This window comes from Mobula hypostoma, chromosome 30 (assembly GCF_963921235.1).
Source record: "Mobula hypostoma chromosome 30, sMobHyp1.1, whole genome shotgun sequence".
Lineage (NCBI taxonomy): Eukaryota > Metazoa > Chordata > Chondrichthyes > Myliobatiformes > Myliobatidae > Mobula > Mobula hypostoma.
In genome coordinates this window covers 14,173,694-14,244,743 of record NC_086126.1, presented here as the reverse complement: position 1 = coordinate 14,244,743, position 71,050 = coordinate 14,173,694, and the positions used below count along the sequence as shown (strand labels likewise).

At 54.2% G+C, this 71,050-nt stretch overlaps 1 protein-coding gene across 1 annotated transcript; it reads left to right on the top strand.

Moving 5' to 3' along the window:
• Positions 1-35,176: 35,176 nt before the first annotated feature.
• On the top strand, positions 35,177-47,939 carry LOC134339522 (transforming growth factor beta-2 proprotein-like). Its single transcript, XM_063036117.1, has 7 exons — positions 35,177-35,542; positions 36,967-37,130; positions 37,760-37,892; positions 38,477-38,587; positions 39,547-39,712; positions 42,873-43,026; positions 47,351-47,939. Exons 1-7 carry the CDS (start codon positions 35,203-35,205, stop codon positions 47,507-47,509), a joined length of 1,227 nt encoding a protein of 408 aa, XP_062892187.1. The 5' UTR covers positions 35,177-35,202; the 3' UTR covers positions 47,510-47,939.
• Positions 47,940-71,050: the final 23,111 nt, after the last annotated feature.

The following is a 71,050-nucleotide window of genomic DNA, read 5'->3' as shown; positions in this document are numbered from 1 at the left end:
AATTTGTCACTTCTTTGCCCATTCTCCTAATCTTCCCCTGTAACTTCTTTACTTCCTCAACACTGCCTGCCCCTCCACCTGTTTTTGTATCATCTGCAAACTTGGCCGCAAAGCTATAAATTCTCTCATCCAGATCATTGACATACAACATAAAAAAAGAAGAGGTCTCAACACAGAGCCCTGTGGAACAGCACTAGTCACCAGCGGCCAGCCAGAAAAGTCTCCCTTTATTCCCACTCTTTGCCTCCTGCTACTCAGCCAATGCTCTATGCATGCTAGAATCTTTCCTGTAGCATCTTGTTAAACAGCCTCACTTATGGCACCTTGTCAAAGGCCTTCTGAAAATCCAAGTACACAACATCCACCGATTCTCCTTCGTCTTTCCTGCTTGTAATTTCTTCAAGAATTCCAACAGATTTGTCAGGCAAGATTTTTCCCTTGGGGAAACCATGCTGACTATGGCCTATTTTATCATGTGCCTCCAAGAACCCCAAAACCACTTCCTTAACAATGGACTCCAACATCTTCCCACCACTGAGGTCAAGCCAGCAGGGCCTATAATTTCCTTTCTTCTGCCTCACCACCCAGGAGAATAGACAATAGGTGCAGGAGTAGGCCATTCAGCCCTTCGAGCCAGCACCGCCATTCACTGTGATCATGGCTGATCATCCACAATCAGTACCCCGTTCCTGCCTTCTCCCCATATCCCTTGACTCCGCTATCTTTAAGAGCTCTATCTAACTCTTTCTTGAAAGAATCCAGAGAATTGGCCTCCACAGCCTTCTGAGGCAGAGCATTCCACAGATCCACAACCCTCTGTGTGAAAAAGTTTTTCCTCAACTCCGTTCTAAATGGTCTACCCCTTATTCTTAAACTGTGGCCTCTGGTTCTGGACTCCCCCAACATCGGGAACATGTTTCCTGCCTCTAGCGTGTCCAATCCCTTAATAATCTTATATGTTCCAATCAGATCCCCTCTCATCCTCCTAAATTCTAGGACGTGCGCCTCTCCTCATTACTACCAGCAGAGGGGAGGTTAAGGGGTCTGAAGACACACACCCAGTTTTAGGAACAGCTTCTTCCCCTCTCCCATCAGATTTCTGAATGGTCCATGAACACAAACTGGTGGTTTTGCCCTCTTTTGCATTTTATTTATTTATTTGGTTTTCTTACCTGTAGGAGCGATGTATCCGTTCCCTATCTGTACTGTATTCTGAGTTGTGTTTGTGCTCTGCCTATTATGGTAACTAGTCACGGGTGGGGGCGTGGCCAAAGCGAAGGGGAATAAGTTCCGTATTCTTGCTTACTTCATTGCCGTTTGTAGCACGGGGCAGGTGGAGGTCGTATCTCTCGCTGACCGCCGGGAGGTCACTGAGATAATGCCCAGCAGCCCAGACATCCTGCAAAGACAGGATGAGGGGATCTGGGACGAGAGCTGACTCCGCTCGCTCTCCGCGAAGTTCACTCCTTTCTCCGTGGCGCTGAGGCTGTGAAGTCTGCCCTGGCTTCTGCGCTCCATGCCCGCTAATATGATGAACTGACAACTGAGGCTTTGGTCCTACCCTGGGGCTCGGAGCTGAGGACTCGGTTTTGGCTTGGAATGCTCTCTATATGCACATGACTGTGTAGCTAGGCATAGCTCAAATACCATCTATAAATTTGCTGACAAACAACGATTGTTGGTAGAATCTCAGATGGTGACAAGGGGGCGAACAGGAGTGAGATATGCCAACTAGTGGAGTGGTGCCACAGTAACAACCTGGCACTCAACGTCAGTAAGACGTCAGAGCTGATTGTGGACTTCAGGAAGGGTAAGACAAAGGAACACATACCAATCCTCATAGAGGGATCAGAACTGGAGAGAGTGAGCAGTTTCAAGTTCCTGGGTGTCAAGATCTCAGAGGATCTAACCTGGTCCCAACATATCGATGCAGTTATAAAGAAGGTAAGACAGCAACTAGACTTCATTAGAAATTTGAAGAGATTTGGCATGTCAACAAATACACTCAAAAACTTCTATAGATGTACCATGGAGAGCATTCTGACAAGCTGCATCACTGTCTGGTACCGAAGGGCTACTGCACAGGACCGAAAGAAGCTGCAGAAGGTTGTAAATCTAGTCAGCTCCATCTTGGGCACTAGCCTACAAAGTACCCAGGACACCTTCAGGGAGCAGTGTCTCAGAAAGGCAGCGTCCATTATTAAAGACCTCAAGTACCCAGGACATGCTCTTTTCTCACTGTTACCATCAGGTAGGAGGTACAGAAGCCTGAAGGCACACACTCAGCGATTCAGGAACAGCTTCTTCCCCTCTGCCATCCGATTCCTAAATGGATATTGAAGCTTTGGACACTACCTCATTTTTTTAAATATACAGTATTTCTGTTTTTGCACATTTTAAAAATCTATTCAATATACGTAGTTGATTTTCTTGTTTGTTTATTGTTATGTTTTATTTTATTTATTATTGTTATTTATTTTTCTCTGCTAGATTATGTATTGCTTTGAACTGCTGGGGCTAAGTCAACACATTTCACGTTACATGCTGGTGATAGTAAACCTGATTCTGATTTTGATTTTGTTGTTGGCTTCAATTGTTTGCATGATTTGTGTTTTTTTTTCTTTCTCTTGCGCACCGGGTGTTGGTCTTTTATTTTCCTGGCCAAGAACCTATTAAAGGTTGTTAATATACTTGCCTCAACCACTTCCTCTGTGCAGCTCGTTCCGTATACGGACCGCCCTCAGGGTGAAAAGGTTTCCCCTCAGGTTCCTGTTAAATCTGTCCCCTCCCACCTTCGACCTGTGCCCTCTAGGTCTCGATACCCCAACCCTAGGGAGAAAAGAAGACTGTGTACGTTGACCCTCTTAAAACTTTGGGCCTACTCCGGGGTTCCGATCTGGGGACTCAATTTGTTTCAGGACGTTGTCTGCAAGATTTGTTTTGTTTTTCTTTCTCTCGCGCGCCGGGTGTTGGTCTTTTATTGTCTTCTCTTTAATTGGGTTATTTCAGGTTTCTGGCTCTGTGGCTGCCTGTAAGCAGGCAAATCTCAAGGTTGTATAATTTATACGTATTTTGATAATAAATGCACTTTGGAACTTGAATCTCAATTGTATGTTTGCTAATTGTTAATAAAAGGTACGACTATTGGAGCCATAATTGGCGCCGTGGGTGCGCCATGCAGGTAAAACCGTCCATACAGTCACAGACAAGCGGCAATTGTTTTGCTTTTGGATTCGTTTGGCCGCTACATTCTTGTAACCAGTGGGATCTTGTAACCAGTGTAACCGTACAACGACAAATTTCACGGCGTTTGCCGGTGACGGTAAACCTGATTCTAGATTCCTGTCTAGAATGCAGAACGCGCTGGAAGCCCAGCCCGTGCCTGGTCGAATGCAACGGAGAGTTCGCCTGAAACAAGAGGAAACCTGCAGATGCTGGAAATCCGAGCAACGCACACAAAACACTGGAGGAGCTCAGCAGGCCGGGCAGCGCCCGTGGAGAAGGAGTTCTGGGCCGAAACTCTTCGGTGGGACAGTTTATCTCAGGTCGGGTACTGAATGAAACAGTATCGGTCCACGGCCGGCCACTGGGAACCAGAGAGCAGCCAGACCACTAATAATCTCATTATGGGAAGTTTAAATAATAACCAGGCACCTCCCACCTTTTATCCAACCACTGCTGATGGAAACAAGGGAGAGGAGAGTGTGAACGTGGAGAGACAGAGAGAGAGGGAGAGAGAATGTCAGGTCCATAAGACCACAAGACATAGGAGCAGAATCAGGCCATTCAGCCCATCGAGTCTGCTCCACCATCCCATCATGGCTGATCCCGGATCCCACTCAACTCCATACACCTGTGTCCTCTCCCTATCCTTTGATTCCCCGACCGATCAGGAAACAATCAACTTCCGCCTTAAATATACGCACGGACTTGGCCTCCACCGCAGTCTGTGGCAGAGCGTTCCACAGATTCACCACTCTCTGGCCAAAAAAAAATTCCTCCTGACCTCCGTTCTAAAGGGTCGCCCCAAAGTTTTGGGGCCGTGCCCTCTAGTTCTGGACACCCCCACCATAGGAAACATCCTCTCCGCACTCACCCAATCTCGTCCTTTCAACATTCGGTAGGTTTCAATGAGATCCCCCCTGCATTCCTCTAAAGTCCAGTGAGTACAGGCCCAAAGCTGCCAAACGCTCCTCACATGTTAACCCCTTCATTCCCAGAATCATCCTCGTGAACCTCCTCTGGACTCTCCCCTGTGACAAGGCATCCTTTCTGAGATACGGGGCCTAAAACTGCTCACAATACTCCAAGTGAGGCCTCACCAGTGCTGTATAAAGCCTCAGGATTACATCCTTGCTTTTATTTTCTAGTCCCCTCAAAATGAATGCTATTTTGAATGTTTTGCGTCTTGGCCCCAGAGGACCACTGCCTCTTTCAGCTTTGGTCTGGATGATCATTCGACTTGATTCGATTTGCTGAGTTTTCTCAGCTCTTTGTGATTCCAAACTTCCCCTAGTTTCCACTAAAGTCCATTGGCCCAAATCTCTGTTCCTCTCCCCACGATGGGCCAAATGGTTTAATTCTGCTCCTATATCTTATGGTCCTATAGTTAGAGACAGTAATTGAGGATAGAAGGGTTGGGGGCTTGGGAAGAAAATATAACACAAATGCCCAGCAGTCTAGCAACATCTTATGTTGAGAGAGGGTTTAGATTTAGATTATGAAGACACACAGTCCTCTTTTATTGTCATTTAGTAATGCATGCATTAAGAAATGATACAATATTTCCTCCGGTGTGATATCACGAAACACAGGACAGACCAAGACTGAAAAACTGACAAAAACTACATAACTATAACATATAGTTACAACAGTGCAACAATACCATAACTTGATGAAGAAGCCCATGAGCACAGTAAAAAGTTCAAAGTCTCTCAAATGTCCCACATCTCACGCAGACGGGAGAAGGAAGGAAAACTCTCCCTGCCATGCCGACCGCAGTCCGACTCTGAGTCGTCCGAAAACTTCGAGCCTCCGATCAGCTCTCCGACACCGCGTACCGAACACCATCTCTATCCGAACGCTTCGACCTCAGCCTTGTTCGCCAACAGCAGGCAAAACCGGGGATTTTGAGGCCTTCCCTCCGGAGATTCTCGATCGCCCGGTAACAGCGGCAGCAAACGGGCATTTCAGAAATTTCTCCAGATGCTCCTCTGTGCTTTCACGTCCACCTCCATCAAATCAGAATTGTCCACGGCCCCTATTTAATGGATATGGTATCATTTTTCACCAGAGGGCTGTGCGCGCTGCTATCGCCTCCTCCTGCCTTTTTCTGTGGATCCCAGGATCGGTGTCGGGTTTGCAGCCTCTGCGGCCTTTTGCTCTGTCGGCTCGGTGCCATCCCCTCCTCCGGCAGCAGGTGGCGCCCTGGTTGCATGCAGCAGCTCCCATCCATCCCAATAATGCAGAGACACCCTCACCCCCCCCCACATCCCCGGGCTTGGAGGAACTGGAGAGGTGGGGAACAGGGGGAGGCCGTTCAACCCTTCTTCCTACCCCGCAAGGCTGCGATCCAGGATTCCCGAAGCATCTCCTTGAACGGAGTTCCCATCGGACAGGGACAAAGCGATGCCGCCCGAGGTTGAATAGCCCGAGGTAGGATGGGTAGCGACGGGCGTCTGCTGTGTGCGGTTCCTGTCCCCCTCTGGCAGAATCCCTGAGGGGTGCTGAGAGGGCAGGGGGTGCCACTTGGTGGGCTATCCACTCACGGTGCTGCCCCTCGCGGTCGAATAGCCTGGGGAGGGGTGCTGGGCGGGAGAGTGGCGTTGGGTCAGTGTGCTGGGGTTACCCTCCGACCTGGCAGTGTCCGAGCTTCCCCTCTGCCAGCTCCCTGCCCTGGTGGTTTCCTGCTGCATCCCTGCCTCCTCAGGGCCAGAGCGAGGAAAATCCCAGGCACAGTTTATCCATTCCCTCTCTCCTCGCTCGCTCTCCCCCCCATCCTTCCCTCTACCCTCCTCACTCTCTCCCCCTCCCACCCCTCCCCATCTCTCCTTCTCCCCTTCCTCTGATTGCTCCCTCTCCTCCTTTCCCCTCTCTCACACCCTCCCTCTCGCCCCTTCCTCATCCCCTCTCCCCCTCCCACCCCCTCCTTCCCTCTCCCCTCCCTGTCATCCCTTCCTTACCTCCAATCCCCTCCCTCTCATCCCTCCCTCTCGCCCCTTCCTCATTCCCTCTCCCCCTCCCACCCCCTCCTTCCCTCTCCCCTCCCTGTCATCCCTTCCTTACCTCCAATCCCCTCCCTCTCATCCCTCCCTCTCACCCCTTCCTCATCCTCTCTCCCCCTCCCACCCCCTCCTTCCCTCTCCCCTCCCTGTCATCCCTTCCTTACCTCCAATCCCCTCCCTCTCATCCCTCCCTCCCCTTTCCCTCCTCCCTCTCCTTCTTCATCAACCCTCCTTCCCCATTTTCCTCCCCTCCTCGACCCTCCGTCTATGCCCTCACTCCCTTTCCTTTTCCTCCTCCTCCCTGAAGCCACTCTCTCTCCCCCCATTCCATCTAACTCCCCTCCTCCTATCCTACTCCCCCTCCCATTCGCCTCCTTCCTTCTCCCCTTCCCTCCCTCAGGCCCTCGCCCTCTCTCTTGGCCAGGGGCACATGAGAGAGAGAGAGAGAGAGCGAGAAAGATATAGGAGGTGGGGGTCGTCCCAGGGCAGTGAAAGATCGATCTGTTGGAGATATCTACCAGGCCCCTGGGAGTGTCCTGTCGCCTGTCCGCCAGACGGGAGGATTTGGAGGGGCCGGTGGGGGGGGGGTGTAAACGCGCAGAGAAGTAGCGGCGATGTGTGGAAGTCACGGAGCAGGGGCGAGAGGAAACTTCAGCCACTCAGATACTGGGGCGGTGGGGACAGGGGCATCGGGCGCAGAGAGGAGGCAGCAGTTTCGAGACGCGCCCAGGGCCTCCGCGCCCAGTCGAGTTGACCGACCCGTGCCGCCGGCACTGCGAGACGCACGCCCGCGGGCGCGCGGGCACAGACAGCGCACAGGATATAGACGACATCGAAGGGAGAGTGGGTGCAAGACAAGACCTCAGAGTGAAACAAAGCAGAGACAGTGCAAGGTGAGGTTTGAACTGTCCTGTTGCCGAGGCTGGGTCAGGAATTGCAGGTCGGCTCAAGAAGAGGAGATTTTATTAGATACTACAGAGATATTGAATGTGGATACTATAGAGAGAGTGCAGAGGAGATTTACGAGGATGTTGCCTGGATTGGGGAGCATGCCTTATGAGAATAGGTTGAGTGAACTCGGCCTTTTTCCCTTGGAGCGACGGAGGATGAGAGGTGACCTGATAGAGGTGTATAAGATGATGAGAGACATTGATCGTGTGGATAGTCAGAGGCTTTTTTCTCAGGGCTGAAATGGCTAACGTAACGGGGCATAGTTTTAAGGTGCTCAGAAGTAGGTACAGAGGTAAACTTTTCACACAGAGAGTGGTGGGTGTGTGGAATGCCCTGCCAGTGACGGTGGTGGAAGTGGATACAACAGGGTCTTTTAAGAGACTCCTGGATAGGTGCATGGAGCTTAGAAAAATAGAGGGCTCTGCGGTAGGGAAATTCTAGGCAGTTTCTTGAGTAGGTTACATGGTTAGCACAACATTGTGGGCCGAAGGGCCTGCAATGTGCTGTAGGTTTCTACGTTCTATATTCTATACAACACTGCCTTCAAGGAGGAGGTACAGGAGCCTGAAGACCCACACTCAATGATTCAGGGACAGCTTCTTCCCCTCTGACGTCAGCTTTCTGAATGGTAAATTATTCATTATTTTTGTCACTCACGTTAAGTATTTATGTATTTCACTGTACTGCTGCAGCAAAGCAACAAGTTCCGCGACGTTTGTCAGTGATAATAAGCCTGACTCTCGTCCTGATTCGAAACACGAGGGACTCTGCGGACGCTGGAAATCCAGTGCAACACAGACAAAGTGCAGGAAGAACTCGGCAGGTCAGGCAGCACCTGCGGAAATGAACAAGTGCTTGACCTTTCATCAGGACTGTGAAGGGTGGGGGAGGACGCCAGAATAAAATAGTTGTGGGGGTGAGAGGGGGAAGGGGGATGGCTGGAAGGTGAGAGGTGAAGCCAGGCGGGTGGGAAAGGTCAAGGGCTGGAGAAGCAGGAATCTGATAGGAGAGGAGAGTGGATCATAGGGGAAAGGGAAGGAGGAGGGTAATAGGCAGATGAGAAGAGGTAAAAGGCCAGAGTGGGGAATAGGATTAGTGGGGAGGGAGAGAGATTTTTTTTTTAACTGGAAAGAGAAATCGATATTCATGCCATCAGGCTGAAATTTGCCCAGATGGAAGATAAGGTGTTGCTCCTCCACCCTGAGGGTGGCCTCATCTTGATTTCGAGGCCCCCTTCTCGAGGTAAACCCTCCTGAAGACATTGCCGGTATGGGGAGGTCTGTGCCCGTGACAGGACTGGACAGTGCCAGCTCTTTCCTGGAGCCTCTAGTGGTCCTGTTCATTGGAAGACAGGAAGGGGAATTCAAGAGAACGAGGCAACCAATCCGTGTACTTTTAACGTTACATCTGTAGAAGTTTGGTAACATGCCAAATATACTTAAACTTCTAAGAAAGTAAGAAGCTCTGGGGCGGACTTGGGCTATGGTTTGTACTTAGTTCTAGGACGCGGGCCTACCAATTGGTGCAAGTGTCATCGGGGAGCAGCTAGGAAAGAGCAATCACAATATAAACTGCGGCGCGGCTACGGAGAAGGGCAAAGCTGAAATGAGTCAGGCTTAATGGAGCGAGAAATGGTACGACCCAGGGAAAGTGGGGTCCAGGCTTGGAGCAGGACGACGGGAGTTCCTGTCGGAGTGTAAGACGGAGGTGTCCCAGCTCTCTCTGAGGCACATCCCAATCCAAAGTCAACAACAGTGAGGGCAAAACAAAGAGGACAGACGTAACAGTATATGATAGACAACTGGCATATTTCGGAAAGGTTCGAGTGAAGGTTATTAAATGAACGTAGACCCTCCAGCCCTTTTAACCTTCTCTAAGATCAATCTAACCCCTCCCTCATAGCCTGCATTTTCCTATCAGCCATGTGTTTCTCGTATTTTTAAGGCATCCGTCAGTCTTGCGAGACCAGGGACCTGCACCTGGAAAGTCCTCACTCTCCAGGGCGCAGACCTGGGCAAGGTTGTATGGAAGACCGGCAGTTGCCCATGCTGCAAGTCTCCCCTCTCCATGACACCGATGTTGTCCAAGGGAAGGGCATTAGGACCCATACAGCTTGGCACCGGTGTCGTCACAGAGCAATGTGTGGTTAAGTGCCTTGCTCAAGGACACAACACGCTGCCTCGGCTGGGGCTCGAACTCACGACCTTCAGATCACTGGACCGATGCCTTAACCACTTGGCCAACAAGACTCTTCTCATATAAGAGTCTCTTAAATGTCCCTAATGTATCTGCCTCTACCCCCACCCCTGGCACCGTGTTCCACCCACCCGCCACACTTTGTGTAAAAAAAAACCAACCTCTGACATCTTCCCCCAATCTCCCATAGCCTCCTCCAATCACCTTAAAGTTATAAAACCATAAGTTAAGGGAGCAGAATTAGGCCATTTGGCCCATCGAGTCTGTCCCCCCTCATTTCATTATGGTCGGTCCATTTCCTCTCTCAGCCCTCAATCTCCTGGTTTCTCCCCGCATCCCTTCACGCCTTGGCTAACGAAGACCTATCAGCCTCTGGGCATAAATATACCCAAAGACCCGGCCTCCACAGCTGCCCGTGGCAACGACTTCCACAGACTCACCAACCTCCGGCTGAAGAAATTCCTCCTCGTCTCCGTTCTGAAAGGCGTCCTCTGGTTCTGGACTCCCCCATTATAGGAAACATCCTCTATCGAGGCCTTTCAGCGTTTGATGGGTTTCAATGCGGTCACCCCCCTCATTCACCTGAATTCCGGCGAGCAGAGCCATGAAGCGCACCTCATATGACAGACCTTTCAGTCCTGGAATCATTTTCGTGAACCTCTCCAGTTTCAGCACATCCTTTCCCAGATTGGGGGCCCAAGACTGCTCACAATACTCCAAGTGAGGCCTCACCAGAGCCTTATAAAGCCCTGACATTGCATCCTTGTTCATGACATCATATGAGCCATTTCTGCCCTTGGGGAAAAAGGTCTCTGCCTCTTTATCATCGTGTCCACCTCTATCAAGTCACCTCTCATCCCCCTTTGCTCTGAAGAGAAAAGCCCGACCTCACTCAACCTATCCTCAAAAGGCACGCTCTCTAATCCAGGCAGCATCCTGGTGAATCTCCTCTGCAACCTCTCTAATCCAGGCAGCATCCTGGCGAATCTCCTCAAAAGGCACGCTCTCTAATCCAGGCAGCATCCTGGTGAATCTCCTCTGCAACCTCTCTAATCCAGGCAGCATCCTGGCGAATCTCCTCTGCACCCTCTCTAATCCAGGCAGCATCCTGGCGAATCTCCTAAAAAGGCCCGCTCTCTAATCCAGGCAGCATCCTGGTGAATCTCCTCTGCAACCTCTCTAATCCAGGCAGCATCCTGGCGAATCTCCTCTGCACCCTCTCTAATCCAGGCAGCATCCTGGCGAATCTCCTCAAAAGGCCCGCTCTCTAATCCAGGCAGCATCCTGGCGAATCTCCTCTGCACCCTCTCTAATCCAGGCAGCATCCTGGTGAATCTCCTCTTCACGCTCTCTAATCCAGGCAGCATCCTGGTGAATCTCCTCTGCATGCTCTCTAATCCAGGCAGCATCCTGGTGAATCTCCTCTGCACCCTCTCTAATCCAGGCAGCATCCTGGTGAATCTCCTCCGCACCCTCTCTAATCCAGGCAGCATCCTGGTGAATCTTCTCTGCACCCTCTCTAATCCAGGCAGCATCCTGGCGAATCTCCTCTGCACCCTCTCTAATCCAGGCAGCATCCTGGCGAATCTCCCTTGCACGCTCTCTAATCCAGGCAGCATCCTGGCGAATCTCCTCTGCACCCTCTCTAATCCAGGCAGCATCCTGGCGAATCTCCTCTGCACCCTCTCTAATCCAGGCAGCATCCCGGCGAATCGCCCCTGCACCCTCTCTAATCCAGGCAGCATCCCGGCGAATCTCCTCTGCACCCTCTCTAATCCAGGCAGCATCCCGGCGAATCTCCTCTGCACCCTCTCTAATCCAGGCAGCATCCCGGCGAATCTCCTCTGCACCCTCTCTAATCCAGGCAGCATCCCGGCGAATCTCCTCTGCACCCTCTCTAATCCAGGCAGCATCCCGGCGAATCTCATCTGCACCCTGTCTAATCCAGGCAGCATCCCGGCGAATCTCCTCTGCACCCTCTCTAATCCAGGCAGCATCCCGGCGAATCTCCTCTGCACCCTCTCTAATCCAGGCAGCATCCCGGCGAATCTCCTCTGCGCCCTCTCTAATCCAGGCAGCATCCCGGCGAATCTCCTCTGCACCCTCTCTAATCCAGGCAGCATCCCGGCGAATCTCCTCTGCACCCTCTCTAATCCAGGCAGCATCCCGGAGAATCTCCTCTGCGCCCTCTCTAATCCAGGCAGCATACCGGCGAATCTCCGCTGCGCGCTCTCTAATCCAGGCAGCATCCCGGAGAATCTCCTCTGCGCCCTCTCTAATCCAGGCAGCATCCTGGCGAATCTCCTCTGCGCGCTCTCTAATCCAGGCAGCATCCTGGTGAATCTCTTCTGCACCCTCTCTAATCCAGGCAGCATCCTGGCGAATCTCCTCTGCACCCTCTCTAATCCAGGCAGCATCCTGGCGAATCTCCTCTGCACCCTCTCTAATCCAGGCAGCATCCTGGCGAATCTCCTCTGCACCCTCTCTAATCCAGGCAGCATCCTGGCGAATCTCCTCTGCACCCTCTCTAATCCAGGCAGCATCCTGGCGAATCTCCTAAAAAGGCCCGCTCTCTAATCCAGGCAGCATCCTGGTGAATCTCCTCTGCAACCTCTCTAATCCAGGCAGCATCCTGGCGAATCTCCTCTGCACCCTCTCTAATCCAGGCAGCATCCTGGCGAATCTCCTCAAAAGGCCCGCTCTCTAATCCAGGCAGCATCCTGGCGAATCTCCTCTGCACCCTCTCTAATCCAGGCAGCATCCTGGTGAATCTCCTCTTCACGCTCTCTAATCCAGGCAGCATCCTGGTGAATCTCCTCTGCATGCTCTCTAATCCAGGCAGCATCCTGGTGAATCTCCTCTGCACCCTCTCTAATCCAGGCAGCATCCTGGTGAATCTCCTCCGCACCCTCTCTAATCCAGGCAGCATCCTGGTGAATCTTCTCTGCACCCTCTCTAATCCAGGCAGCATCCTGGCGAATCTCCTCTGCACCCTCTCTAATCCAGGCAGCATCCTGGCGAATCTCCCTTGCACGCTCTCTAATCCAGGCAGCATCCTGGCGAATCTCCTCTGCACCCTCTCTAATCCAGGCAGCATCCTGGCGAATCTCCTCTGCACCCTCTCTAATCCAGGCAGCATCCCGGCGAATCTCCCCTGCACCCTCTCTAATCCAGGCAGCATCCCGGCGAATCTCCTCTGCACCCTCTCTAATCCAGGCAGCATCCCGGCGAATCTCCTCTGCACCCTCTCTAATCCAGGCAGCATCCCGGCGAATCTCCTCTGCACCCTCTCTAATCCAGGCAGCATCCCGGCGAATCTCCTCTGCACCCTCTCTAATCCAGGCAGCATCCCGGCGAATCTCCTCTGCACCCTCTCTAATCCAGGCAGCATCCCGGTGAATCTCCTCTGCACCCTCTCTAATCCAGGCAGCATCCCGGCGAATCTCCTCTGCACCCTCTCTAATCCAGGCAGCATCCCGGCGAATCTCCTCTGCACACTCTCTAATCCAGGCAGCATCCTGGCGAATCTCCTCTGCACCCTGTCTAATCCAGGCAGCATCCCGGCGAATCTCATCTGCACCCTGTCTAATCCAGGCAGCATCCCGGCGAATCTCCTCTGCACCCTCTCTAATCCAGGCAGCATCCCGGCGAATCTCCTCTGCACCCTCTCTAATCCAGGCAGCATCCCGGCGAATCTCCTCTGCGCCCTCTCTAATCCAGGCAGCATCCCGGCGAATCTCCTCTGCACCCTCTCTAATCCAGGCAGCATCCCGGCAAATCTCCTCTGCGCCCTCTCTAATCCAGGCAGCATCCCGGAGAATCTCCTCTGCGCCCTCTCTAATCCAGGCAGCATACCGGCGAATCTCCGCTGCGCGCTCTCTAATCCAGGCAGCATCCCGGAGAATCTCCTCTGCGCCCTCTCTAATCCAGGCAGCATCCTGGCGAATCTCCTCTGCGCGCTCTCTAATCCAGGCAGCATCCTGGTGAATCTCCTCTGCACCCTCTCTAATCCAGGCAGCATCCTGGCGAATCTCCTCTGCACCCTCTCTAATCCAGGCAGCATCCTGGCGAATCTCCTCTGCACCCTCTCTAATCCAGGCAGCATCCTGGCGAATCTCCTCTGCACCCTCTCTAATCCAGGCAGCATCCTGGCGAATCTCCTCTGCACCCTCTCTAATCCAGGCAGCATCCTGGCGAATCTCCTCTTCACGCTCTCTAATCCAGGCAGCATCCTGGCGAATCTCCTCTGCACCCTCTCTAATCCAGGCAGCATCCTGGCGAATCTCCTCTGCACTCTCTCTAACCCAGGCAGCATCCTGGCAAATCTCCTCTGCACACTCTCTAATCCAGGCAGCATCCTGGCGAATCTCCTCTGCACCCTCTCTAATCCAGGCAGCATCCTGGCGAATCTCCTCTGCACCCTGTCTAATCCAGGCAGCATCCTGCCGAATCTCCTCTGCACCCTCTCTAATCCAGGCAGCATCCTGGTGAATCTCCTCTGCACCCTCTCTAATCCAGGCAGCATCCTGGCGAATCTCCTCTGCACCCTCTCTAATCCAGGCAGCATCCTGGCGAATCTCCTCTGCACCCTCTCTAATCCAGGCAGCATCCTGGCGAATCTCCCTTGCACGCTCTCTAATCCAGGCAGCATCCTGGCGAATCTCCCCTGCACCCTCTCTAATCCAGGCAGCATCCTGGCGAATCTCCTCTGCACCCTCTCTAATCCAGGCAGCATCCCGGCGAATCTCCTCTGCGCGCTCTCTAATCCAGGCAGCATCCTGGCGAATCTCCTCTGCACCCTCTCTAATCCAGGCAGCATCCCGGTGAATCTCCTCTGCACCCTCTCTAATCCAGGCAGCATCCTGGCGAATCTCCTCTGCACCCTCTCTAATCCAGGCAGCATCCCGGCGAATCTCCTCTGCACCCTCTCTAATACAGGCAGCATCCTGGCGAATCTCCTCTGCACCCTCTCTAATCCAGGCAGCATCCTGGCGAATCTCCTCTTCACGCTCTCTAATCCAGGCAGCATCCTGGCGAAAATCCTCTGCACCCTCTCTAATCCAGGCAGCATCCTGGCGAATCTCCTCTGCACTCTCTCTAACCCAGGCAGCATCCTGGCGAATCTCCTCTGCACTCTCTCTAATCCAGGCAGCATCCTGGCGAATCTCCTCTGCACCCTCTCTAATCCAGGCAGCATCCAGGCGAATCTCCTCTGCACCCTCTCTAACCCAGGCAGCATCCTGGTGAATCTCCTCTGCACCCTCTCTAATCCAGGCAGCATCCTGGCGAATCTCCTCTGCACCCTCTCTAATCCAGGCAGCATCCTGGCGAATCTCCTCTGCACCCTCTCTAATCCAGGCAGCATCCTGGCGAATCTCCTCTGCACCCTCTCTAATCCAGGCAGCATCCTGGCGAATCTCCTCTGCACCCTCTCTAATCCAGGCAGCATCCTGGCGAATCTCCCTTGCACGCTCTCTAATCCAGGCAGCATCCTGGCGAATCTCCCCTGCACCCTCTCTAATCCAGGCAGCATCCTGGCGAATCTCCTCTGCACCCTCTCTAATCCAGGCAGCATCCCGGCGAATCTCCCCTGCACCCTCTCTAATCCAGGCAGCATCCCGGCGAATCTCCTCTGCACCCTCTCTAATCCAGGCAGCATCCCGGCGAATCTCCTCTGCACCCTCTCTAATCCAGGCAGCATCCCGGCGAATCTCCTCTGCACCCTCTCTAATCCAGGCAGCATCCCGGCGAATCTCCCCTGCACCCTCTCTAATCCAGGCAGCATCCCGGCGAATCTCCTCTGCACCCTCTCTAATCCAGGCAGCATCCCGGCGAATCTCCTCTGCACCCTCTCTAATCCAGGCAGCATCCTGGCGAATCTCCTCTTCACGCTCTCTAATCCAGGCAGCATCCTGGCGAATCTCCTCTGCACCCTCTCTAATCCAGGCAGCATCCTGGCGAATCTCCTCTGCACTCTCTCTAACCCAGGCAGCATCCTGGCGAATCTCCTCTGCACCCTCTCTAATCCAGGCAGCATCCTGGCGAATCTCCTCTGCACCCTCTCTAATCCAGGCAGCATCCTGGCGAATCTCCTCTGCACCCTCTCTAATCCAGGCAGCATCCTGGCGAATCTCCTCTTCACGCTCTCTAATCCAGGCAGCATCCTGGCGAATCTCCTCTGCACCCTCTCTAATCCAGGCAGCATCCTGGCGAATCTCCTCTGCACTCTCTCTAACCCAGGCAGCATCCTGGCGAATCTCCTCTGCACCCTCTCTAATCCAGGCAGCATCCTGGCGAATCTCCTCTGCACCCTCTCTAATCCAGGCAGCATCCTGGTGAATCTCCTCTGCACCCTGTCTAATCCAGGCAGCATCCTGGCGAATCTCCTCTGCACCCTGTCTAATCCAGGCAGCATCCTGGCGAATCTCCTCTGCACCCTCTCTAATCCAGGCAGCATCCTGGCGAATCTCCTCTGCACCCTCTCTAATCCAGGCAGCATCCTGGCGAATCTCCTCTGCACCCTCTCTAATCCAGGCAGCATCCTGGCGAATCTCCTCTGCACCCTCTCTAATCCAGGCAGCATCCTGGCGAATCTCCTCTGCACCCTCTCTAATCCAGGCAGCATCCCGGCGAATCTCCCCTGCACCCTCTCTAATCCAGGCAGCATCCCGGCGAATCTCCTCTGCACCCTCTCTAATCCAGGCAGCATCCCGGCGAATCTCCTCTGCACCCTCTCTAATCCAGGCAGCATCCTGGCGAATCTCCTCTGCACCCTGTCTAATCCTGGCAGCATCCTGGCGAATCTCCTCTGCACCCTCTCTAATCCAGGCAGCATCCCGGCGAATCTCCTCTGCACCCTCTCTAATCCAGGCAGCATCCCGGCGAATCTCCTCTGCACCCTCTCTAATCCAGGCAGCATCCTGGCGAATCTCCTCTGCACCCTCTCTAATCCAGGCAGCATTCTGGTGAATCTCCTCTGCACCCTCTCTAATCCAGGCAGCATCCTGGCGAATCTCCTCTGCACCCTCTCTAATCCAGGCAGCATCCTGGCGAATCTCCTCTGCACCCTCTCTAATCCAGGCAGCATCCTGGCGAATCTCCTCTTCATGCTCTCTAATCCAGGCAGCATCCTGGCGAATCTCCTCTGCACCCTCTCTAATCCAGGCAGCATCCTGGCGAATCTCCTCTGCACTCTCTCTAACCCAGGCAGCATCCTGGCGAATCTCCTCTGCACCCTCTCTAATCCAGGCAGCATCCTGGCGAATCTCCTCTGCACCCTCTCTAATCCAGGCAGCATCCTGGTGAATCTCCTCTGCACCCTGTCTAATCCAGGCAGCATCCTGGCGAATCTCCTCTGCACCCTCTCTAATCCAGGCAGCATCCTGGCGAATCTCCTCTGCACCCTCTCTAATCCAGGCAGCATCCTGGCGAATCTCCTCTGCACTCTCTCTAATCCAGGCAGCATCCTGGCGAATCTCCTCTGCACCCTCTCTAATCCAGGCAGCATCATGGCGAATCTCCTCTGCACCCTGTCTAATCCAGGCAGCATCCTGGCGAATCTCCTCTGCACCCTGTCTAATCCAGGCAGCATCCTGGCGAATCTCCTCTGCACCCTCTCTAATCCAGGCAGCATCCTGGCGAATCTCCTTAGCACCCTCTCTAATCCAGGCAGCATCCTGGCGAATCTCCTCTGCACCCTCTCTAATCCAGGCAGCATCCTGGCGAATCTCCTCTGCACCCTCTCTAATCCAGGCAGCATCCTGGCGAATCTCCTCTGCACCCTCTCTAATCCAGGCAGCATCCTGGCGAATCTCCTCTGCACTCTCTCTAATCCAGGCAGCATCCTGGCGAATCTCCTCTGCACCCTCTCTAATCCAGGCAGCATCCTGGTGAACTCCTCTGCGCGCTCTCTAATCCAGGCAGCATCCTGGCGAATCTCCTCTGCACCCTCTCTAATCCAGGCAGCATCCTGGCGAATCTCTTCTGCACCCTGTCTAATCCAGGCAGCATCCTGGCGAATCTCCTCTCCACCCTCTCTAATCCAGGCAGCATCCTGGCGAATCTCCCCTGCACCCTCTCTAATCCAGGCAGCATCCTGGCGAATCTCCTCTGCACCCTCTCTAATCCAGGCAGCATCTAATCCAGGCAGCATCCTGGCGAATCTCCTCTGCACCCTCTCTAATCCAGGCAGCATCCCGGTGAATCTCCTCTGCACCCTCTCTAATCCAGGCAGCATCCTGGCGAATCTCCTCTGCACCCTCTCTAATCCAGCAGCATCCCTCTGGGCAGCAATCTCCTCTGCACCCTCTCTAATCCAGGCAGCATCCTGGCGAATCTCCTCTGCACCCTCTCTAATCCAGGCAGCATCCTGGCGAATCTCCTCTGCACCTCTCTAATCCAGGCAGCATCCTGGCGAATCTCCTCTGCACCCTCTCTAATCCAGGCAGCATCCTGGCGAATCTCCTCTGCACCCTCTCTAATCCAGGCAGCATCCTGGCGAATCTCCTCTGCACCCTCTCTAATCCAGGCAGCATCCTGGGAATCTCCTCTGCACCCTCTCTAATCCAGGCAGCATCCTGGCGAATCTCCTCTGCACCCTCTCTAATCCAGGCAGCATCCTGGCGAATCTCCTCTGCACCCTCTCTAATCCAGGCAGCATCCTGGCGAATCTCCTCTGCACCCTCTCTAATCCAGGCAGCATCCTGGCGAATCTCCTCTGCACCCTCTCTAATCCAGGCAGCATCCTGGCGAATCTCCTCTGCACCCTCTCTAATCCAGGCAGCATCCTGGCGAATCTCCTCTGCACCCTCTCTAATCCAGGCAGCATCCTGGCGAATCTCCTCTGCACCCTCTCTAATCCAGGCAGCATCCTGGCGAATCTCCTCTGCACCCTCTCTAATCCAGGCAGCATCCTGGCGAATCTCCTCTGCACCCTCTCTAATCCAGGCAGCATCCTGGCGAATCTCCTCTGCACCCTCTCTAATCCAGGCAGCATCCTGGTGAATCTCCTCTGCACCCTCTCTAATCCAGGCAGCATCCTGGCGAATCTCCTCTGCACCCTCTCTAATCCAGGCAGCATCCTGGCGAATCTCCTCTGCACCCTCTCTAATCCAGGCAGCATCCTGGCGAATCTCCTCTGCACCCTCTCTAATCCAGGCAGCATCCTGGCGAATCTCCTCTGCACCCTCTCTAATCCAGGCAGCATCCTGGCGAATCTCCTCTGCACGCTCTCTAATCCAGGCAGCATCCTGGCGAATCTCCTCTGCACCCTCTCTAATCCAGGCAGCATCCTGGCGAATCTCCTCTGCACCCTGTCTAATCCAGGCAGCATCCTGGCGAATCTCCTCTGCACCCTCTCTAATCCAGGCAGCATCCTGGCGAATCTCCTCTGCACCCTCTCTAATCCAGGCAGCATCCTGGCGAATCTCCTCTGCACCCTGTCTAATCCAGGCAGCATCCTGGCGAATCTCCTCTGCACCCTCTCTAATCCAGGCAGCATCCTGGCGAATCTCCTCTGCACCCTCTCTAATCCAGGCAGCATCCTGGCGAATCTCCTCTGCACCCTCTCTAATCCAGGCAGCATCCTGGCGAATCTCCTCTGCACCCTCTCTAATCCAGGCAGCATCCTGGCGAATCTCCTCTGCACCCTCTCTAATCCAGGCAGCATCCTGGCGAATCTCCTCTGCACCCTCTCTAATCCAGGCAGCATCCTGGCGAATCTCCTCTGCACCCTGTCTAATCCAGGCAGCATCCTGGCGAATCTCCTCTGCACCCTCTCTAATCCAGGCAGCATCCCGGCGAATCTCCTCTGCACCCTCTCTAATCCAGGCAGCATCCTGGCGAATCTCCTCTGCACCCTCTCTAATCCAGGCAGCATCCTGGCGAATCTCCTCTGCACCCTCTCTAATCCAGGCAGCATCCTGGTGAATCTCCTCTGCACCCTCTCTAATCCAGGCAGCATCCTGGCGAATCTCCTCTGCACCCTCTCTAATCCAGGCAGCATCCTGGCGAATCTCCTCTGCACCCTCTCTAATCCAGGCAGCATCCTGGCGAATCTCCTCTTCATGCTCTCTAATCCAGGCAGCATCCTGGCGAATCTCCTCTGCACCCTCTCTAATCCAGGCAGCATCCTGGCGAATCTCCTCTGCACTCTCTCTAACCCAGGCAGCATCCTGGCGAATCTCCTCTGCACCCTCTCTAATCCAGGCAGCATCCTGGCGAATCTCCTCTGCACCCTCTCTAATCCAGGCAGCATCCTGGTGAATCTCCTCTGCACCCTGTCTAATCCAGGCAGCATCCTGGCGAATCTCCTCTGCACCCTCTCTAATCCAGGCAGCATCCTGGCGAATCTCCTCTGCACCCTCTCTAATCCAGGCAGCATCCTGGCGAATCTCCTCTGCACTCTCTCTAATCCAGGCAGCATCCTGGCGAATCTCCTCTGCACCCTCTCTAATCCAGGCAGCATCATGGCGAATCTCCTCTGCACCCTGTCTAATCCAGGCAGCATCCTGGCGAATCTCCTCTGCACCCTCTCTAATCCAGGCAGCATCCTGGCGAATCTCCTCTGCACCCTCTCTAATGCAGGCAGCATCCTGGCGAATCTCCTCTGCACCCTCTCTAATCCAGGCAGCATCCTGGCGAATCTCCTCTGCACCCTCTCTAATCCAGGCAGCATCCTGGCGAATCTCCTCTGCACCCTCTCTAATCCAGGCAGCATCCTGGCGAATCTCCTCTGCACCCTCTCTAATCCAGGCAGCATCCTGGCGAATCTCCTCTGCACCCTCTCTAATCCAGGCAGCATCCTGGCGAATCTCCTCTGCACCCTCTCTAATCCAGGCAGCATCCTGGCGAATCTCCTCTGCACCCTCTCTAATCCAGGCAGCATCCTGGCGAATCTCTTCTGCACCCTGTCTAATCCAGGCAGCATCCTGGCGAATCTCCTCTCCACCCTCTCTAATCCAGGCAGCATCCTGGCGAATCTCCTCTGCACCCTCTCTAATGCAGGCAGCATCCTGGCGAATCTCCTCTGCACCCTGTCTAATCCAGGCAGCATCCTGGCGAATCTCCTCTGCACCCTCTCTAATCCAGGCAGCATCCTGGAGAATCTCCTCTGCACCCTCTCTAATCCAGGCAGCATCCTGGCGAATCTCCTCTGCACTCTCTCTAATCCAGGCAGCATCCTGGCGAATCTCCTCTGCACCCTCTCTAATCCAGGCAGCATCCTGGCGAATCTCCTCTGCACCCTGTCTAATCCAGGCAGCATCCTGGCGAATCTCCTCTGCACCCTCTCTAATCCAGGCAGCATCCTGGCGAATCTCCTCTGTACCCTCTCTAATGCAGGCAGCATCCTGGCGAATCTCCTCTGCACCCTCTCTAATCCAGGCAGCATCCTGGAGAATCTCCTCTGCACCCTCTCTAATCCAGGCAGCATCCTGGCGAATCTCCTCTGCACCCTCTCTAATCCAGGCAGCATCCTGGCGAATCTCCTCTGCACCCTCTCTAATCCAGGCAGCATCCTGGCGAATCTCCTCTGCACCCTCTCTAATCCAGGCAGCATCCCGGCGAATCTCCCCTGCACCCTCTCTAATCCAGGCAGCATCCCGGCGAATCTCCTCTGCACCCTCTCTAATCCAGGCAGCATCCCGGCGAATCTCCTCTGCACCCTCTCTAATCCAGGCAGCATCCTGGCGAATCTCCTCTGCACCCTGTCTAATCCTGGCAGCATCCTGGCGAATCTCCTCTGCACCCTCTCTAATCCAGGCAGCATCCCGGCGAATCTCCTCTGCACCCTCTCTAATCCAGGCAGCATCCCGGCGAATCTCCTCTGCACCCTCTCTAATCCAGGCAGCATCCTGGCGAATCTCCTCTGCACCCTCTCTAATCCAGGCAGCATTCTGGTGAATCTCCTCTGCACCCTCTCTAATCCAGGCAGCATCCTGGCGAATCTCCTCTGCACCCTCTCTAATCCAGGCAGCATCCTGGCGAATCTCCTCTGCACCCTCTCTAATCCAGGCAGCATCCTGGCGAATCTCCTCTTCATGCTCTCTAATCCAGGCAGCATCCTGGCGAATCTCCTCTGCACCCTCTCTAATCCAGGCAGCATCCTGGCGAATCTCCTCTGCACTCTCTCTAACCCAGGCAGCATCCTGGCGAATCTCCTCTGCACCCTCTCTAATCCAGGCAGCATCCTGGCGAATCTCCTCTGCACCCTCTCTAATCCAGGCAGCATCCTGGTGAATCTCCTCTGCACCCTGTCTAATCCAGGCAGCATCCTGGCGAATCTCCTCTGCACCCTCTCTAATCCAGGCAGCATCCTGGCGAATCTCCTCTGCACCCTCTCTAATCCAGGCAGCATCCTGGCGAATCTCCTCTGCACTCTCTCTAATCCAGGCAGCATCCTGGCGAATCTCCTCTGCACCCTCTCTAATCCAGGCAGCATCATGGCGAATCTCCTCTGCACCCTGTCTAATCCAGGCAGCATCCTGGCGAATCTCCTCTGCACCCTGTCTAATCCAGGCAGCATCCTGGCGAATCTCCTCTGCACCCTCTCTAATCCAGGCAGCATCCTGGCGAATCTCCTTAGCACCCTCTCTAATCCAGGCAGCATCCTGGCGAATCTCCTCTGCACCCTCTCTAATCCAGGCAGCATCCTGGCGAATCTCCTCTGCACCCTCTCTAATCCAGGCAGCATCCTGGCGAATCTCCTCTGCACCCTCTCTAATCCAGGCAGCATCCTGGCGAATCTCCTCTGCACTCTCTCTAATCCAGGCAGCATCCTGGCGAATCTCCTCTGCACCCTCTCTAATCCAGGCAGCATCCTGGTGAACTCCTCTGCGCGCTCTCTAATCCAGGCAGCATCCTGGCGAATCTCCTCTGCACCCTCTCTAATCCAGGCAGCATCCTGGCGAATCTCTTCTGCACCCTGTCTAATCCAGGCAGCATCCTGGCGAATCTCCTCTCCACCCTCTCTAATCCAGGCAGCATCCTGGCGAATCTCCTCTGCACCCTCTCTAATGCAGGCAGCATCCTGGCGAATCTCCTCTGCACCCTGTCTAATCCAGGCAGCATCCTGGCGAATCTCCTCTGCACCCTCTCTAATCCAGGCAGCATCCTGGAGAATCTCCTCTGCACCCTCTCTAATCCAGGCAGCATCCTGGCGAATCTCCTCTGCACTCTCTCTAATCCAGGCAGCATCCTGGCGAATCTCCTCTGCACCCTCTCTAATCCAGGCAGCATCCTGGCGAATCTCCTCTGCACCCTGTCTAATCCAGGCAGCATCCTGGCGAATCTCCTCTGCACCCTCTCTAATCCAGGCAGCATCCTGGCGAATCTCCTCTGTACCCTCTCTAATGCAGGCAGCATCCTGGCGAATCTCCTCTGCACCCTCTCTAATCCAGGCAGCATCCTGGAGAATCTCCTCTGCACCCTCTCTAATCCAGGCAGCATCCTGGCGAATCTCCTCTGCACCCTCTCTAATCCAGGCAGCATCCTGGCGAATCTCCTCTGCACCCTCTCTAATCCAGGCAGCATCCTGGCGAATCTCCTCTGCACCCTGTCTAATCCAGGCAGCATCCTGGCGAATCTCCTCTGCACCCTCTCTAATCCAGGCAGCATCCTGGCGAATCTCCTCTGCACCCTCTCTAATGCAGGCAGCATCCTGGCGAATCTCCTCTGCACCCTGTCTAATCCAGGCAGCATCCTGGCGAATCTCCTCTGCACCCTCTCTAATCCAGGCAGCATCCTGGAGAATCTCCTCTGCACCCTCTCTAATCCAGGCAGCATCCTGGCGAATCTCCTCTGCACCCTCTCTAATCCAGGCAGCATCCTGGCGAATCTCCTCTGCACCCTCTTTAATCCAGGCAGCATCCTGGTGAATCTCCTCTGCACCCTCTCTAATCCAGGCAGCATCCTGGCGAATCTCCTCTGCACCCTGTCTAATCCAGGCAGCATCCTGGCGAATCTCCTCTGCACCCTCTCTAATCCAGGCAGCATCCTGGCGAATCTCCTCTGTACCCTCTCTAATGCAGGCAGCATCCTGGCGAATCTCCTCTGCACCCTCTCTAATCCAGGCAGCATCCTGGCGAATCTCCTCTGCGCGCTCTCTAATCCAGGCAGCATCCTGGTGAATCTCCTCTGCACCCTCTCTAATCCAGCCAGCATCCTGGCGAATCTCCTCTGCACCCTGTCTAATCCAGGCAGCATCCAGGGGAATCTCCTCTGCACCCTCTCTAATCCAGGCAGCATCCTGGCGAATCTCCTCTGCACCCTCTCTAATGCAGGCAGCATCCTGGCGAATCTCCTCTGCACCCTGTCTAATCCAGGCAGCATCCTGGCGAATCTCCTCTGCACCCTCTCTAATCCAGGCAGCATCCTGGCGAATCTCCTCTGTACCCTCTCTAATGCAGGCAGCATCCTGGCGAATCTCCTCTGCACCCTCTCTAATCCAGGCAGCATCCTGGAGAATCTCCTCTGCACCCTCTCTAATCCAGGCAGCATCCTGGCGAATCTCCTCTGCACCCTCTCTAATCCAGGCAGCATCCTGGCGAATCTCCTCTGCACCCTCTCTAATCCAGGCAGCATCCTGGCGAATCTCCTCTGCACCCTGTCTAATCCAGGCAGCATCCTGGCGAATCTCCTCTGCACCCTCTCTAATCCAGGCAGCATCCTGGCGAATCTCCTCTGCACCCTCTCTAATGCAGGCAGCATCCTGGCGAATCTCCTCTGCACCCTGTCTAATCCAGGCAGCATCCTGGCGAATCTCCTCTGCACCCTCTCTAATCCAGGCAGCATCCTGGCGAATCTCCTCTGCACTCTCTCTAATCCAGGCAGCATCCTGGCGAATCTCCTCTGCACCCTCTCTAATCCAGGCAGCATCCTGGCGAATCTCCTCTGCACCCTCTCTAATCCAGGCAGCATCCTGGAGAATCTCCTCTGCACCCTCTCTAATCCAGGCAGCATCCTGGCGAATCTCCTCTGCACTCTCTCTAATCCAGGCAGCATCCTGGCGAATCTCCTCTGCACCCTCTCTAATCCAGGCAGCATCCTGGCGAATCTCCTCTGCACCCTCTTTAATCCAGGCAGCATCCTGGTGAATCTCCTCTGCACCCTCTCTAATCCAGGCAGCATCCTGGCGAATCTCCTCTGCACCCTGTCTAATCCAGGCAGCATCCTGGCGAATCTCCTCTGCACCCTCTCTAATCCAGGCAGCATCCTGGCGAATCTCCTCTGTACCCTCTCTAATGCAGGCAGCATCCTGGCGAATCTCCTCTGCACCCTCTCTAATCCAGGCAGCATCCTGGCGAATCTCCTCTGCGCGCTCTCTAATCCAGGCAGCATCCTGGTGAATCTCCTCTGCACCCTCTCTAATCCAGCCAGCATCCTGGCGAATCTCCTCTGCACCCTGTCTAATCCAGGCAGCATCCAGGGGAATCTCCTCTGCACCCTCTCTAATCCAGGCAGCATCCTGGCGAATCTCCTCTGCACCCTCTCTAATGCAGGCAGCATCCTGGCGAATCTCCTCTGCACCCTGTCTAATCCAGGCAGCATCCTGGCGAATCTCCTCTGCACCCTCTCTAATCCAGGCAGCATCCTGGCGAATCTCCTCTGCACCCTCTCTAATCCAGGCAGCATCCTGGCAAATCTCCTGTGCACCCTCTCTAATCCAGGCAGCATCCTGGCGAATCTCCTCTGCACTCTCTCTAATCCAGGCAGCATCCTGGCGAATCTCCTCTGCACCCTCTCTAAAGCTTCCACATAATGAGGTGACCGGAACTGAACACAACTCTCCCAGTGTGGTCCAATCAGGGTTTTATAGAGCTGCAACGTTACCTCACGGCTCTTGAATTCAATCCCCACCCCCCTCGACTAGTAAAGGCCAACACGCCAACACACCACCCTATCAACCTGCGTGGCATCTTTGTGAGGGGTCTGTGGATGTGGACCCCAAGATCCCTCTGTTCCCCCACACTGCCAAGAATCCTGCCGTGAACCCTGTATTCCGCCCTCCAACTCGACCTTCCGGAGTGGATCACCTGACGCCTTTCCAAACTGAACCCCGTCTGCCCCTTCTCAGCCCGGAGCTGCGTCCCGCCACTGGCCCGCTGCAAACGATGGCGACCGCCTACACAAGCCAGCAGCGGTACAGGCAGGTGGGGGGCGGGGGGGGGGGGTGCCAGAAGACCGACAGCACTGTGAGGAGGAGGAAGGGTGGGACAGTCAGAGATTGGAAAGGAGATCCCCGCCCACCACAAGTAGAGGACACGGCTGAGAGACTCTGGGGCCAAGCGAGCAACGTACCCTGGTCTGGAATGTACGGTGGAGAGTATCCCAGTGGCTGCACCATACCCTGATATGGAAACAGCAATGCGCATGAACAGAAAACCCTACAAAAAGTCATGCACACAGCCCAGTCCATCACTGAAAAACCCCAGCCACCATTCAGCAGATCTAGAAGGAGCCCTGCCGCAAGAAAGCAGCATCCATCATCAAGAACCCCACCATCCGGGCCGTACTCTCTTCTCACTGCTGCCATCGGAAAGGAGGTACAGGAGCCTTAGGTCCCACACCACCAGAAACAGTTATCACCCCTTAACCATCAGGGCTCCTGAACCAGTGTGGATAACTTCACTCACCTCAGCACTGAACTGATTCCACAACCTACGGACCCACTTTCAAGGCCTCTACAACTCAAATTCTCAATATTATTTATCTATCTATCTATTTATCCACCTATCTATCTATCCATCAATCAATCAATCTGTCTAACTATCCATCTATCTTGTCTATTTACCTATCTGTCTATCCATCTATCTGTCTATCTATCTATCTACCTATTTATTTTGTATTGTATTATTTGTATCTTGCACAGTGGTTCTTTGTCGGTCTTTGTGTGTAGGTTTTCCACTGATTCCATTGTGTTTCTTTGTTCGACTGTGAATGCCTGCAAGAAAAGGAATCTCAGGGGTTTTTTTTGGTGACAGATACAGTATGTACTTTGATAATATTGAACTTTTCAAACTTTGGGGAGGGGACTGAGGGGAATGAGGCATTGGAGGGGAATGAGGCATGGCGTTGGGGGTGACGGGGTATTTTTACACCCTGAGGTGAGATGCTGGGGATTCCGTCAATCCTGTTTGTTAATAAATTTACTTTGAACTTTGAACAAAGCTACGACTCTCTGGGGCTAGAAGGATGGGCCGAACTTAACACAGGCGAGTCACCTGGTTCAGAAGTGATGCATCATGGGCATTCAAGGAAAGCGCTGACCACAATCTCCCCCTATAGCTGGGGTTGTATCCGCCTGTTGTTCGAGAAAGTGGGGCAGGTAAGCTCCATCAGTACAGATCAACCTTGGCAGTGGGGGAATTTCTTGGAACAATGGAAGACATGGGATCCAAGGGGACATTGCTTTGTGGATCCAGAACTGGCTTGCCCACAGAAGGCAAGGAGTGGTTGTAGACGGGTCATATTCTGCATGGAGGCTGGTGACCAGTGGTGTGCCTCAGGGATCTGTTCTGGGACCCTTACTCTTCATGATTTTTATAAATGACCTGGATGAGGAAGTGGAGAGATGGGATAGTAAGTTTGCTGATGACACAAAGGTTGGGGGTGTTGTGGATAGTGTGGAGGGCTGTCAGAGGTTACAGCGGGACATTGATATGATGCAAAACTGGGCTGAGAAGTGGCAGATGGAGTTCAACCCAGATAAGTGTGAAGTGGTTCATTTTGGTAGGTCAAATATGATGGCAGAATATAGTATTAATGGTAAGACTCTTGGCAGTGTGGAGGATCAGAAGGATCTTGGGGTCTGAGTCCATCGGACACTCAAAGCAGCTGCAAAGGTTGACTCTGTGGTTAAGAAAGCATGTGGTGCATTGGCCTTCATCAATCATGAATTATTAGTTTCTAATAATTTTGCAGCTATATAGGACCCTGGTCAGAACCCACTTGGAGTACTGTGCTCAGTTCTGGGTCACCTCACTACAGGAAGGATCTGGAAACCATAGAAAGGGTGCAGAGGAGATTTACAAGAATGTTGCCTGGATTAGAGAGAATGCCTTATGAGAATAAGTTGCGTGAACTTGGCCTTTTCTCCTTGGAGTGATGGAGGATCAGAGGTGACCTGATAGAGGTGTATAAGATGATGAGAGGCATTGATCATGTGGATAGTCAGAGGCTTTTTCCCAGGGCTGAAATGGCTAACATGAGAGGGCACATTTTTAAGGTGCTGGGGAGTAGGTACAGAGGAGATGTCAGGGGTAAGTTTTTTACTCAGAGAGTGGTGAGTGCGTGGAATGGGCTGCCGGCGATGGTGGTGGAGGCGGATACGATAGGGTCTTTTAAGAGACTCCTGGACAGGTACATAGAGCTCAGAAAAATAGAGGGCTATGGTAATTTCTAAGGTTAGGTTCGACACAGCTTTGTGGGCTGAAGGGCCTGTATTGTGCTGTAGATTTTCTATGTTTCTAATAATTTGGTAAAATGGTTTATTTCTGCCACAGAAATAAGGTGGCAAAACAGGCCATCCATACAGATTGTTCCATCCCATCAGTGCATGGAGGTTCTCCCATAACAGAGTGCGGAACGCGACGGGGCAGCAGCTGGTTGGATTGGCTGCAGAAAAGTTAGCGAAGCTCGTTGTAAAGATTTCAGATTGGATCGAGACCCAGAGAAGAAGGTGACATTTGCGTCAACGGCCAGCACAGTCCGAGGATGTGCTGGGGGCAGCCCGCAGGCGTCACCGGCGTCACCGGCAAACTGACTGACCTGAGTGAGTCTTTAGACAAAGTAACAGAGGAGGTGAACATCGAACAGCGTTGTACCGGACAGCAACGCTCCCTCTCAGGTGTGTGCGTGCGGCAACACATCTTTTGCGGGGAGCGCACAAAGGAATTTAAACTGTGCACAAGACGTTGTCACCCTCTACCCCGTCAGCACGTTCCGTATATTTCACGGCCGTACACGATCACATTTCCTTTCCCGGTTTCTGATGCGGACGGCAGAGTTCGCGATGATTTGCCTGCAGATTTTTAGAACTGGCTTATTTATACTGTTTTTTAGCGAAGAATTTATTGATCGTATTTATTCATGTCAAATTCCAAAGAACATTTAAAGCAGAGTGGCTCAGCGAAGTGGTAGAAACAGCTCCACCGAGAGCTCATGAGGTCAGGAACGTGCAGCCACAAGAAAATGGCTTCGGGTTTTCTTCCGCTTAAAAATTCTGCGCGCACATGTTGTCGTCACTGGGTGAAAACCTGTGTGGCACAAGATTTTTGCGCACGCTCATCGTGACACACTTGAGGGATTGTTGCTGGACAGGTCACTTGGCCCGGCGATGTTGTGCTGATCTTGATAGCCCTTTGCACTAAATGTGTCCCCACTACTCCTGAGTATCATCACATCCCTCCAGCCCTTTAACATTCACAGTGTCTTTCTGAAAGCCTCTTAAAGTTGGCTGAACTGACTGCCCGTTTCCATTACTACCTCTGGTTAACACATTTCGGGGACCTACCAATCTCTCTGTGTAAAAAAAAAACACATCCTCTTTCCCCTCACCGTCAAACTTAGAGGCATGTCCTCTGGTGTTTGACGTTTCTCCAATGGGGAAAAGATTTTGACTGTAAGTGCGCAAGGGAAATGATACGTGGAACATTATAGTACAGAACAGGCCCTTCAGCCCACAATCTTGTCCTGACATTTTAACCCTAAGATCAATCTAACCCTTCCCACCTACATCATGATCAGCATCATTATCCGCCTTGTTGTATGACATCATCATTATTCGCCATGTCATATGACATCATTATCCGCTGTGTCATATGACATCATCATTATCCGCCGTGTTGTATGACATGGGCGAAGATGGTCCTCTATCTATGACCATGATTGTTCTTGGCAGATTTTTCTACAGAAGCAGTTTGCCATCGTGTACTTCTGGGCAGTGTCTTTACAAAGACTGATGCCACACCCCCTCCCCTTCCCCAGCCCCAGCCACTATCAATACTCTTCAGAGATTGTCTGCCTGGCGTCAGTGGTCGCACAACCAGGACTTGTGCTCTTACGACCTGCTTCCGTGGCTTCACGTGACCCTGATCAAGGGAGGGGGGCTAAACAGGTGCTACACCTCGCCCAAGGTCGACCTGCAGGCTAGTGGAGGGAAGGAGCACCTCACACCTCCTCTGGTAACTCCACCTCACCGCCCCCTCCATTTTTCTATCACCTTTGTGCTCTTTAAGACCAATCTAACCCTTCCCCCGACACAGCCCTCCACTTCTCTATCATCCGCGGGCCTGCCTAAGAGTCTCTCAATTGCCCCTAAAGAATCTGTCTCTTCCACCAGCCCTGGCAGGGTGTCCCACACACCCAGCCCTCTCTGTGGGAAGTTTCATCCCCCAGGCAGTTCATCTGATCAACCATTCCAGTTCCCCCCCCCACCGTCCCCTCTACCGATTATTCCACTGTGAACACTTTAAACCATAATGATTTCTGACGTTATTTTTATATAATTCTTCATTCTTTATCATTTTTGTTTTTGTTTCATGCTGTGCCAACACAGCACAACAAATTCCTAATGTGTGTAAATGTGTACGGTGAATAAAGTTGATTCTTGATCTTTTATCCTTTTTCACACCCTTCACCTCCCTCTCTTTTGCCCTCTCTCCCTTTCACCTCTCTCCCCTTTCACCTCTCTCCCTTTCACCTCTCCTCCCCTTTCACTTCTCTCCCTTTTCACCTCTCTCCCCTTTCACCTCTCTCCCCTTTCACTTCTCTCCCTTTCACCATTCTCCCCTTTCACCTCTCCTTCCCTTTCACCTCTCTCCCCTTTCACCTCTCTCCCCTTTCACTTCTCTCCCTTTCACCTCTCTCCCCTTTCACCTCTCTCCCTTTCACCTCTCTCCCCTTTCACCTCTCTCTCTCCCCTTTCACCTCTCTCCCCTTTCACCTCTCTCCCCTTTCACCTCTCTCTCTCCCCTTTCACCTCTCTCCCTTTCACCTCTCTCCCCTTTCACCTCTCTCCCCTTTCACCTCTCTCCCTTTCACCTCTCTCTCTCCCTTTCACCTCTCTCCCCTTTCACCTCTCTCTCTCCCCTTTCACCTCTCTCCCCTTTCACCTCTCTCCCTTTCACCTCTCTCTCTCCCTTTCACCTCTCTCCCTTTCACCTCTCCTCCCCTTTCACCTCTCTCCCTTTCACCATTCTCCCCTTTCACCTCTCTCCCCTTTCACCTCTCTCCCCTTTCACCTCTCCTCCCCTTTCACCTCTCTCCCCTTTCACCTCTCTCCCCTTTCACCTCTCTCTCTCCCTTTCACCTCTCTCCCCTTTCACCTCTCTCCCTTTCACCTCTCCTCCCCTTTCACCTCTCTCTCCCCTTTCACCTCTCTCCCCTTTCACCTCTCTCCCCTTTCACCTCTCTCCCTTTCACCTCTCTCTCCCCTTTCACCTCTCTCCCCTTTCACCCCTCTCTCTCCCATTTCACCTCTCTCTCCCCTTTCACCTCTCTCCCCTTTCACCCCTCTCTCTCCCTTTTCACCTCTCTCCCTTTCACCTCTCTCCCCTTTCACTTCTCTCCCTTTCACCTCTCTCCCCTTTCACCTCTCTCCCTTTCACCCCTCTCTCTCCCATTTCACCTCTCTCTCCCCTTTCACCTCTCTCCCCTTTCACCTCTGTCTCTCCCTTTCACCTCTCTCTCTCCCCTTTCACCTCTCTCTCTCCCCTTTCACCTCTCTCCCCCTTTCACCTCTCTCCCTTTCACCTCTCTCCCCTTTCACCTCTCTCTCTCCCTTTCACCTCTCTCCCCTTTCATCTCTGTCTCTCCCTTTCACCTCTCTCTCTCCCCTTTCACCTCTCTCTCTCCCCTTTCACCTCTCTCCCCCTTTCACCTCTCTCCCTTTCACCTCTCTCCCCTTTCACCTCTCTCTCCCTTTCACCTCTCTCCCCCTTTCACCTCTCTCCCTTTCACCTCTCTCCCCTTTCACCTCTCTCCCCTTTCACCTCTCTCCCTTTCACCTCTCTCCCCTTTCACCTCTCTCCCCTTTCACTTCTCTCCCTTTCACCTCTCTCCCCTTTCACCTCTCTCTCTCCCATTTCACCTCTCTCTCCCCTTTCACCTCTCTCTCCCTTTCACCTCTCTCCCTTTCACCCCTCTCTCTCCCATTTCACCTCTCTCTCCCCATTCACCTCTCTCCCCTTTCACCTCTCTCTCTCCCTTTCACCTCTCTCTCTCCCCTTTCACCTCTCTCTCTCCCCTTTCACCTCTCTCTCCCTTTCACCTCTCTCCCTTTCACCTCTCTCTCCCCTTTCACCTCTCTCCCTTTCACCTCTCTCTCCCCTTTCACCTCTCTCCCCTTTCACCCCTCTCTCTCCCATTTCACCTCTCTCTCCCCTTTCACCTCTCTCCCCTTTCACCCCTCTCTCTCCCTTTTCACCTCTCTCCCTTTCACCTCTCCTCCCCTTTCACCTCTCTCCCTTTCACCATTCTCCCCTTTCACCTCTCTCCCCTTTCACCTCTCTCCCCTTTCACCTCTCTCTCTCCCTTTCACCTCTCTCCCCTTTCACCTCTCTCCCTTTCACCTCTCCTCCCCTTTCACCTCTCTCTCCCCTTTCACCTCTCTCCCCTTTCACCTCTCTCCCCTTTCACCTCTCTCCCTTTCACCTCTCTCTCCCCTTTCACCTCTCTCCCCTTTCACCCCTCTCTCTCCCATTTCACCTCTCTCTCCCCTTTCACCTCTCTCCCCTTTCACCCCTCTCTCTCCCTTTTCACCTCTCTCCCTTTCACCTCTCTCCCCTTTCACTTCTCTCCCTTTCACCTCTCTCCCCTTTCACCTCTCTCCCTTTCACCCCTCTCTCTCCCATTTCACCTCTCTCTCCCCTTTCACCTCTCTCCCCTTTCACCTCTGTCTCTCCCTTTCACCTCTCTCTCTCCCCTTTCACCTCTCTCTCTCCCCTTTCACCTCTCTCCCCCTTTCACCTCTCTCCCTTTCACCTCTCTCCCCTTTCACCTCTCTCTCTCCCTTTCACCTCTCTCCCCTTTCATCTCTGTCTCTCCCTTTCACCTCTCTCTCTCCCCTTTCACCTCTCTCTCTCCCCTTTCACCTCTCTCCCCCTTTCACCTCTCTCCCTTTCACCTCTCTCCCCTTTCACCTCTCTCTCCCTTTCACCTCTCTCCCCCTTTCACCTCTCTCCCTTTCACCTCTCTCCCCTTTCACCTCTCTCCCCTTTCACCTCTCTCCCTTTCACCTCTCTCCCCTTTCACCTCTCTCCCCTTTCACTTCTCTCCCTTTCACCTCTCTCCCCTTTCACCTCTCTCTCTCCCATTTCACCTCTCTCTCCCCTTTCACCTCTCTCTCCCTTTCACCTCTCTCCCTTTCACCCCTCTCTCTCCCATTTCACCTCTCTCTCCCCTTTCACCTCTCTCCCCTTTCACCTCTCTCTCTCCCTTTCACCTCTCTCTCTCCCCTTTCACCTCTCTCTCTCCCCTTTCACCTCTCTCTCCCTTTCACCTCTCTCCCTTTCACCTCTCTCTCCCCTTTCACCTCTCTCCCTTTCACCTCTCTCTCCCCTTTCACCTCTCTCCCCTTTCACCCCTCTCTCTCCCATTTCACCTCTCTCTCCCCTTTCACCTCTCTCCCCTTTCACCCCTCTCTCTCCCTTTTCACCTCTCTCCCATTCACCTCTCTCCCCTTTCACTTCTCTCCCTTTCACCTCTCTCCCCTCACCTCTCTCCCTCTCTCCCCTTTCACCTCTCTCCCCATTTCACCTCTCTCTCTCACCTCCTCCCTTTCACCTTTCACCTCTCTCTCACCTCTCTCCCCTTTCACTTCTCTCCCTTTCACCTCTCTCCCATTTCACCTCTCTCTCCCCTTCACCTCTCTCCCCTTTCACCTCTGTCTCTCCCTTTCACCTCTCTCTCTCCCCTTTCACCTCTCTCTCTCCCCTTTCACCTCTCTCCCCCTTTCACCTCTCTCCCTTTCACCTCTCTCCCCTTTCACCTCTCTCTCTCCCTTTCACCTCTCTCCCCTTTCATCTCTGTCTCTCCCTTTCACCTCTCTCCCCTTTCACCTCTCTCTCTCCCCTTTCACCTCTCTCCCTTTCACCTCTCTCCCCTTTCACCTCTCTCTCTCCCTTTCACCTCTCTCCCCCTTTCACCTCTCTCCCTTTCACCTCTCTCCCCTTTCACCTCTCTCCCCTTTCACCTCTCTCCCTTTCACCTCTCTCCCCTTTCACCTCTCTCCCCTTTCACTTCTCTCCCTTTCACCTCTCTCCCCTTTCACCTCTCTCTCTCCCCTTTCATCTCTCTCTCCCCTTTCACTCTCTCTCTCTCACCTCTCTCTCCCCTTTCACCTCTCTCTCTCCCTTTCACCTCTCTCTCTTTCATGTATCTCTTTTCATCTCTTTCTCTCCCTGTCTCTGTTTCACTCCTCTCTCGCACCTCTCTCTCTCCCTCCCTCTCTCTTCGCTCCCTCCTTCTCTCTTATTCCCTCTCTCCTCTCTCTTACTTCCTCTCTTCTCTTTCTCCTTCCCTCTCTCTCCTTCTCTTCCCCCCCCCCCCCCCCTCTCCCTCGCTCCCTCCCCCCGCCGGGCTCGGTCACAAGCGCGAATCCGCACATGCAGTGGAGGGGCCGCCTTTAAACCGCGGCGTGCTCTCTCGGACCAGCCCCGCGGCGCTGGGGATTCCCGGGGAACGCCCGCAGACGGTGCGCTGACCCGCGGCGCCAGCGCAGACCGACCGAGGAGACGGCGAGAGGGGGGACGGAGAGGTGAAGCCAGGGAAGGGGGCCGTGGTAAAGAGAGAGAGAGAGAGAGAGAGAGAGAGGGAGGGGAGAGGGTAAGAGAAGGGGTGAGAAGAGAACAGAGAAGGATCCGACGGGAGACGGGGAGCAGGACAGAGAGAGGGAGACAGCGGCGGCGGGGAAGAGTGCGAGGGACTGACTGCCAGCTCTCAGCCCTTCACTTCCCACTGGATGAGTTTTTTTTTCCGCTGGGTGCTTCCAACAGACGTTGACTAGTTGGGTGTCCCTACTGGGCCGAGTCCCTTGGGTGCTCTTTGTTCGGTTCGTCTCCTTGCATGCCTCTTGTCGGTTGGGTCCTGGTACTTCGAGTCCCTTGCCTGCCGGCTCCTTGTGGATAAGATATCGGAGCAGAATCAGGCCATTCGGCCGGTCGATCCCTGCTTGCTGCTTGAATCTCTCCCACCCCCCCCCCCCGCCCCCGAGAGCTCCTTCAGGGAGAGTCCCCGTAGGGTGGGTGCTGCCTTGGGTTCCTCTTGGTCTCCCCTCCCTGCGCCCCGTGTCTAACCCCGCCGGACCCTCCCGGAGCCCCGTGTCTAACCCCGCCGGACCCTCCCGGAGCCCCGTGTCTAACCCCGCCGGACCCTCCCCGAGCCCCGTGTCTAACCCCGCCGGACCCTCCCTGAGCCCCGTGTCTAACCCCGCCGGACCCTCCCGGAGCCCCGTGTCTAACTCCGCCGGACCCTCCCCGAGCCCGGTGTCTAACCCCGCCGGACCCTCCCCGATCCCCGTGTCTAACCCCGCCGGACCCTCTCCGTGCCCCGGTGCCTAACCCCGCCGGACCCTCCCCGAGCCCCGGTGCCTAACCCCGCCGGACCCTCCCCGAGCCCCGGTGCCTAACCCCGCCGGACCCTCCCCGAGCCCCGGTGCCTAACCCTGCCGGACCCTCCACGAGCCCCGTGTCTAACCCTCCCCGAGCCCCGTGTCTAACCCCGCCGGACCCTCCCCGAGCCCCGGTGCCTAACCCCGCCGGACCCTCCCCGAGCCCCGGTGCCTAACCCCGCCGGACCCTCCCCGAGCCCCGGTGCCTAACCCCGCCGGGGGCCGATGTGGCTGGTGCTGCTGCCGCTGCTGGCGCTGGGCTGGGCCCAGGGGGCGGGCGCTCTCTCCACCTGCCAGGTGCTGAACCCGGAGATGTACCGGAGCCGGCGCCTGGAGGCCATCCGCGGCCAGATCCTCAGCAAGCTGCAGCTGTCCGAGGCGCCCGACCTCGACGACCTGCCGGACGACGTGCCGCTGGAGGTGGCGCTCCTGTACAACAGCACCCGCGACCAGCTGAGGGAGGACGCCCGGCGCCGGGCCGTGCTGTGCCAGGCCACGTCCAGCGTGCAGTACTACGCGCAGCAGATGTACCGGATGGACATGGTGCCCGCCAGCTTCCAAGAGAGTAAGGGGCCGGGCCACACGCGTGGGAGAAGCCGGGAGAGTCGGGGGTGGGGGGTGGGAGAGTTCTGGTGTGGGGCTGGGGGACGTCCGTGGCGTTAAACGGGGCCGATTCCCTCTCCGCAGACGCTGCCCGACCCGCTGGGTGTTGCCCGCCGTGTTAGTTTTAAAGCGGGGGCTGTGGAATTGGTGATCAGCGACTCTTTCCCCCCACCCCTCGCCACCGTTCCTCCGACACCCCCCTCCTCCCTTCCTGCCGCCCGGCTCTCCCCCCTCGCCGCCCCTCCTGTGATACCCTCTCCAACCACCCCCTCCACTGCCTGCCGCCCGGCTCTCCCTCCCCACTGTCGCTCTCGCTGTAGGATGAGTGAGACTTCTTTCGTCGTCACCGTTGGGAGGGACGGGGATGCAGGGGCCCGGAGTTGTGGCCCTCCTCCCAGGGGGTTCACACGGCAGACACCCCCACCCCCGCCAACTCTTCTGTGTTGGAGATAGTCAGGACCCAAGGGGAGAGACCTCGGTTGCGTTGCACAGGGCTGGGCAAATCAACTGATTTCATAATTCTTTCCTCCCCTCCATCCTGCTCTCTCTCCCCCCATCGCTCCCCTGTCTCCCCTCTCGCCATATCTCTCCCACCTCCTCTCTCCCCCTCATCCCTCTCCCTACCTCCCCTCTCGCCATATCTCTCCCACCTCCTCCCTCCCCTATCTCCCCTCTTGTCATATCTCTCCCACCTCCTCCCTCCCCTATCTCCCCTCTCGCCATATCTCTCCCACCTCCTCCCTCCCCATCTCCCCTCTTGTCATATCTATCCCACCTCCTCTCTGCTCTCATCCTTTCTTTCTCTCTGCCTCCTCCCTCCACTCCCTCTTCCCTCTCGCTCCCTCACTCGCTCTCCATCCCCCTCTCTGCCCTCATTGCCCCTTCACACTCCTCCCTCCCCTTCCTTCTCTCCCTATCTGCCTCCCTCTTCTCTTTCCCCATCCCTCTTCCCATCTATCTCTTCCCTCACCCCCCTCCCTCTCTCCCAATCCCTCTCCCCGTCTCCCTGTGTCTCTTCCCTTATTCCTCCTATCTCTCCTTCACCTCATCCATCTCGCTGGCCCCTCCTGTTTCCCCTCCCTCCCCATTTCTTCCACCCCTCTCTTCTGCTTCTCTTTCTTTCCCTCATCCCCCCCTCTCTCTTGCTCTTCTATCTTCCATCTCCTCTCTTACCTCCTTCTCCTCCTCTCACCCAACTCCTTCCCCCCTCCCTCTACCTCTGCCTCTCTCTCTGTCCCCTCCTCCCCCTCTCTCTACCTATCGACCTCTCTCTTTCTGCCTCTCTCTCTCTGCCTCCCTCTTTCTCTGCCCCCTCTCTCTCTCTACGCCCTCCCCTCCCTCGCCCTGTCTCCCGTTCCCCCCCTCCCACACTCACCCCCGACCCAGACATGATCTCCACCAGCCTTTACAACCCGTACTTCCGCCTGGTGAACTTTGACCTGGCGATCCTGGAGCGGAACGTCTCCCAGCTGGCGAAGGCGCAATTCCGCCTCTTCCGGATCCGACACCAGAAGGCCAAGGTGGCGGAGCAGAGGATTGAGGTGTACCAGGTAACCAGGGGTTCGTCCGCCTAACCGGGGGCGGAGAGGGTTCACTCGCGATTGGGTTGACCCAGGGGTCAATGCAGGTAACCAGAAAAATGAATCCAGGTTTCAGGGGGGTTAATTGAGGACACCAAGGGGGTGAATCCAGGTAACTGGAGGCCATTTTGGAACTGTGCACACACACACACACACACAACTGGTTGGAGCACTGTGTCCTGTTGTGGTCACCACTGGTCCGAGGCCCGGAGAGGGCCTGAGCGTGACTGGGGAGGTTCGGCCGGAGGTGTGGGGGGTGGGGGAGAGAGTGGACGGGCTGGGGCTGGGACGGAGGAGCTTTGGAGCGGATGGCTGGGGCGGTTGGGTGTGAACCTCGCTTTCTGAGGGACTGGGGGCAGGTGGTGACCTCTCCCAAGTTGTGCACCTCAAGTTGGCATGGACAGGACGGGCCGAATGTCCTGGGGCCCCCGGGAATGAGTTGGGTGGTGGGAGGTGTCGGTGGAGTAATCGGTGGGATGGGAGAGCCCTGCTGTGGCGGAGTGGAGGGGAGAGGAGGGCGGTGATCCCATGGGAAGGGTGGGGGGGGGAGAGAGACGTGATCCATCACCGCCTCACGGCCTTCCCGTCGCCTGCTGCAGGTACTGAAGGGCCGCGACCCCGCCTCGCCGGCCCACAGGTACGTCGAGAGCCGGGTGGTGCGGCCGAGGGCGGCCGGCGAGTGGCTGTCCTTCGATGTCACCGAGACCGTCAGTGAGTGGCTGCTGCACCGAGGTAGGTGGCTGGCACCCAAGGGTGGGGTGGGTTTGTCACTGCTGGGTGCACTGTAGTGGGGGTGGGGGGGGTCGTAGGGAACAGGGAGGAGATGGGGAAGGGGGGGGTGTTGGCGGGATAACGCAGACTGTGAAAGGAAGACTCCGCCCCTGTGTCTGAGGCCCCGCCCTGGCCACAGGAAGGCTCCGCCCACAAGCCTGGTTGCCCCGCCCACGCAGAGGTAAGCCACGCCTCCAAGGCGCGAGCTTCCGCCCCCGGCGATGTCACAGCCCCGCCTCCTTGCTGTGGAATCTCTGCCCATTTGACCGGGAGACTCCGCCCCATTCCCGATCACCCCGCCCTTGTGCTTAGAGGCTCCGCCCCCTATTGTAGGAGTCTTCACCGCCCCCCCCCAACCAAGAGGGTGAAGACCAGGGTGGGACCGCCGATCCATCAGGAGGCTGTGCCGCCCCCCACCCCGGGGGTTTCTGTCACCCAGCCCCAGAGGGGTCGGGTGCTGTTCGGTCAGGGGCCCTGATCTCCCCCCACCCCCCGCCCTGCCGCCAGTGACGGCCGGCCTGTAACGAGCTGCTTCTGCTTCCCAGACAGGAACCAGGGTCTGAAGATCAGCGTCCACTGTCCCTGCTGCACCTTCATCACCTCCTCCAACAACATCGTCCCCAACAGGACCGAGGAGCTGGAGGCTCGCTTCGCCGGTAGGTTCACCGACCGCTCCCCCCCACCCAAACCCTGACCTCTGACCCCTAACTCCTCTCTCCGACCCCGCCCCTGCCCTTCGACCCCTCTCCAACCCCTGTCCCCTCCCTCTGACCCCCCCGACCCCTTCAAAACTTTGCCCTCTCTCCTACCTTCACCCCCCTTCCTCCAGCCTCCTCTCCTCCCTGACCCTGCTCCTGCTCCTGCTTCCTCCCTGATTCCTTCCCCCTCCCTCTACTTCCTCCCTGACCTCCACTCCTCCCCAGCCACTCGGCCATCCCCTGACTTCCTCCCCTCCCTGACCTTCGCCCCCTCCCCCCAACCCCTCGCAGAGCCCCACACCTCACCACCGCCTGCCCCCTCCCTGACAGTCAGCCCCTCTCCCAACCTCTCTCCCAACTCCCTCCCTGACCCTTGCCCTACGACCTCTGAGCCCCTCCTAACACTCATGAAAACCCTCCTCCTTCCCCCTACCGTCCTGCCCGTGCTCCTGCCCATTCCCTCCCCTCCTCAACACCCCCACCTTGCCTCCAACTTCCTCCTCATTCTGAATCTCCCCTCCCTTCACCTCCTCCCCCCTCTCCAAATCCCCGTGTCCGACTGTCACACCCACTCTCTCTTCTCAGTCCCCAACCCGACCGGAGTCCCCCCCCCCACAACCAATGGCATGTTGGGGAGCCCCACCCCTCATACCACGCAGGAGGATCCCAGAGTTTCTCTATTCGTCCCCCCCCCCCCGCCACCGAGGAATTGGGGAAGATTTCCCAGTTAGGGGATTGGGTACGAGGCAACATAGTCTGGATGGGCCGAACGACCCCATTTCCCCGTCCCGCAGTCCTCCATGTTGGAGGTGGTGGGTGGCAAAGCTGCACTCCCTCAGCGCTGCCCCCATCCCACCCCCCGGGAGCCCTCCCAGGCGGACGAGCGGCCAACTCTCTGATCTCTCCCCACACGGCAGGAATCGATGACGACCTGTACCGGGAGTACTCGAACGAGAGGCTGGAGGAGCTCGCCGCCCTCAGGACCCCTCACCTGCTCTTCACCCTCCTGCAGCCGCCCCGGTCCAGCCCCAGCTCCAACCAGCTGCGCCGGAAGCGGGCGACCGACGGACACTCCTGCTCCAAGTGAGGGGGCGCGGGGCACGGGCGGGGCGGGGCGGGGGAGAGGTGGAGGGAGGTTGCGGAAGACGGCGAGGGGTTGAAGGGAGGAGGGGGGGCAAAGATGGCAATGGAGGGAGAGAGCGAGGGCCGGGTACGAGCAGTGGAGGGAGGGGTGCGGACCGAGTGGGGAGATGGGTAGTCAAGTCGGGTCCCGCCTTCCGTGATCTTCCTTTGAGAGGGTTCAAAGAACATCCACAGAAGTGACTCCAGGATGGAACGGCTTGTCACAGGAGGAGCGTTTGATGGCTCTGGGCCTGCACTCACTGGAATTCAGAAGAATGAAGGGGGATCTCGTTGAAACCTATCAAAAGTTGAAAGGCCGTGATAGAGTGGATGTGGAGAGGATGTCTCCTGAGGTGGGGGGAGTCTAGGACCAGAGGACGCAGCCTCAGAATAGAAGAACGTCCTTCTAGTCATAGTCATAGTCATACTTTATTGATCCCAGGGAAAATTGGTTTTCGTTACAGTTGCACCATAAATAATAAATAGTAATAGAACCTTAAATAGTTAAATAGTAATATGTAAATTATGCCAGGAAATAAGTCCGGGACCAGCCTATTGGCTCAGGGTGTCTGACCCTCCAAGGGAGGAGTTGTAAAGTTTGATGGCCACAGGCAGGAATTACTTCCTATGACGCTCTGTGCTGCATCTCGGTGGAATGAGTCTCTGGCTGAATGTACTCCTGTGCCCACCCAGTACATTATGTAGTGGATGGGAGACATTGTCCAAGATGGCATGCAACTTGGACAGCATCCTCTTTTCAGACACCACCGTCAGAGAGTCCAGTTCCATCCCCACAACATCACTGGCCTTATGAATGAGTTTGTTGATTCTGTTGGTGTCTGCTACCCTCAGCCTGCTGCCCCAGCACACAACAGCAAACATGATCGCACTGGCCACCACAGACTCGTAGAACATCCTCAGCATCGTCCAGCAGATGTTAAAGGACCTCAGTCTCCTCAGGAAATAGAGACGGCTCTGACCCTTCTTGTAGACAGCCTCAATGTTCTTTGACCAGTCCAGTTTATTGTCAATTCGTATCCCCAGGTATTTGTAATCCTCCACCATGTCCACACTGACCCCCTGGATGGAAACAGGGGTCATCGGTACCTTAGTTCTCCTCAGGTCCTCACCAGCTCCTTAGTCTTTTTCACATTAAGCTGCAGATAATTCTGCTCACACCATGTGACAAAGTTTCCTACCGTAGCCCTGTACTCAGCCTAATATCCCTTGCTGATGCATCCAACTATGGCAGAGTCATCCGAAAACTTCTGAAGATGACAAGACTCTGTGCAGTAGTTGAAGTCCGAGGTGTAAATGGTGAAGAGAAAGGGAGACAAGACAGTCCCCTGTGGAGCCCCAGTGCTGCTGATCACTCTGTCGGACACACAGAACGGAGATGGGGAGGAATTTCTTTAGCCAGAGAGTGGTGAATGTGTGGAGTTTGTTACAACTGGCAGACCTGTGGAGGCCAAGTCTTTATGTATATTTAAGGCAGCGATTGGTAGATTCTTGACTGGTCGGGGGCATGGAGGGATACGGGGAGATGGCAGGAGACTGGGGGCTGAGAGAGGGAAAATGACGAAATGGCAGAGCAGACTCGATGGGCCAAATGGCCTGATTCTGCTCCTGTATCTTATGGCCTGTAGTTCCACGAGGCCAGCGAGGGGCAGGTAGGATGAACATCTCACCAGCAGCAGCATCACAGGTGCGGACAACACAGCAGACATAGATTATCCGAGCAACATACATAAAACGCTGGAGGAACTCAGCGGGTCAGGCAGCATCTATGGAGGGGAATGAACCGTCGACGTTTCCAGCCAAGGCCCTTCGTCAGGGCTCAGTTATACTAGATGGTGACAAGAGAGAGAGACAGAGTAAAACAAGGCCTTAGTGCAAGAATTAAATAATGTACCATGCAGTGTAAGAGCTGGTTGTTGCGATGGTAACGATTAGGGTTGTGTAAGTCTGTTCAACAACCGAGTGGTTGAAGGGAAGTCACTGTTCCTGAACCTGGTGGTGGGGGACTTCAGGCTTCTGTATCTCCTGCCCACTGGGAGATGTGAGGAGATGACCTGGCCCGGATGGTGGGGGTCTTTGATAGATCGGGAAGTCGATGTTCCTGAACCTGCTGGTGTGGGACGTCAGGTCTCTGTACCTCCTGGGCAATGGGAGATGTGAGAAGGTGGCCCGGCCCGGATGGTGGGGGTCGTTGATGGTGGATTTTTCCTCCTTGAGACGGCACACCCCCCCCCCCGTAGGCCGGCGGTGGGGAGGGATGCGCCCGTGATGAATTGGGCAGAGTCCACGAGCTTCTTGCTTTCCTGAGCAATTACGGTAAATTGCTGCACCGGACACTCCCACCGGCGCGCCTGTAAACGTTTGCTCGAGTGTCTGGATCCCCCTTCACCTTCCAAGAAAGTCGAGGCACGGGCACGCCCTCTCTGCCTCTCTCCCAGCAGGGAGATCTAGGACAGGGCAAGCCTGAAGCGACACACACAAGATGCTGGAGGAACTCAGCAGGCCAGACGGCATCTGTGAAAAAGAGTAAACAGTCGACGCTTCGGGCCGAGACCCTTCATCGGTTCCGGGCCTGAAACATCGACTGTTTACTCTTTTCCACAGATGTGGTCTGGCCTGCTGAGTTCCTCCAGCATTTTTTGTGTGTGTGCGTGTGTGTGTGTGTGTGTGTGTGTGTGTGTGTGTGTTTTGCTAGAATTTCCAGCACCTCCAGATTCTCTCTTGTTGGCGATAAGCCCGACTGAAAGCAAGAATCAATGGGGAGCATCAAGGAAAGAGCAATCATAACGCGACCGTCCACTGCACGGGGCTCCCAGCCTGCGGTCCACAGACCCCTCAGTTAAAGGTAGGGGTCCGTGGCACGAAAATGGTTGGGGAGCCCTCCTCCACAGCCTCTGTTATGAGGTCGGAGGGGAAGGTAGAATGAGGGAAGGAAGGCAGAGGGAGGGTGGGCAGAGAGGGGTCAGTGGAGGGGAAGAAGGAGGCGTGGGTGGGGTTCAAACCCTCTTCCCCCCCACCCACCCCACCACCGTGGGGCCCTGGGAGGCACCATTCGGACGGGAGAGACCGGGCACTAACAGCCGTGGCGGTCTCTTGGCCTCAGGACCGTGGAGGAGGAGTGCTGCCTGCACCAGCTCTACGTGGACTTCCGCCGCGACCTGGACTGGAAGTGGATCCGCGAGCCTAGGGGCTACAAGGCCAACTTCTGCGGCGGGCCCTGCCCGTACTTCTGGAGTACGGACATCCTATATGGCAAGGTAAGACCGGAGACTCGGCACAGGGAACCGCGACACTCAGTGAGGGGTGGGGGAGTGAGGTCCAGAGGAGTGGGATCCCGCTGGATAGTTTAGAACAGGGGATGCAACCTTTTTTATGCCGTGGACCAGTTCAGCTAGGGGTCCAGGTTGGGAACCTCCGGTTTAGAACATAGAACAGGACACACACTCTCCCGGGGTCAGACACAGAGTGAAGCTCCCTCCACACCGTCCCATCACACACACCCGGGGTCGGACACAGAGTGTAGCTCCCTCCACACCGTCCCATCACACACACCCGGGGTCGGACACAGAGTGAAGCTCCCTCCACACCGTCCCATCACACACTCCCGGGGTCGGACACAGAGTGAAGCTCCCTCCACATCGTCCCATCACACACTCCCGGGGTCGGACACAGAGTGAAGCTCCCTCCACACCGTCCCATCACACACTCCCGGGGTCGGACACAGAGTGAAGCTCCCTCCACACCGTCCCATCACACACTCCCGGGGTCGGACACAGAGTGAAGCTCCCTCCACACCGTCCCATCACACACTCCCGGGGTCGGACACAGAGTGAAACTCCCTCCACACCGTCCCATCACACACACCCGGGGTCGGACACAGAGTGAAGCTCCCTCCACACCGTCCCATCACACACTCCCGGGGTCGGACACAGAGTGAAGCTCCCTCCACACCGTCCCATCACACACTCCCGGGGTCGGACACAGAGTGAAGCTCCCTCCACACCGTCCCATCACACACACCCGGGGTCGGACACAGAGTGAAGCTCCCTCCACACCGTCCCATCACACACTCCCGGGGTCGGACACAGAGTGAAGCTCCCTCCACACCGTCCCATTACACACTCCCGGGGTCGGACACAGAGTGTAGCTCCCTCCACACCGTCCCATCACACACTCCCGGGGTCGGACACAGAGTGAAACTCCCTCCACACCGTCCCATCACACACACCCGGGGTCGGACACAGAGTGAAGCTCCCTCCACACCGTCCCATCACACACTCCCGGGGTCGGACACAGAGTGAAGCTCCCTCCACACCGTCCCATTACACACTCCCGGGGTCGGACACAGAGTGTAGCTCCCTCCACACCGTCCCATCACACACTCCCGGGGTCGGACACAGAGTGAAGCTCCCTCCACACCGTCCCATCACACACTCCCGGGGTCGGACACAGAGTGAAGCTCCCTCCACACCGTCCCATCACACACTCCTGGGATCGGACACAGAGTGAGGTGTCACACGCAGTACGTGGAACAGTGTAGTAGGGAGAACAGGCCCTTCGGCTCACAACATCTGTGCTGAGCTCAGTCTGTCTTCCCTGCACAAAATCCCAGTCCCTGAGTTTCCTGCATATCCACATCCACCGGCCTCCCAGCCTCGCCATTCATTGTTCATCGATCCCGTTTACAGTTACTATTCTATAGATTTGCTGAGTATGCCCACAAGAAAATGAACCTCAGGGTTGTATATGGCGACATGTGTACTCTGATAATGAAATTTACTTTGTACCTTGAACCTTTTCTTGAACACCTCAGCTATATCTGCCTCCAGCACCCCGCTGGCAGCCTGTTCCAGTCCCTGTGCAAAACTAAGCTTACCCGCCCTGGCCCCCTCATACTTGACGTTTCCGCATCGGGAGAACGATTCTGACTGGCCACTCTAGCAATGCCTCTCATAATCTTAGGAACTTCTCTCGGTTCTCCCCCATGCTCCGTCGTTCCAGACGGCTCAGCCCAAGCCTCTGCAACCTCTCCCCGTGGCTCATGCCCTCTCACCCAGGTCAGCCTCCTGGGGAGCCTCTTCTCCGGAAGCCTCTGCACCCTCCCCGTATCGGGGCCGACCAGAACTGTGCACCGTACTCCGCGTGCGACCCGGCGACGTTACGACGCCGACGTGAAATGTGTGCTTTCCTGAGTCGGCCACGCGTCGGCCCCCCCTCGCCTTCCTGCCCTGGCCAGCCCGCACAGGTTGGGCCGAAGTTCAGAGGTCGAAGTACTTCCATATATGTACATACAACCCCGAGATTCTTTTTCTTGCGGGCATACTCAATAAATCTGTAGAGTAAGAGCCGTTACAGAGTCAATGAAAGACCACCCAACTAGGGTATTCTACCAGAGAGCAGAAGACAACAAGCTGTGTAAATACGAAAAGACAGAATAATAATAATAAATCAGGGGGAGGGAATATCGACTCAGACCATGAGAGGCCTACGTTGGGCATTTTCGTGCCTTACAAAGCGCAGATTGGAAGTCTGTGTGGGGCACCACTCCTCGCACAGATTAGAGCAATGGGTGATTAAGTGCCTTGCTCAAGGGCACAAACATGCTGCCACAGCTGAGGCTTGAACCAGCCACCTTCAGATCACTAGATGAACACCTTAACCACTTGGCCACGCGCCCAACACTATAAATAAATAATAAATTAGCCTTAAGTATCAAGAACATGAGATGAAAAGTCCTTGAAAGTGAGTCAATAGGTTGTGGGAACAGTTCAGTGGATGGGGTGAGTGAAGTTAGGCTGAGGGCTAGTGATTATTCTTGCAACTGGAGGTGCGAGTCCTGAGGCTCTTGTACAGAGCAGAACAGCAAGATCCCACGGTCTGTGGCAGCCCCCTGAGGGGTGGGAGGAGGGAGGCTGCGGTCTTCGGCACCCCCTGGGGGCCAATCCGGGAGCCAGAGGCATCCGGGGGTCATTTCAGGCTGGGAGGGCTGTCTGGGAATCGGGGGAGAGCTCGCACCAGGAGGAGGAGTGTGAGGGGATGGGGACTGTTTTCCTGAGATGCTACTCCTAAACAGAAAAAAGACCCACCCCTGCCTCCACCACCACCACCCCCCCCACAGACTCACAGCATGGTGATGGTGAAAACAACAAACCTCCCCCACTGCCCCTGTGAAGTGTCCAGTTACCCATTAAGGGCCTCTGTCGGACCTGCTCTCCCCTCTCCTCCTGACTATAAGCTCCAGCCCCCAAATGACCTCTGCAGGAAATTCCTCATTCACGTGGTGTAGAAAGAGGCCATGCAGGGCATTGTGCCTGTACAAGCTCGGAGTGCCATGCGTCATTCCCATTCCCATTTCAATATTCTCCTTGGATCTCTACCCAATCATCTTCCTTCTCTGTCCCCCTCCTCCACTGAGAACGGCCTCTCCCTCATTCGCTCTCTTTCCTGAGCCCCTCCCCTCCCTACACCCTTCAGGACCATAACTCCATCATGCTCCCTCCAATCCCCGCCCCGAGGAGAACAGGCCCAGCGTCCATGGAACCGAAGCCCCTCCCAACCAGAAACATTTCGGCGACCCTCCTCCCGCCCCCCCCATTCCTTCCCCAAAGCGCACTTCCCGGAACAGTGCTCTGTCTGTGGCCGAGGGTCGCCATGGCGCGCTGTGATCTGTGCCTCCATTTCCGAAGTGCGGGACCCCTGTGAGCTTGGTAACCCCTTCTCAACCTGCCCTGTCTAATGCCCCCCTCCTCCAGCACCCCCCTCGTCGCATTGTGCCCTCTGGGTTGTATCACCTCCTCCCAAAGTCCTAACGAAGTGAGATACCTCACGCTCCCCAGCACTAACCTGCATCTGCCACCCACCTGCCCATCTCCAGCTCTATTCATCCGTGCAGTCCTAGTTGCCCCGTACAGGAGGATGTGGAGGCTTTGGAGGGGTGGGGGCAAAACAAGTTCACACTGTGGGCTAGAGCCACAGGGAGAGGATATACGAACTAGGGCTGGTTTCTCCGGAGTAGCGGAGGCTGAGCGATCACCGGATAGAAGCTTTTAACATTATGAAAAGCGCAGGGAAGTCAGGCAGAATAGTTTCTTCTTCCTGGGGGAGAAATGTCAAGGACTGGAGGGCATGCATTTAAAGTGAGGAGGGGAAAAGATTAAAGGGACATTTGGATGTGGACATTAATCTGAGCAGTGGAAAACACACACACATTTGGAGGAACTCAGCAGGCCAGGCAGCATCTGTGGAGGGGAATAAACAGTTGCCGAGACCCTTCATCAGGACTGGAAAGGAAGGGGGCAGAAGTCAGAATAAGGAGGGTCGGGGGGATGGAGCAAGAAGCTGGGAAGTGATAGGTGGAAGAGTACAAGGGCTGAAGAACAGGGAATCTGATAGGAGGGTTGGGGGGAAGGGGAGAAGGAGGGGTATTGGAGGGAGGGGAACCAGAACGAGGGGGAAAGTGGAGGGTGGTAGGGGGAAGGAGAGATAGGATTAAAGGGGAGGTAGAGGGCTGAGCAGGGACTCAATGGGCCAAAGGGCCTGCGTATGACCACTGGCTCTGACGTTGTCCGGCCTCGCCCACAGATTCTGAACCTCTACAGCTTCCGGAACCCCGAAGCCTCCGCCGCTCCCTGCTGCGTGGCCAGCGACCTGGACTCCCTCGCTGTCATGTACTACGTGGGCCGGAACCCCAAGGTCGCCAAGCTGTCCGACATGGCGGTGCAGTCGTGCAAGTGCAGATAGGACGGGATGGGGTCGGCGGGGGACCCTGCCTGACTTGCCTCCCCCACCCTCCATTGGTTACCCCATACGTCCATCACGCTGCGCCCACCAACGGGAAGCCTCACACGACCTCAGACGGGCAACTGGCCGATCAAGACCACCCGTCCCCTATCCCCGACCCTCCCTCTCCACTTGTTTCCTGAACTTAATGCTGGTGGAGATCGTTCGGCCCATCGCCTGTGTGCCTTCAAAATGAAACGTTGCTTATTGCCTTTTTATAACCTCTTCCCAGGGTTGTTTGTTTTTTTTTTGGGATACTTTGGGGCTGGGGTTTTCAGAGCAAGCCCAGGAATGGGATTGGAGGGGTAGTGTCAGGTCAGGGAGGGTGACCCTACCCACCGACAAAACCCTCCCTGGCGATCAGTCTCCTTGGGATGGGGTCAAGCTAACCTTCAACAAGCAGTGGCTGTCCCGTCGAGGTGGGACGGGGGGAGTGGTGGTAGTGGGTGGGGGTTGGGGGAAGAGAGTCATCCCAGGCAAAATTCGGAGACCCTGACACTCATAGTAAATCGGGAGCGAGCGTCCCATCCAGGAGTGTTGTCAGCTACAAGTCCTGGTCGGCGTTTGGAGCCTGTGGACTGGGGGGTGGTTTGAGGGAAGACGAAACGGGTCTGCGGGGAAGGAGGGGGTGACTAGGTGGCGGAGTTCTTTACAGGGGGTTGATATGCTGTAGGGAGGGTGGGGGATAGGTTGGAGGGAGGTGGGGAGTGGGATGAGGGAATCAGCTGGGAGAGAGGGAGTGTACGGGCGAGGAAGGGAGTGAGTTTGTGTGTGTGTGTGTGTGTGTATGTGTGTTTGTGTGTTTTAAACAGTGTCGTTCTATTTTTACACGTATTGTTAAAACGGCTGTAAAGCTCTGTTCAGTGCAGACCATTAAACGTGTATCTTCAGACCCCGCCAGTCTGTGGTTCTTGCCTTCTGGTCCCGCACACTGTTCTCGCTGTCTGCCGGCCGTGCGGAGGGAGGGAGCACAGTCTCAGAGTCGGTCACCCACACGTACGTACACACAATGTCACAGTCTCTCCCTCAGGAAAAGCATGTGGGTGCAAGTAAATGTGCACACACAGACTTCACACACAGAGACGCGTGTGAGCACAGATGCAAACACGCTCTCACACACACAGACACTCACACCCTCAAAGATGCACATTCTCACAGACACATACTGGGTGTTTTCTCTCTCTCTCGCTCTCTTTCTCACTACCACCACCCACACACGGTTTTACACCCAGACTGTGTTACACACACAATGGGCGTTCTGTTTCTCTCTCTCTCTCTCTATCATTGTCTGTCTCTATTTCTTGTTATCTCTGTCTCTCCATCTGTCCCACTCTCTCTCTGTCTCTGTCTCTCTATTTATTGTTAACTCTGTCTTTCCATCTCTGTCTCACTCACTCACCACCAGTACAGACACACATTGGGCTCTCCGCTCTCTCCCCCACCCCCTCTCCTCTCTCTCCCCTCCCCTCTCTCTCCTCTCTCTCTCCCCCACCCCCTCTCTTCTCTCCCCCCTCTCTCTCCCCCCCTCCCCTCCTCTCTCTCCCCTCCCCTCCTCTCTCTCCCCTTCCCCTCCTCTCTCTCCCCTCCCCGTCCTCTCTCTCCCCTCCCCCCTCCTCTCTCTCCCCTCTCCCCTCCTCTCCCTCTCCCCTTCCCCCTCTCCCTCTCCCCTTCCCCCTCTCCTCTCTCCCCCTCCTCTCTCTCCCCCTCCCCCCTCCCTCTCCCCTTCCCCCTCTGCTCTTCTGCTCTCTCCCCCTCCCCCCTCTCCCCTCTCTCCCCCTCCCCCCCTCTCCTCTCCCCTCTCCATCTCTCCTCTCCCCTCTCTACCCCTCTCCCTCTCCCCCTCTCCCTCTCCCCCACCCCCTCTCCCTCTCTCTCCCTCTCCCCCACCCCCTCTCTCTCCTCTCTCTCCCCTCTCTCCCCCTCTCTCTCCCCTCCCCTCCCCCTCTCCCCCTCCCACTCTCCCCCCTCCCTCTCTCCCCCTCCCACTCTCCCCTCCCCCTCTCTCTCTCCCCTCCCCTCTCTCTCTTTCCCGCTCCCCTCCCCCTCTGTCCCCTCCCCTCTCCCTCTATCTCCTCTCTCCCTCTCCCCTCTCTCTCTTCTCTCCCCTCCCCTCCCTCGTCCCCTCTCTCCCCTCTCCCTTCTCCCCTTGCTCCTCTCTCCCTCTTTCCATCTCCCTCCCTCTCCCCTCTCTCCCTCTCCCCTCACTCTCTCCCCTCCCCTGTCTCCCTCTCCCTTCTCCCCTTGCTCCTCTCTCCCTCTTTCCATCTCCTTCCCTCTCCCCTCTCTCCCCCTCCCCCTCTCCCTCTCTCCCCCTCCCTCTCTCCCCCTCCCTCTCTCCTCTCTCCCCCTCCCCTCCCCCTCTCTCTCCTCCTCTCTCTCTCTCACCACCAGTACAGACACACATTGGGTGCTCTCTCACTCTGTCTCTCTCTATTTCTTGTTATCGGTCTCTCTCTCTCTCTCTCACCAGTACCCACCCACAGATTTCCAGCCGGACACTGTGTTCACGCACAAATACATTGTCTGCCTCTCACAGCACACTGCCCCCCTCAAACACACTCCCTCTGCTCGCCTCTCTCGGTGCCGGCTGCCGCTCCCTCCTCCCCTCCCCCGGGCCGCGACCCTGCGGTTGCTGCGGTGAACTGGCTCCCAGTCGGGCTGACACTGAGGCCTCAGTGTGGGCCTCGGCCCAGGCGAGCGGGACACAGAGGCACATTGATCAGCGGCCGCCGGAGCGCCAGGAGCAGGCTTAACCCCGTCTCTGCCGGCCCGGCCCGGCCCGCACCGCCCTGCGCTTTGCCGAAACGTCGGCGCGCCCTCCGCGTGTCAGCAGTTGGCATTGAGTGACTGCCCTCCCCTCTGCGCACCGAGATGGAGAGGGGGCAACGGGCAGGGAAGGGAGTTGCCTCCCTCCCAAGTCCCACTCCTCGACACAGGCATGAGGAGATCGCTGGGATGAGAGGGAACAGCAACCCTCATCGACTTGGCTTCTTTGGCTTCAGGAGCAGGCTGTTCAGCCCCTCGCAGCTGCTATCCCCTTCCGCACGATCACAAGGGCTTGGCAGCCGGCAAGGACTCCATGGGCCGGAGGGCCTGCGGCCGTTCCGTCCAGTGGAAGCAAGTCAGCCCTGGCGTAAACACCCCCCCCACCACCACCACCACCTCACCTGCCTACACGGTCGCTTGCTTGTGCTTGAGATTTCTGTGCCTGGAGACCGGGAATAGGGCCCAGAAGTGAGGCCTGAGTCCGTTCGCCGGTGTTCTGGAACCTGGGCTGGGGTTTGTGGAGAGATTTCACATCTCCCGCTCCCTCTATCCTCACCTGCTTCCCTGAGGAATGAAACACTCATGACATACGGCTAAAAACAAAATGCGGGCTAAGTCAGTGTTCGGGTTTAAAGTTCAAAGTACATTTATTATCGAAGTATATACAACTTTGAGATTCGTCCCCTTACAGGCAGCCACGAGACAAAGTAAGCCAACAGAGCCCATTAAAAGAAAGACCGTCAAACACCCAGTGTGCAGGAACGTGCAGACGATAAAAGTAAGCAAGCAAGTGGAGTTCACGAAAGCAAGTCAGCAGCCGTGAAGCCAGTTCATCACTGCAGCTGCTCCGGGAGCCCATCACTTGCGGGCCTCAGCCTCGGTTCAGCGCGGAGAGGATTACACCTCGCAGAGCCGCCAGCTGGACTGGCCCGCGGTCCGACAGCCTGCCCTTCTGGACAGGGCCCGGTGCTTCAAACTTCACGTCATCCGTCTCTCCCAGACCCGGGCCCTGCTGCTGCGGTACGTGCTTGGTCCTGGGCGCCGCAGCCTCGATCCAGCGCCATACCAGCCCCGCACCTCCGAGAATCCAGTTCACGTCGGGAAAACGCCAGGTCGTACAGGCGCTCAAACCCAACAGGGAAGTTTGATTGCAGTGATCGTATCTAAAATGTCATTAATAAAGTCGTCAGCAGTGCCACCTTAACGGGGTTAAGATCCAGTAGTCTAGCTAATTTACAAGTCCAACACGAGGAAGGCGTGCCAGCATCTTTCTAAGGAAGTTCAGCTTATCATATCAAATCAAGTTTAATTATCGTCCAAACCATACAGCGATACAGCTGGGACTGTGTTCCTCTGGGGTCAAGGTGCAAATCACTCAAAAGAGCCAGCAAACATAAAAAAATAGAGAGTAACATGATTCAAAATTGCAAGAAAACCAAGAATAGCGAGTAACATAATTCAAAATAGCAAGAAAACCTTAAAAATAGCGAGTAACATAGTTCAAAATAGCAAGAAAATCTTAAAAATAGTGAGTAACGTAATTCAAAATAGCAAGAAAATCTTCAAAAATAGCAAGTAACACAATTCAAAATAGCGAGTAAAGAAGCATATTCATTTAAAAAAGTACATAAGTAGTCCAAGACCCTGAGCGACCATGTCCAGCAATCGATGGTACAGTCCCCTGGCAGGGCGCAGATGCACGCAATTCAGCCTGTCATTCCACCGCTAGACCATGCGAGGCCCCAGCCAAGCTCATCCATGCTGTTACAGTTGCATCATGGTCTGGTACGGCAATTTGAAAGTCAGAAATGTAAGAATCCACAGAGAGTGGTGGACTCAATCCGGTACATCACGGTCACGTCCCTCCCCAACGTCGGTCGTAGCTACAGGAGGTAACGCCCCATCATCAAACACCCCCCACCACCCGAGCCGTGCCATCTTCTCACAGCTCCCATTGGGCCTGACGCCCCACACCACCAGGTTCGGGAACAGCTCCTTCCCTTCGTCAGCTATTCGGTTCCTGAACCAACCGGCCGCCACCCTGATCCCAGCCTCGGTGCTGGGCCTGTTGTCGTTGTTCATCCTCATCGACGGTCTGGGTGACAATGTGGGCAACTGGTTCGTCAAATTTGCAGATGACACCAAGACTACATAGTGGAGCAGAGGGATCTGGAGCAGCTGGAAAAATAGGCTGAAAAATGGCACTGATGAGTGTGGTAGAACAAAGGAATCTGGGAATACAGGTCCATCATTCCTTGAAAGTGGCGTCACAGGTAGATAGGGTTGTCAAGAAAGCTTCTGTCACATTGGCCTTCGTAAATCAAAGTATCGAGTACAGGAGATGGGATGTTATGTTGAAGTTGTATCAGACGTCGGTGAGACCTAATTTGGAGTATTGTGTGCAGTTTTGGTCACCTACCTACAGGAATTAAGGTTGAAAGAGTACAGAGAAAATTTACAAGGATGTTACAAGATACAAGATATAGGAGCAGGAGTCGGCCATCTGGCCCATCGAGCCTGCCCCACCATTCAATAAGATCATGGCTGATCTGTCCGTAAACTCAGCTCCATCTACCTGCCTTTTCCCCATAACCCTTAATTCCCCTACTATGTAAAAATCTATCTAACTGTATCTTAATTATATTTAGTGAGGAAGCCTCAACTGCTTCCCTGGGCAGAGAATTCCGCAGATTCACCACTCTCTGGGAAAAACAGTTTCTCCTCATCTCCGTCCTGAATCTACTCCCCCGAATCTTGAGGCAATGTCCCTAGTTCTAGTCTCACCTACCAATGGAAACAACTTTCCTACTTCTATCTTATCTATCCCTTTCAAAACTTTGTATGTTTCTGTAAGATCCCCTCTCATCCTTCTGAGTTCCAGAGAGTATAGTCCCAGGTGAGTCAATCTCTCCTCATAGGTTAACCCCTTCATCCCTGGAATCAACCTGGTGAACCTCCTCTGCACCGCCTCCAAAGCCAGTAGATCCTTCCTCAAGTCAGGAGACCAGAACTGCACGCAGTACTCCAGGTGCAGCCTCACCAGTACCCTGTACAGTTGCAGCATAACCTCCCTTCTCTTAGATTCAATCCCTCTAGCAATGAAGGCCAACTTCTTAAATAATGTTTGCCTTCTTAAATAACCTGTCGTACCTGCAAGCCAACTTTTTGCGATTCATGCACAAGCACTCCCAAGTCCCTCTGCACAACAGCATGCTGCAATCTTTCACCACTTACATAATAATCTGCTCTTCTATTGACATTGCTGGGTCTGGACGACCTGAGTTATAAGGAAAGGTTGAATAGGTTAGGACTTTATTCCTTGGAATGTAGAAGATTGAGAGGAGATTTGTTACAGGTATACAGAATTATGAGGGGTGTAGATAGGGTTAATGCAAGCAGGCTTTTTCCACTGAGGTTGGGTGGGACTACAACTAGAGATCATGGGTTAAGGGTGAAAGGTGAAATGTATGAGGTGGGGGGATCCTCTTCACTCAAAGAGTCTTGAAAGTGTGGAACGAGCTGCCAGCAGAAGTGGTGAATGCGTGCTCATTTTCATCATTTAGGAGAAATTTGGATAAGTACTCGAGTGAGAGGGGTGTGGAGGGCTATGCTGTACTGCTCAATGGGAACTAAACAGATTAATAATTCAGCATGGCGTAGATGGGCCGAAGGGTCTGTTTCTGTGCTGGAATGCTCTACGGCTGTACCTGGAGCTGACATCCTAGTTTCAGCTTGATCTAAGTCCTTTTCAATTGTTAAAATGCAATCATAGAGCCATTCAGCACAGAAACAGGCCCTTCGGCCCGACTAGTCCATGCCGACCCAAGATTCCCATCCCAACCTGTCCCACTTGACCAAGCTTGGCCCATTTACTGAACGGCATGGAAATCACTGAGCCTCCAGTTCAGACCTTGCACAGATGATGCTCTATTGTAACTACAGGTATAGATTTAAAGTCCAAAGTAAATTTATTATCTAAATGCGCATTCGTCACCAGATACAACTCTGAGATTCATTCTCTTGCAGGCATTCGCAGTAGAAATGCAAGAGGATCAGCGAGAAACTACACACAAAGACCGACATATGACCAATGTGCAAAAGAAGATACACTGTGCAGATATATTAAAAAAAACACAAACAAACAGATAGATATAACACGAGTTGGGAAGAGTCCCTATAAGTGAGTCTGTAGGTTGTGGAATCAATTCAGAGTTGAGGTGAGTGAAGTTATCCACACTGGTTAAGGGGCAATACTTGTTGGTGTGGGACCTGAGGCTCCTGTACCTCCTCCCCAATGGCAGCAGTGAGAAGAGAGCTTGGTCTGGATGGTTGGGTCCTTGATGATGGATGCTGCCTTCTTGCAGCAGCGCTCCCTGTAGATGTGCTCAATGGTGGGGAGGGCTTTTCCTGCGATGGGCTGGGCCGTATCCGTTCCTTTCTGTGGCTTTTCCGCTCTTGGACACTGGAGTTCCCGTACCAGGCCGTGAGGCAGCTCTCCACTGATCATCTACAAAAGTTTGTTGAAGTTTTAGAAAACTTCCGGGATCAGAGGCACTGATCCCGGGACAGGATCCCTGAAATGGTAACGCCCAGGACTTTGATGGCCTGACGAGGACTGGCTCACGGGCCTCCAGTTTCTTCCTCCGATCCTCGGTAATCAGCTCTTTGCTTTCGCTGATGTTGAGCGAGAGGTTGTGGCGCCATTCGACCCGATTATTTTGGTGAAGGTTATGGGAACTGGAAATGTTATGGAAAAGTTATGGGAACGGGATCCCACCCCCAAGAACAACTCCCCTCCCCACTTTCTGCTTTCCGCAGGGATCGCTCCCTACCCGACTCCCTTGTCCATTCACTGATCTCCCCCTGGTGCTCTGCCCCCTTCCCTTTCCTTTCTTCCACTGTCTTCTGTCCTCTCCCATCGGATTCTCCCATTCGGCCCACAATGCAAATCAAAAACACCCAAACACGAACCCCTCCTACCTACACCATGTCCACATCCCTCCATCTTCCTCGCTAAACGTCTCTTAAAATCCTCAAACATATTTGCCTCCACCACCACACCAGGCAGCACATCCCAGGCATCCACCACTCTCTGAGTAAAAAACATACCCCTCACACCCCCCCCTTTCAACCTACCCCCCTCACTGTGTTTCCGGCTCCGACGTAGCACCCTCACAACTTACTAAGCCTAATTCGTGTGTTGGCGCGTGGCCAAGTGGTTAAGGTGTTCGACTAGTGATCTGAAGGTCGCTTGTTCGAGCCTTGGCTGAGGCAACGTGTTGTGTCCTCGAGCAAGGCACTTAACCACACATTGCTCTGCGACGACACCGGTGCCAAGCTGTATGGGTCCTAATGCCCTTCCCTTGGACAACATCGGTGGCATGGAGAGAGGAGACTTGCAGCATGGGCAACTGCCGGTCTTCCATACAACCTCGCCCAGGCCTGCATCCTGGAAACCTTCCAAGGCGCAAATCCATGGTCTCATGAGACTAACGGATGCCTATTAAAAAATTCCGCAGGTCTTTGGACTGTGGCAGGAAACTGGAGCACCCGGAAGAAACACATGTAGTCACAGGGAGAACTTCCTTACAGGCAGCGGCCCTCGTAGTTTCCAGAAGGCGTTTGATAAGGTGCCACATAAAAGACTTCTCCATAAGATAAGGATGCCTAGAGTTGGGAGATGTATTAGCATGGATAGAGGATTGGTTAACTGATAGAAAGCAGAGAGTTGGGATACATGGGTGTTACTCTGGTTGGCAATCAGTGGCGAGCGGTGTCCCGTAACTGTTCACGATAAGCGTTAACGATCTGGAAGCGGGGACCGCGTGCGGTGTATCTAAGTTTGCTGATGTCACTAAATTGAGTGGAAAAGCAAATTGTGCAGAGGATGCGGAGAGTCTGCAGAGAGATATAGGTAGGTTAAGTGAGTGGGCATGTGTCTGGCAGATGGAGCACCACGCTGTTAAACGCGAGGTTGTAAACTTAAAAAAGATTGCCGGACCAATAATCACACCACACAATTATTAACTTTAACCTCTTTACCAGTTTATTGTTCCCAGTTCAGCCGGCGAGGAGCTCGAAGCCAGACATCGAAGAGACAGGGTTTATCCCTCTGTCCCTCTGGCGGCTCAACGAGCTTCTGATCTAAAAATCAGAAGTGCTACAATTTATAGAATGAGCAGACAAAGAACACTCAGTTACAATCGTATGCTAAGTCAGTTAGAGTGAAACCCAGTTACTTTGATAAGAGAGTCCACTAAATCAGAGTTTAATTACAAATAGATATATTGTCCACCCCGTATCAGTCATTCCTGTCGCCAGGCCCCTGACTTAATTACAGACAGATGCCTTTATCATTGAGCCTCTCCAAAGAAAAGACTTAAGTCAGTGGAGCAAAACCAGTAAAGCACGACCTATGAGTAATTCCAGCCCTCATGTCACCTTGAAAAAGGCAGCTACGGGCTGTTAATCTAAACAAACTGCGGGCATACTCTTCAGCGAAAGCAACAGAATCTGTTCACTAGCACACATAGGGTGGTACTTAAGTTTCTTAACCCGTTATTTACAAGAGTCTAAGAACCATGTCTTACTTCCCCAACATCCTTAAACGTTATCAAGGTCATCCACTTCGGAAGGGAAAAATGGAAGAGCAGATTGTTATTTAAATGGTGAAACATTACAGCACGCTGCTGTGCAGAGGGACTTGGGAGTGCTTGTGCCTGAATCACAAAAGGTTGGTTTGCAGGTGCAGCAGGCTATCGAGGAGGCAAATGGGATGTTGACATTCATTGCTAGAGGGATTGAATCTAAGAGCAGGGAGGTTATGCTGCAACTGTACAGGGGACCGGTGAGGCCGCACCTGGAGTACTGCGTGCAGTTCTGGTCTCCTCACTTGAGGAAGGATATACTGGCTTTGGAGACGGTGCAGAGGAGGTTCACCAGGTTGATTCAAGAGATGAGGGGGATTAACTTATGCGGAGAAATTGAGTCACCAGGGACTGTACTTGCTGGAATTCAGAGAGATGAGAGGAGATCTTATAAAACCAAATAAGATTATGAAAGGGATAGATAAAATAGAGGCAGGAAAGTTGTTTCCACTGGTAGGTGAGACTAGAACTAGGGGACGTAGCCTCAAGATTCGGGGGATTAGATTTAGGACGGAGATGAGGAGGAACTGCTTTTCCCAGAGAGTGGTGAATCTGTGGAATTCTCTGCCCAGTGAAGCAGTGGAGGCTGCCTCAGTAAATATATTTAAGACAAGGTTGGATAGATGTTTGCACAGTAGGGGAATTAAGGGTTATGGGGAAAAGGCAGGTAGGTGGAGGTGAGTCCGTGGTCAGATCAGCCATGATCTTATTGAATGGTGGAGCAGGCTCGACGGGCCGGATGGCCGACTCCTGCTCCTGTTTCTTATGATCTTACGAATGGAACTTCGATTATTGATCACAGGCGCTACAAAGCGACGGGCTAATCGTTGTGTCGCCGCGTTGCCGTGACTACACCGCTAGTGCGGGACAGGCTGCTGCTGGTGTTCACACCCGGGCGCATGAGGTCTCAACTCTCTCAATATCAACACCGCTGATGTAGACTTGATAACGTTAAAGTCTGTCCCGACCCTTATCGGCCCATCACGCCAGTGCTTGTGCCGGTTTCCGTGGCGTGAAGCGACTGAGAGTACGAGAACCCCGCCCCCCCCCGGATACGATGCCAGTCTATCGTGAGGTTAACCCCCAGCATTTTGCCGGTACCCATTCTCAGCTGGGTGGACTGGAGCAGTGTGTGGTTAACCACCTTGCTCGAGGACAGAACACGCTGCCTCGGCTGGGGCTCGAACTCACGACCCTCAGACCGCTAGTCCAACGCCCTAACCACTTGGCCACGCGCCACAATGTAGACTCGAGCATGTCTACCACTCCAGCCTCCCCTCCTTTCCCGAATTAACGACCAGATAAGACCTGCAGAGGCTGGAAATCCAACTCAACACACGCGCAAATTGCTGGAGGAACTCGGCAGGCCAGGCAGCCTCAGTGGAAAAGAGTACAGTCGACGTTTCAGGCCGAGACCCTTCGTCAGGACTGGAGAGAAAGGGGTGAGGAGTTCAGAGTTCAGGTGGGGGGAGGGGAGGAAGAAGCACAGGGTGAAAGGTGAAATGGGGGGAGGGGTGAAGTAAAGAGCTGGAAGCTGATTGGTGAGATCTCCCTCTCTCTCCCTATCTCTGGCTATCCATCCCATAGGATGATGATGGTTCCTTTCAGTCAGTTAGTGGGGTTTGAGGATACCCCACCCCTCAGAAAGGAACAGCGTGTGCACGAGTGGATTTTAGGTGAGTAGGGGGTTGCACAGGTCCAGACCCACCCTCTCGACATTCCCTCCCGGATCCAGCAGCACGGTGGGGGTCCAAGACGGCTGGGGGGAGGTTCCGTTGCAGCGAACGGCCAGACCAGGCTTCGATGTAAGGGATGCCCTTTCCGCGTTTCATGGCACGCGTGTGCTAGATGGCCGCCGACCCTACGAGAGGGTCCATCCGCCCTTCGACAGGTCTTGTTTCTCGTCCTGCGGGGTGAGAGAGATACAGGGCTGGAGAAGGGGGGAATCTGATAGGAGAGGATGGGATGGGAGGCCGTGGAAGAAAAGGGGGGAGGAGCACCAGAGGGAGGCGATGCGCAGGTAGGGAGATGAGGTGAGAGAAGGAAAAGGGGATGGGGAATGGTGAGAATGGCGGGGAGGAGGGGACAATTACCGTAAGTTTGAGAAATCGACGTTAATGCCATCAGGTCGGGGGATACCCAGATGGAATATGAGGTGTTGTTCCTCCAACCCGAGTGTGGCCTCATCGTCACAGTAGAGGAGGCCGTGGACTGACATGTCGGAATGGGAAGTGAGTTAAAATGGGCGGCCAGCGGGACGTCCCACCTTTTCTGGTGGACGGAGCGAAGCAAAACGGTTTCCTAATCTGCGTCGGGTCGCACCGGTGTACAGGAGGCCACACCGGGAGCGCCGGACACAGTAGGTGACCCCAACGGACTCACGGGTGAAGTGTGCCTCACCTGGAAGGACTGTTTGGGGCCCTGGTTGGTAGTGAGGGAGGAGGCGTAGCACTTGTTCTGCTTACAAGGATAAGTGCCAGGAGGGAGATCGGTGGGAAGGGATGCGGGGGACGAATGGACAAGGGAGTCACGTAGGCAGCGATCCCTGTGCAAAGCAGAAAGTGCGGGGGCGGGGGGAGGGAAAGATGTTCTCCTGGTGTTCCTTCTCCTTCCCTTTCTTCCATGATCTTCTACCCTCCCCTGTCAGAGTGCCCCTTCTCCAGCCCTTATTGCTTTCAGTAATCAACTTCCCAGCTCTTTTCTTCAGCCCCTGCCCCCTCCTCCCGGCTCCACCCATCACCTGCCCCCTGGTACATCTTCCTCCCCTCCCCCCCACCTTCCTACCCTGACCTCTTCCCCCTCCCTTCCCAGTCCCGATGAAGGGTATCGGCCCAAAACGTCGACCATTTACTCTTTTCCGCAGATACAGCCCGGCCGGCTGAGTTTGTTACGTGCGCGTGTGTGGGTGTGTTGCTTTGGATTTCCGCCGTCCACAGATTTCCTCTGCTGCTGGTACTCCCAAAAATAATCTGAGCCGTGCAATGAAATTCTCCGCACAGAATTGTGTAAATATCACAAAACCTGTTTTGTTTTGACCTGTGTTTCTTGACACATGCACAGTTGGCGCAGGAAATGATACGGACTGCTTTTCCGTCCCGCGGCCCGATTTTTATTGACGCACCACAGAAGGTATCCCACCGCAGCTTGATGTGACCCCTGCCCTGCCCGTGACCGCAAGAAACCGCAGGGGAGCTGTGAACTCGGCCCGGCCCGTCGCAGAGAACACAGCCTCGCCTCTAGTGGTTCCAGTCCTCACTTCGGGAAGGCAGCCAATGTAATCAAGGGCCCCCTCCCAGCCCGGGCGTTCTTCCTTCTCCCCCTCCCTCCCATCGGGCAGAAGGATGCGTGCCGCCAGGCCCAAGGGTGGCCGTGATGGGGCAGCAGAGCAGACCTGATGGGCTGAATGGCCTCATTCTGCTTCTTTTCTTTACAGAACGAATAAACCCATCTGACCCCTCAGACCGCCCTACCCAGCAACCCCCCCACGCCCAGTTTAACCCTAGCCTAACCGCGGGGCAATTTGCAGTGACTGATTAACCCAGCGACCGGACTGTGGGAGGAAACCAGAGCATCCGGGGGAAACCCAAGCAGTCACAGGGAGAACGTACAAACTCCTTACAGACAGTGGCGGGAATGTCCTACGCTCTACGGTCTTATGGACCTCTTCCCCCCGCTGTTCTCAGACCCTTGACCGGACCTCTCACCCATTGAAAGACGAACTCGACCCCTCAGTCGACCTCGCCATGACCCTTGGACTTTCTCAGTCTGCCTTCGCCGGACTTTCTCAAACACTACACCCCGCCCCCACCCCGCTACACGCACAAAACGCCGGAGGAACTCCCAGGCCGGGCCGCGTCTACGGAAAAGTTTCGGGCTGAGACCCACCTGATTTCCAGTGTACTTCCTTGATCCTGGTGGTCGGGGGGGGGTGGGGGGGTGAAATGTTCTCCTGATCGGAAGCCTGTGGCCGGCAGGAATCGGTGCCGGGACCCTGTCTGTTCGTCACGTACGAGACAACATCAAGGTTCAAAGTTCAACTCCTAAATAAACTTATTATCAAAGTACATATACTGAGGTGACCGTGAACCGCCCTGAGGTTCATTTTCTTGCGGGCATTCGCAGCAGAACGAAGACATACAATAGAATCAATGAAAAATTACGCACGAACAAAGAGCGACAACCAATGTGCAACAGAAGACAAATTTTTTTTTTAAATCTTAATAAGAAATAATAGCTAGATAGATAGATAAATAATTCTGAGAACATGATTTGTAGAGTTCTTGGAAGTGGATTGTGGAGTCAGTTCAGAGTTGAGGTGAGTGCCTGATTGGGGGGGGGGGGCGTTCTTTGCCAATGGATGCTGTGCTCAATGGTGGGGAGGGATTTTCCTGCCTTGGACGAGGATACATCCATTCCCTTCTGCAGGCTTTTCGGCTCTTGGGAGTTGGTGCTCCCATACCAGGCCGTGACGCAACCAGTCGGGAATCTGTAGAAGTTGGCCAAAGTTTTAGCTGACCAGACTTGGACGGGTATGGGCCAGGAAGTTTACGGACGACACAAAGTTTGACGTCGGGAGAGAGGAGCCCAAGACGGCTACCGTTTGTTCTTCCCCACGGATGCTGCCTGGCCTGCTGAGTTCCTCCAGCACTGTGTGTGTGTGTTGCTTCGATAGTGAGGAGGGTAGTTTTAAATCAAGATCAAGATGGGACGGCAAGGGCTAGCGCAACGCCTTACGGTACAGGCGGACCCGGGTTCAATTCCCGACACGGACTGTAAGGAGTTTGTACGTTCTCTCCCCCATGACTGCGTGGGTTTCCTCCGGGTGCTCCTGTTTCCTCCCACAGTCCAAAGACCGACTGGTCGGTAGGTTAATTGGTCATTGTAAACTGTCCCGTGATCCGAGGGTTTATTTGAGGTTTGCTGGGTATTGTGGCTCAAAGGCCTTGTATTCCAATAAATAAATAAAGATTCAAGGTACAAGGCTGAAATTTATTTGTCACATGTACATCGAAACAGACAATGAAATGAGTCGTTTGTATCAGCAACCAGCACTCCCAAGAATGGGCAGGGGCAGCCCGCAGGTGTTGCCACACACTCCGATGCCAACGTAACATACCCACAATGCTCGGCAGAACAGACAACAATGGCAACCACAAGGCCCCGTCCCTCCCTCCCTCCCATGCACACACACACTGTCCCAGGACAGGCCTCCAGCCTCTTGCGGACCGACTCGAGCCCGCGCGCACCAGGTATCGCTTCGACCGCCAGAGTTCCGGTTCAAACCTCGGGCCTCGATCCTCGGCGTCTACCCCAGGACACAGGGACCACCAAACACCGGGCCTTGAACTCTCTGGTGACAGGACCATGAACAGTAGGCCTGGAACGGGCTCACTGAGTTGCAAACCCAGTGGGTGGGGGGGTGCACCAGAACTTGTTCTTCAAGCCCGCACAGGACTCCGACCCACCGAGAAATCGCTGACCTGGGGGAAGGGGGGCCTTTGTCCACTCTCCGTCAGTCTGACATCCGACCACACATGGCGATCGCAAGGTGATACCGACCAGTCGATGGGGCGGGCAGGGCAGATGGATTTTAACCCTGAGAAGTGTTGGGTGACGCATTCTGGGGCGTCGGGCGTACAACGTGAGTGGCAGGGAGTACTGAGGAGCTGGTGGACCTCAGTGTGCCAGTCCAGGACTCCTGAAGGCAGCGGCAGAAGGGGAGAGGTCTGGGGAGAAGGCGTTCAGTCCTGGTCACCACGCTACAGGACGGAAGCGACTGCAGAGGAGATTCACCCGGACTTGGCCGGGGATGGAGTGTTTCAGTTATCAGGAGAGACCGGAGAGACTGAGATTATTTTCCATGGAGGAGAGGAGGGGGCCTGATTGAGGTGTATGAAATTATAGGCTCATACTGTAGAGTCATAGAAAAGTACAGCACAGAAACAGGCCCTTTGGCCCATCTGGTCCATGCCACGCCTACTCCCATCGACCTGCACCCAGACCATCGCCCTCCATACCCCTCCCATCCACGTACCTATCCAAACTTCTCTCATACGTTGAAATCAAGCTTGCATGGACCACTTGCACCGGCAGCTCATTCCATACCCTCACCACCCTCGTGTTCCCCTTAAACTTTTCACCTTTCACCCTTAACCCACGACCTCTGGCTGTCGCCCCACCCAACCTCAGTGGAAAAAGCCTGCTTGCATTTACCCTATCTATACCCCTCATAATTTTGTATACTTCTATCAAATCTCCCCTCAATCTTCTACATTCTAGGAAATAAAGTCCTAACCTATTCAATCTTTCCTTATCACTCAGGTCCTCCAGTCCCAGCAACATCCTCATAAATTTTCCCTGTACTCTTTCAACCTTATTTACATCTTTCCTGTAGGTAGGTGACCAAAACTGCACACAATACTCCAAATTAGGTCTCACCAACGTCTTGTACAACTTCAACACAACATCCCATCTCCTATACTCAGTACTTTGATTTATGAAGGCTGATGTGTCAAAAGCTTTCTTTACGACCCTATCTACCTGTGACGCCACAATCAATGAATTATGGGCCTGTATTCCCAGATCCCTCTGTTCTACCTCACTCCTCAATGCCCAACCCTTCACTGTGTAAGACCTACTCTGGTTGGTCCTACCAAAGTACATCTCACACTTGTCTGCATTAAATTCCATCTGCCATTTTTCAGCCCATTTTTCCAGCTGGTCTAGATCCCACTTCAAGCCATGATAGTCTTCCTCGCTGTCCACTACACCGCCAATCTTGGTGTCATCTGCAAATTTACTGATTCAGTTAACCACATGATCATCCAGCTCAGTGATACAGATGACAAACAACAACGGACCCAGGACCGATCCCTGTGGCCCTCCACTAGTCGCAGGCCTCCGGTCAGAGAGGCAACCCTCAACTACCACTCTCTGGCTCCTCCCACAAAGCCAATGTCTCATCCAACTTACTCCCTCACCTTGAACGCCAAGTGACTGAACCTTCTTGAGCAGCCTCCCATGTGGGACCTTGTCAAAGGCCTTGCTCAAGTCCAGGTAGACAACATCCACTGCTCTGCCTTCATCAACGTTCTTGGTAACTTCCTCAAAAAACTCCAGAAAATTGGTTCAGACGTGACCTACCACGCACAAAGCCATGTTGACTATCCTTAATAAGTCTATGTCTATTCAAGAATACCTTCCAATAACTTTCCCACTACTGATATCAGACCCACAGTCCTAGAATTTCTTGGCTTATTGTTAGAGCCTTTCTGCAACAACAGAACGACACTGGCTATCCTCCAAATCTCCAACACCTCCGCTGTGGCTAAGGATGTTTTAAATACCTCTGCTTGGGCTCCTGCAATGTCTGCACTTGCCTCCCGTAGGGTCTGAGGGAACACCTTTTCAGGCCCTGGGGATTTATCCACCCTAATTTGCCTCAAGACAGCAAACACCTCCTCCTCTGTAATCTGTACAGGGCCTATGCTGATGCTGCTTTGCCTCACATCTATAGACTCGGTCCGCCTCCCGAGTCCACACTCCTGTCTCCAGATGCAAAAATCCATTTATGATCTCCCCCATCTCTTTTGTCTCCACGCATTGATTACCACTCCGATTGTCCAGAGGACCAATTTTGCCCCTTGCAATCCTCTTGCTCTTAATATTCCTGTAGAAGTCCTTGGAATTCTCCTTCACTGTGTCTGCTAGAGCAACCTCATGCCTTCTTGTAGCCCTCCTGATTTCCTTCTTAAGTGTTCTCTTTCATTTCTTACACTCCTCAAGTACCTCACTTGTTCCTGTCTGCCTATATCTGCTATGCACCCCCTTCTTATCCTTAACCAGGGCATCAATAGTTCTTGAAAACCAAAGTTCCATAAACCTGTAGTCCTTGCCTTTTATTCTGACAGCAACATACAAACTCTTTACTCTCAAAATTTCGCTCTTGAAGGCCTCCCGTTTTCCAGAAAGCAGCCTGTCCCGATCCACACTTGCCAGATCCTTTCTGTTTCCGGCAAAACTGGCCTCTCTCCAACGCAGAATCGCAACCCGCAGACCAGACCCGTCCTTTGGCATACTTACTTTGAAACTAATGGCATTACGGTCACCAGGAGCACAGTGCTCCCCTGCACCAACCTCTGTCACCTGCCCTGTCTCGTTCCCTCATAGCAGATCAAGTACCACACCCTCTCCCGTTGGGACTTCTATGTACCGGTGGAGGGAACTTCCCCGAACGCACTTGACAGACTCTATCCTATCTAGTCCTTTTACAGCATGAGACCCGGAGGAGTGTGAGGTGGTAACTTTGGAAGGACAAACTCCAAGGCAGAGTACAAAGTAAATGGCAGGATACTTGGAAGTGTGGAGGAGCAGAGAGATCTGGGGGTACATGTCCACAGATCCCTGAAAGTTGCCTCACAGGTGGATAGGGTAGTTAAGAAAGCTTATGGGGTGTTAGCTTTCATAAGTCGAGGGATAGAGTTTAAATCGCGATGTAATGATGCAGCTCTATAAAACTCTGGTTAGGCCACACTTGGAGTACTGTGTCCAGTTCTGGTCGCCTCACTATAGGAAGGATGTGGAAGCATTGGAAAGGGTACAGAGGAGATTTACCAGGATGCTGCCTGGTTGAGAGAGTATGCATTATGATCAGAGATTAAGGGAGCTAGGGCTTTACTCTTTGGAGAGAAGGAGGATGAGAGGAGACATGATAGAGGTGTACAAGATAATAAGAGGAATAGATAAAGTGGACAGCCAGCGCCTCTTCCCCAGGGCACCACTGCTCAATACAAGAGGACATGGCTTTAAGGTAAGGGGTGGGAAGTTCAAGGGGGATATTAGAGGAAGGTTTTTTACTCAGAGAGTGGTTGGTGCATGGAATGCACTGCCTGAGTCAGTGGTGGAGGCAGATACACTCGTGAAGTTTAAGAGACTACTAGACAGGTATATGGAGGAATCTAAGGTGGGGGCTTATATGGGAGGCAGGGTTTGAGGGTCGGCACAACATTGTGGGCCGAAGGGCCTGTACTGTGCTGTACTATTTCTATTTCTATTTCTAGTGCTGAGTCCCAGTTAATATGTGCAAAGTTAAAATCACCCACTTATGTTTCTTGCAACAGTCTGCGATCTCTTTGCAAATTTGTTCCTCTAAGTCCCTGGGACTGCTGGATGGTCACACCTTTCTTATTTCTCAGTTCCACCTATAAAGCCTCACTAGACGAGCTCTCCAGTCTGTCTAGACTGAGCACCGCCACGACATTTTCCCTGACCAGTAATGCCACCCGTCCCCCTTTCATCCCTCCCGCTCTATCACGTCTAACATCGAGCTGCCAGTCCTGCCCCTCCTGCGACCAGGTCTCCCTCATGACTACAACGTCATAGTTCCATTGTTGACCCATGCCCCGAGCTCATCTGTCTTTCCTACAATTCTCCTTGCATTTAAATAAATACAGATCGGAACATTAGTCCCACTACGCTCAACATTTTGATTCCTAGCCTTGTATGTAGGCTTAACAACACCTTTCCTCCACAACCATTCCACTACCTGTTCTGGAGCTCTGGTTCTTATCCCCCTGGAACTCTAGTTTAAATCTCCCTGTGCGACTCTGGAAAACCTTCCTGCTAGGATATTAGTCCCCCTCCAGTTCAGGTGCCAACCGTCTCTTCTGTACAGGTTTCACCTTTCCTGGAGAAGAGCCCAATGACCAAAAATCTGGAGCCACACCATCTCCTTAGCCACGTGTTAAACTGTATAATCTTCCTAGTTCTGACCTCATTGGTATGTGACACGGGTATCAATCCTGAGATCACGACCCCGGAGGTCCTGTCCTTCGACTTGGGACCTAACTCCCCGAAATCGCCTCACAGGACCTCATCGCCCACTCCGCCCACCTCACTGGTACCGGCGTGGCCCACGCCCTCTGGCTGCTCGTCCTCGCACTTCGGAACACTGCGCAGACTTCGTCCGAGACGTCCTGGACCCTGGCACCCGGGAGGTAAGACGTCATCCAGAAATCTCGTTCTCGTCCACAGAAAAGTTCTTTCCGTTTCCCCTACCCCGACAAATCCCGTCTCACCACAGTTTTCCTCTCCTCTCCTTTCCCTTCTGCGTCTCAGTGCCAGATCCTCTGCTAGATCATCCCCTCCCGACGGTAACCAACACGATATACCTGTTGTTGAGGGGGACGGGTAGCCACTTAGCCCATTTCCCTCTCCTGACAGTCACCCAGTTACCCGTGTCCATAAGACCATAAAAGACATAGGAGCAGAATTAGGCCATTCAGCCCATCGAGTCTGCTCCGGCATTCCAACATGGCCGATCCCAGATCCCACTCAACCCCGTACGCCTGCCTTCTTGCCGTATCCTTTGATGCCCCGACCGATCAGGAAACGGCCAACTTCCGCCTTAAGTATACCCACGGACCTGGCCTCCACCGCAGTCTGTGGCAGACTCACTACTCTCTGGCTGAAAAAAAAACCTCCTTACCTCTGTTCTAAAGGGTTGCCTCTCAATTTTGAGGCTGTGTCGTCTAGTTCTGGACACCCCCACCATAGGAAACACCCTCTCCACATCCACCCTGTCTAGTCCTTTCAACATTCAGTATGTTTCAATGCGATCCCTCCGCATTCTTCTAAATTCCAGTGAGGACAGGCCCAAAGCTGCCAAACGCTCCTCATATGTTAACCCCTTCGTTCCCAGAATCATCCTCTTGAACCTCCTCTCGACTCTCTCCAATGACAACACATCCTTTCTGAGATATGAGGCCCAAAACTGCTGACAATACTCCAAGTGCAGTCTGACTAATGTCTTGTAATGGCTCAGCATTATCTCCTTGTTTTTATATTCTATTCCCCTTGAAATATATGTCAACATTGCATTTGCCTTCTTTACCACAGACTCAGCCTGTAAATTAATCTTCTGGGAGTCTTGCATGAGGACTCCTAAGTCTCTCTGCACCTCTGATGTTTGAACCTTCTCCTCATTTAGATAATAGTCCGCACTATTGTTCCTTTTACCAAAATGCATTATCGTACATTTCCTAACACCGTCCTGCACCCCAGGTGTAATTATTTCCCCGGATGTCCTGTCTATCAACCCCTCAGTCTCCTGAATGAACCAGTTCCACCTCCAACTCCTTAACACAGTCTGTTAGAAGTTTCAGCTGTACTGTCTTCAGGGACACTGGAGGTCTCCCACAAGAGGAGCATTCCGCTATCCTGTCTGGCATCCCTGCTGCTCCGAATGTGCAATAAGAAAGAAAGAGAGCATAATTAAGGAAAGCAAAATCTACCTACGGCCAACACCTCTCCTTGCCAAAGCCTCAACTCCCCACTCCAACACCTGCCCACTCACACAATGGCCGCTCCACTCAGACCCAACTTCTTTTTGTTGGTCCTTTCCAAGTGCCTAATTATGCATAATCCAATGTCCCCCCATTGGATTGTGGTTCACGAAATGTGTCAACTGCCCCCATTTGCTAATTTTAAACTCTCCCTCCCTCTACACAATCCTGCGGCGTGCAAAATATGCCAGCTGCTCCTGCTCACTTTTTAAAAAATTCTCTCTCCCTCTGCACATTCCAGTGTCTCCTGTGGTGTGCAAACTGTGGCACAGCTTATAAGACCACAAATCATAGGAGCAGAATTAGGCCATTCGGCCCATCGGGTCTGCTCTGCCATTCCATCTTGGCTGATTTATTATCCCTCTCAACCCCATTCTCCCACCTTCTCCCATAACCTTTTACAGTTTGACTAATCAAGAACCTATCAATCTCCACTTTAAATATGGCCAATGACTTGGCCTCCACAGCCATCTGTGGCAATGAATTCCACAGATTCTCCACTCTCTGGCTAAAGAAATTCCTCCTCATCTCTGTTCTAAATGGACATTCTTGTATTCTGAGGCTGTACTCTCTGGTCCTAGAGTCCCCCACGACAGGAAACATCCTCTCCACATCACTCTATCTATGCCCTCCTGTCCTAGACTCCCCAAGTATAGGAAATGTCCTCTCCACGTCCTCTCTATCAGTGACCTCTGATCCTAGACTCCCTCATGATAGGAAACGTTCTCTCCACATCCACTCTACCTCTGCCCTCTGGTCCTAGACTCCCCCACTATAGGAAACATCCTCTCCACGTTCACTCTATCTGTGTCCTCTGGTCCGAGACTCCCCCAATATAGGAAACATCCTCTCCACATCCACTCTATCTGTGCCCTCTGGTCCGAGACTCCCCCACTACGGGAAACATCCTCTCCACATCCACTCTATCTGTGCCCTCTGGTCCGAGACTCCCCCACTACAGGAAACATCCTCTCCACATCCACTCTATATGTGCCCTCTGGTCCCAGACTCCTCACTACAGGAAACATCCTCTCCACATCCACTCTATCTGTGCCCTCTGGTCCGAGACTACCCCACTACAGGAAACATCCTCTCCACATCCACTCTATCTGTGCCCTCTGGTCCTAGACCCCCCCCCCCACTACAGGAAACATACTCTCCACGTCCACTCTATCTGTGCCCTCTGGTCCAAGACTCCCCCACTACAGGAAACATCCTCTCCACAACCACTCTATCTGTGTCCTCTGGTCCTAGACTCCCCCAGTATAGGAAACATCCTCTCCACATCCACTCTGTCTGTGCCCTCTGGTCCAAGAGTCCCCACTACAGGAAACATCCTCTCCATATCCACTCTATCTGTGCCCTCTGGTCCTAGACTCCCCCACTACAGGAAACATCCTCTCCACGTCCACTCTATCTGTGCCCTCTGGTCCAAGACTCCCCCACTACAGGAAACATCCTCTCCACAACCACTCTATCTGTGTCCTCTGGTCCTAGACTCCCCCAGTATAGGAAACATCCTCTCCACATCCACTCTATCTGTGCCCTCTGGTCCGAGACTCCCCCACTACAGGAAACATCCTCTCCACATCCACTCTATCTGTGCCCTCTGGTCCAAGACTCCCCCACTACAGGAAACATCCTCTCCACAACCACTCTATCTGTGTCCTCTGGTCATAGACTCCCCCAGTATAGGAAACATCCTCTCCACATCCACTCTATCTGTGCCCTCTGGTCCTAGACTCCCCCACTACAGGAAACATCCTCTCTACATCCACTCTATCTGTGCCCTCTGGTCCGAGACTCCCCCACTACAGGAAACATCCTCTCCACATCCACTCTATCTGTGTCCTCTGGTCCTAGACTCCCCCACTACAGGAAACATCCTCTCCACATCCACTCTATCTGTGCCCTCTGGTTCGAGACTCCCCCACTACAGGAAACATCCTCTCCACATCCACTCTATCTGTGCCCTCAGGTCCGAGACTCCCCACTACAGGAAACATCCTCTCCACATCCACTCTATCTGTGCCCTCTGGTCCTAGACCCCCCCACTACAGGAAACATACTCTCCACGTCCACTCTATCTGTGCCCTCTGGTCCTAGACTCCCCCACTACAGGAAACATCCTCTCCACATCCACTCTATCTGTGCCCTCAGGTCCGAGACTCCCCCAGTACAGGAAACATTCTCTCCACATCCACTCTATCTGTGCCCTCTGGTCCAAGACTCCCCCACTACAGGAAACACCCTCTCCACAACCACTCTATCTGTGTCCTCTGGTCCTAGACTCCCCCAGTATAGGAAACATCCTCTCCACATCCACTCTATCTGTGCCCTCTGGTCCTAGACTCCCCCACTACAGGAAACATCCTCTCCACATCCACTCTATCTGTGTCCTCTGGTCCTAGACTCCCCCACTACAGGAAACATCCTCTCCACATCCACTCTATCTGTGCCCTCTGGTCCTAGACTCCCCCACTACAGGAAACATCCTCTCCACATCCACTCTATCTGTGTCCTCTGGTCCTCGGGGAGATAGAGAGAGAGGGAGGGAAGAGGAGACAGGAGAGTGGGCAATGGAGAGATAGGAAATAAGAGGAAGGGATGGTTTAGAGAAGGGGTTTAGGGGAGAGGAGAGAGGTAGCTGAGGGAAGAGAGGGGAGAAGGGGAGATAGAGAGGGAATGAGGGTAGAGGGAGAGGGGGATGGAGGAGACAGGAGAGGGAGAGAGAGAGAGGGAAGAAG

Bases quoted from the DNA above. Each gene is read 5' to 3' on its own strand.
- LOC134339522 (XM_063036117.1), top strand. From the start codon at position 35,203: ATGTGGCTGGTGCTGCTGCCGCTGCTGGCGCTGGGCTGGGCCCAGGGG. The intron at 35,543-36,966 runs GTAAGGGGCCGG...CCCCCGACCCAG, and splicing joins GCCCGCCAGCTTCCAAGAGA to ACATGATCTCCACCAGCCTT. The intron at 39,713-42,872 runs GTGAGGGGGCGC...TCTTGGCCTCAG, and splicing joins GACGGACACTCCTGCTCCAA to GACCGTGGAGGAGGAGTGCT.